At 33.8% G+C, this 69,236-nt stretch overlaps 2 protein-coding genes across 3 annotated transcripts; both read right to left on the reverse strand.

Annotated features, from left to right (window-relative positions):
• Nucleotides 1–5,830: 5,830 nt before the first annotated feature.
• LOC136027830 (uncharacterized) lies at nt 5,831–33,556 on the reverse strand. The gene is made up of 3 exons (XM_065705249.1): nt 33,291–33,556; nt 27,497–27,769; nt 5,831–6,124 (listed from the first exon to the last, which is right to left on the reverse strand). Exons 1-3 carry the CDS (start codon nt 33,493–33,495, stop codon nt 6,039–6,041), a joined length of 564 nt encoding a protein of 187 aa, XP_065561321.1. The 5' UTR covers nt 33,496–33,556; the 3' UTR covers nt 5,831–6,038.
• Nucleotides 33,557–43,835: 10,279 nt separating this feature from the next.
• On the reverse strand, nt 43,836–63,067 carry LOC136027831 (uncharacterized). 2 transcript variants are annotated; one of them, XM_065705252.1, is made up of 3 exons: nt 62,759–63,067; nt 56,800–57,048; nt 43,836–44,042 (listed from the first exon to the last, which is right to left on the reverse strand). In XM_065705252.1, the coding sequence occupies exons 1-3, from the start codon at nt 62,961–62,963 to the stop codon at nt 43,957–43,959; spliced, it is 540 nt and encodes a 179-aa protein (XP_065561324.1). In that variant the 5' UTR covers nt 62,964–63,067; the 3' UTR covers nt 43,836–43,956. The 2 variants fall into 2 exon arrangements, with proteins under 2 accessions (XP_065561324.1, XP_065561323.1); XM_065705251.1 differs by having other exon boundaries at nt 56,800–57,069.
• Nucleotides 63,068–69,236: the final 6,169 nt, after the last annotated feature.

Genomic DNA, 69,236 nt, shown 5'->3' on the forward strand with positions numbered 1-69,236 from the left:
AATGCACGTTTGCCCATATATACATTATCTAAATTAGCTATGCTAGTTAGGCTTAAATTAGAACAGACGCGTGCAGACGCTTTAATTTTTAATTCTGGTTGATGGTGAGCTTCAAAAAGCAGCATATAATGAACAAGCTATGTAAAATTTTAATATTTGAAGATGGTTTCTGGTTAAATTTTAATTCTGGTTGATGGTGAGCTTCAAAAAGCAGCAGATAATGAACCAGCTATGTAAAATTTTAATATTTGAAGATGGTTTCTGGTTAAATTTTAATTCTGGTTGATGGTGAGCTCCAAAAAGCAGCAGATAATGAACCAGCTATGTAAAAGTTTAATATTTGAAGATGGTTTCTGGTTAAATTCTAATTTTGGTTGATGGTGAGTTTCAAAAAGCAGCAGATAATGAACCAGCTATGTAAAATTTTAATATTTGAAGATGGTTTCTGGTTAAATTTTAATTCTGGTTGATGGTGAGCTTCAAGAAGCAGCAGATAATGAACCATCTATGTAAAATTTTAATATTTGAAGAGAGACATTCTGTCAAAATATGTATCTCTGCTTATTATTTACAGTGAGGGTGATCCTATAAAGAACTTAAATTATTAGGTATTTTCGACTAAATCTTAAAAGTAAAAGAAGGAAATAAGGAAAAGGAAAGTAAAATATACTAAATTTAATATATTTATGGGTTTAGTGAAAGCAAACTATTAAATTTTGTCGGAAGAAAAATACTTCTCAATAACATGTTTATTACGATATGAAGTGGGAAGGTAGAGCACAAATTTACAATTTCTAAAATAGGGTTCTAAATTGGGTTCTAGCTTAGTTAAGTACAATTTTGGGGTCTGTTGGGGTCTTGATCTGAAAAGGCATAATTTTTAGAATTCTCGACTATGCTGAACAAGATGATTGTCTAAAAACTTCGATGAGATGTATTTGGGGACAAATTTTGCGCAGGAGACGGATTTCTTGTCCTCTAATCACTTTTTAATCTTAAAAAAGAACTAAAACCTCCTATTTGTAATCAAATGACTTTTGATTACGAAAGTCATTGCTTGCTTTGACTCGAAGCTCTTGCTCGGTTGCATCACCAGCGTAGAGGGAACCAGACGTCCACACCGTTAGTGGTCTCCAGAGCGGCCTGTTATGGGCTAGTGTACGAGCTATTTTTCATAGCCCACTTTTATAACCCACTCTTAAAACAAGTAGAGTAAATTATACCAAAATGGAAAAATAGAGAAAAAAGGAGCAAAATACCGTCACATAGGAAATTCACCTTTATCTCAGTTAAAACACACGGATAATCTTATGGCTTTGGTTTAGGGACACAAAGGCATGTCTTGTTAAATTAGCATTAGGCAACTCAAACTATTAAATTTTGTCGGTAGAAAAATACTACTCAATAACATGTGTATTGCGATATGAAGTGGGAAGGTAGAGCACAAATTTACAATTTCTAAAATAGGCGATACGGATTTAGCGCAGATCTTTCTTATTCAATAAAGAATACTTATCGACTAAAAACAAGACAGAATGGAAAGATTACGCGGAAAACATTTTAATTAAGGCTTGGCATGAACATTTTCCATCGTCTGGTAAAATTTTTACAAATCGTATCTTCAACTTTTCTTTAATATCTCTCAGAACTTGGAGTCGCAAAAAAGGTAGTGTAAAGCAAGGACGTGTCCTTTAAAACTCACAACATTACGAACTACTGAGGAGCCATAGGACAAGCTTTGGCTGATATTTTGCGACGACAAGCTAAATTTTTGCGCTAATAAACATTAAAAGATAGGCCAACATTCCAAAATATTATAAAAATAAGCTGCACAGATAATTCCAACATAGACTTGGATATAAAATAAAACATAAAACACAATATAATATATGTTGTGTATAACATATCATATGTTAACGTATGCAATATAAAACACAACAAATAAACTATATAAATACGAAGGCTTGATCAAACAATTCGTGGTAACGAACTGTAGTAAGGAGCGACCCGGCTCTATAGTAAACGAAACTACAAAAAAAAGAAATTTTGATGCTAAAAGATACATCAAAAGAATTGAATTTTCATGCTGATTCTAATACATAAGTTTCAATTAATTTAGTCTTTTTCATCAAAAGTTACGAGCCTGAGAAAATTTGCCTTATTTTGGAAAATAGGGGGAAACATCCCCTAAAAGTCATAGAATTCGGCGTATCAGAGAACCCTATAGCAAAAATTTTAAGCTCCTATCTAAAAAATGTGGAATTTCGTATTTTTTGCCAGAAGACAAATCACGGGTGCGTGTTTATTTGTTTGTTTGTTTTTTTTTGTTTTTTTTCCCAGGGGTCATCGTATCGACCAAGTGGTTCCAGAGTGTCGCAAGAGGGCTCCTTCTTACAGAAATGAAAATTTCTAGTGCCCTTTTTAGGTGATCAAAAAAATTGGAGGGCACCTCTCCCACGTTCATTTTTTTCCAAAAGTCAACGGATAAAAATTTTGAGCCATTTTGTTCTGCATAGTCAAAAATCATAATAACTGTGTCTTTGGGAATGACTTACTCACCCACAATCCCTGGGGGAGGGGCTGCAAGTTTTGACCAGTGTTTACAAGTGTGGGGTTGACGGTAGGGGGCTATGTGGGAGGATATTTCCTTGGAGGAATATGTCATGGGGAAGAAAAATTCAATGAAAAGGGCGCAGGATTATCTAGCATTACTATAAAAAAACAATGAAAAAATAAACATAAAAGCATTTTTTCAATTGAAAGTAAGGAATAGCATTGAAATTTAAAACGAACAGAGATTATTACGCATATGAGGGGTTCTAAAAATACTTTAGCATAAAGAGCGAGGTATTTAGGAGAAGATAAATACCTCGCTCTTTATGCTAAAGTATTTTTAGTAATTTTAACTATTTATTCTACGGCCTTTTTAATTCAGGGGCCATTCTTAAAGAATTGGGACAAAACTTACGATTTAGTGTAAAGATCGAGGTATTAACGAGGGTACAAACTCCCTCGTACACATAATAAAAATATAAGAATATAACAGTTTTTTATGTAAGTTAATTCTTAAGTTACGCATATTTTTTACTAATAAAAAAATTAAAACTTCTAGTAGCCTTTTTAAGTAACCGAAAAATTGGAGGGCAGCTAGGCCTCCTTCCCCATCCCTTATTTTTCAAAATCGTCTGCTCAAAACTAAGAGAAAGCCATTTAGCAAAAAAAAAATTAATATACCAATTTCATTTCAGTAATTTATGTGCGGAGAGCCAAAATCAAACATGCATTAATTCAAAAACGTTTAGAAATTAAATAAAAAATACTAGTTTTTTTAACTGAAAGTAAGGAGCGACATTAAAACTTAAAACGAACAGAAATTACTCCGTATATGAAATGGGTTGTACCCTCCGCAATCCCTCGCTCTTTACGCTAAAGTTTGACTCTTTGCCACAATTCTACTTTTTAAAACAATTAAAAGCCTTAGCGTAAAGAGCGAGGGATTGCGGAGGGGACAACCCATTTCATACACGGAGTAATTTCTGTTCGTTTTAAGTTTTAATGTCGCACCTTACTTTCAGTAAAAAAAACTAGTTTTTTTTATTTAATTCTTGATAACGCATTGTTAATGTAAGTATTAGATGTTAACCCACTTTGTTGTACTCCAAACTAAACTAGTATATAACAGTAAAATGCTGTATGCGATTTCAAATAAACATACGAATTACTATGCCCAAAATTAAGTACATGTGTGACAGAAAGGTTCACTCTATTCTCGGAAAAACAGTTGTGCCTGACAAAGATCGTGGAAAGCATTAGACAAAGCCTTAGACTAGGCATAATAAAAAATTTAAGCTTAAAATATTCTGCGGATGTTGGTACCCAATGCGAGGTTAAAAACAAAATAGGTTTGGGTCTTTCACAGTCCATTCACTAATATATGGGAGCGGAAAATTTTCAAAAATTTTGACAACATTATATGCAACAGTGATAGGCCAATATGCAATGCAATCAATAGGGTCATTTCCGCATTTAAGAGTAGATGTTACTGCTCCCCCCCCCCAAAAAAAAACAGGCACCATTGACAAAAATAAACAGTTGAAAAACTAACTAGAGCTGAGTGATTAGGGCTGGACTATCACAGCCTAAATGATGAGAACTATTGCCATCAAGATCACTCGGTTTAGACTTAAGTTTAAGCATACTATTTACAATACTTTTAGTGGATATAGGAACAACAATGCGTTGGAAAACTCTAGCAGGCAAAAATTTGGAAACTAAGCTCTGATAATGATAATGAACACTATACTCAACCTTAATAAAAGCATTTTTATAATGCCTAAGCCAAGACGAATCTGGGGTAACATCAATGATCCCTAATGAATTAAATTTAGATTTGCAACTGACTTCCTTTCATTGTACTGCACCTTTAGGGAACCATTATAACGAACAAAATGAAGATACCGCTTAAACTCCCCTTTTGTTTTAATTTTTATATTGAACACAACTAAGCAAATAAGGCTAAGTATAAGTGAAGATAAAAAGGTGATGTTAGGTAACAATAAGATTGATCAGGTGGACAGCTTAATTTACCTGGGTAGTATTATTAGTAATGGGGGTGGGAGCAGTGAAAATGTTAAAAGTAGAATAGCCAAGGCTCAGGGTGTTTTATCGCAATTAAAAACAAAAATTGGAAGAATAGCAAGATAACTTTGCAAACAAGATTACAACATTGGAGGATACGGTGATAACAGTGGTAAAATATGTTTCTGAAGCATGGGCACTCCGAAAAGTGGTGAAGATTTGTTAGATGCCTTCCAGTGAGATTACCTATGGATTGTTCTAGGTACCCAGCTGACTGGCCATATTTCAAACAGTAGGCTTTGCAAAAAATGTGGCTCAGTCCTGCTTTTTAGAGCTATAATTAGATAAAACATGAGATGGCTAGGTCACGTTCCGCGGATGAAGGGTGACAGATTACCAAAGATTGTTCCTTTCGGCCAACCGTCTAAGACTAAACAAAAATCAGGTCGTATTCGATTAGGGTGTGAGGATGTTATTAAGAAAGATTTAAAAGAAATGGGAACTTCCTGGGAGGGTGTAAAATGGAAGGGTTTGAATTGATTGACATGGAGGAGGATTGTGCGTAGCTGGGTTAGCCTCAGGTGGCGTGGTGCTGCGGTGAGTTATTAGTAGTAGCAATAGTAGTAGTGATAGGCTTTGCCCCACTCAGGTTCTATGCACCATTTTTTATTGGTAGTAACACAAAGATCATTCGATGTCACGGTAAGAGAGAGGGAGGGTGGTAACACGGATATGACTACCCTCACAATTAGTGCATTTAAAAGCCCGCCCCCAACCCACCCCAGAGGAGGGGCCTTTAGTTTTGTGGGAAATGGTAGTAAACAAAATATACCAGCTGATATTTAGAAGAGAATCAACAGAAATGGCAGGGACCAAATGTTCTTGCAGGAGCACAGTCTTATAATATTTCATTTTTTGGTTTATTGAGCCATGTATATCTGATGGTTCTTTGAGCCATCGAGGGCTATTGGCCCTCAATGGGCCAAATGAGGCAGACAGTTTAACAGTCATTTTTGATTCACACGTTTGGTCAGGACACCATGCAAAACCCAATACTTCAGTCTATACGATATGTGACTGCCCTTGCAATTAGTACATTTTAGATGAAATTCACAGGGAAATTACAAGACGATACGGCACACCGGCTGGAACTTATTGGCTTATTACACTTAGCTTTCATGTGGTTTGAAGATTGACATTTATGGTAGTAATAAAGTAATGATAGCAATCGTAGTTATTAGTAGGGCAGGAGTCTAAATCTTTCGAGTTTTATTTAATTTTCTCATATAAAATAATAAATATAATAAATAGTAAATATAATAAATATAATAAAATATAATAAATATAATAAATAGTAAATATAATAAATATATTATAATATAATATAATAAATATAATAATAAAATAATAAATAGCACTTTTTTAATAGAGAAATCTTGGACTTGAAGTCTAACCTGGCACTAATGGTGATACTTTTGATAGTTCCTATAGAGGTACTGTGGAATTCTATACTGATTAGTCCATGAATAATGAGGCTGGACTACACCTGAAAATATAAAATGGGAGACATTAGTTTTTTCTAATATAATCAATATCAGTAAGACTAACTCCAACTTGTTACGGATCGAGATGTTGCGTCCCGAAAGTATGAAAAAAAAGCTGTATTATGAAAGAAAATGTATTATTGTTTTTTTCAGACACTAAAAACAAAGATATAAGAAAATAAAATTGTCAAACAAGGACAGTATGAAACAGCAACTGTTTCTATTCTTCTCTACCATAAGAAAAAGTTGCAAGAAAACCCATTCACAAATGCTAAAATGAAAAATTAAATAAAGAAAAACCGAATAAAACCAGCGATAGAAACCATCAACGTGGAAAACAAAAAGTAAAAATATATGAAATCAAAACTGGAACAATATGGCAAAACAACATCTAATTTAAAAGAGTTACAATTTTTAAAGCTAGAAAAAAGTAAACGAATATCATGACACACGTCTTTTGCACTAGAAAAATATTCCTCGCTAAGGACAAGAGGTACTTAGTTTAATATCATACTAATCTAATTTGTTGGCCACACTTTTCTTGAAATCAAAATAAAGTACTTAAATAAAATATTAGTGCTAGATTTGTCGTATATATGTTTTGCATTGGCTGAGGTTCCTCTTACTATGGACATAATAAATTAAAATATACACTACAAAGGTATTCAACCCATAACGTATCGTTATTTCTTTTCGATACATCATAAACTGGTGGAGCCAAAGATTATTCAGATGCCAGTTTTATCAAAGCTAAGGAGGGGAATTTTACCCAGATAGATTTGAAAAAAATGGTTGGGCCAGGTTCATAATAAGAGAAAATATCATCTTTCTTCATATTTGTAGTAATTTGGTCTTAAACCTCTGTTTTATACGAACAGCCCAAGATAAGTTTATTTATGTAGATTATGCTCGTCTTTTTTGTTAACTCTTTGATAGGCCTTTCAGTCTCAGATTATATTAAAATGTTTAAATACCTTTTTCCAGAAAAAAAAATCTCTGAGGTGAACAAGCTCTAAATTTAAGAATTATATATATATGAGTTACACTATTGTGTAATTTAGATATGTCTGAACTTACAATGTAATAAAGAACGTAGTATTTTACTTTCTGTAAAGGATAACAGGAAGACAGAATTGAATTCATTCCAGAATTTATTTAATCAACTGAAATTGATGATTTGGTACATTCTGACTTGAAGCTTAAGAATAAAATGATCTTTATGCCTAATTTTAATGTAGATATTTCTATTGCAAATTTAAGCTTGCCATTTTTAGGAAAAGTTCTAGTAGCTAGGGGTGATCTTCGTCAGTAGTTACTTGTTCAACTCCGAAGCAACCGTATTGAAACACTTGATTTGTCAATGAAAAAAGTCATCTTCGAAAGTATCTCAAAGGCTTTTCTCTTGAAAAAAATGCATGATGATCATAAAGAGGAAGAATTTTCAAAGTACATCCTGCAACTGGGAAACAAAAATCTTCGCGAAATTGACTTATGTTAAATCGAATTACCGGAATATATGATTTCCAACTGTAATTTAATTAAGGGAGTATTTGAAAATGTCTGACAAGTCAAAATTCTTATGTAATGATTTTAGCTTCGCTCAACAAACGAGCTAGTAATATAAATACAAGAGGAATACAGGAGGAACTGACTTCACTCGTGATTTCCTTTATTCCATTAATACTGCAGATTATGATTATGAATAACTTAAGTATTTCAGAAGGGACGTGTAATAGAACCTGACTTATTGTTACTGAATTATGTGACAGAATAATTAAGGCAAATAGAACTACTAGGGAAAAAATACAAAAAGAAGTTGCCATTGCTTGAGTTCTAATTACGGTATGCGTGGCTTTTTCTAATGTTCAATGAAAATTAGCTAAAATGTTTCTACCACCTGAAAATGAAAGACGAACATATAATGCTCCTGCCACTGAAAAATATTTTTAAGAATACATGTTTATTTAATTGATTAAACGAGCAATAATAGTGTATGTATGTGTTTATTTTTCTCTAAATTGGCTACATAGTTTAAACAAAATATACAAGTATGCCAGGTTCCGATTACCAAAGCCTGGTGGTGAAGCCGTCAGGCTTTGAGTGCAATAAAAAAAATTGACATACAGTAATTTAATGGCTTTGAAAACGGTCTAGATAAACCACAAAATTGAGAAAAATCGATAAGCTCCTTGATTTGGGACAAAACAGTTATATGAGAGGATATTTTAAGCACAAAAAAAGGTCATTTCAGATTCAGAAGTGCAAAATTATACAGAATAGAAGTGCAAAAAAGAAACATAACTAAGTCTAAAATACAAAGTGTAATAAATCCATTTACAAAAAGTGTTTTCAGCAGTTTCATAATACCTGAGAAATGTAATACCTGAGTGACGTAACTTCACAAAAGATGAAAATAAACAACCTCAACCAACAAATTTGACAAGACCAATATAAGCAGCTAAGGCCAACGGAATTGAAAAATTTTTTAATTAATGATAAACAAAATTGAATAACAAAGAAATATTGCGATGAAAAGACAAGCGGTGGTGAGAATTACAACAAGTCAAAAATTAAAGAGAAGAATAAAAACTATGTGGTTACAAGATATTCGAGAAAGAAGATAAAAACAAATCCAAAATGGAAATGAAAACTAATAAATAGGCTGGCAGAAGATAAGCAACAGCGAAAATAATACTGTATCAAAAATAGAAGTAAAGAACAAAGAACTCTGCTGTAAGCAGACGTGCTAAAGCAAACATCAGAAAAAGGGAGACAGCGAGAACAGAGAAATAGGTTGTTAAAAGGTAAAAGGCATTCAGAATTAGAAGCAACAGTGAATTATTACTCATCAGAAAAGTTTTCCCAAAAGCTCCGAGATTCTTTGGGTGTATATAAAGCCTAAACGCCTTGCTTCCCATCATGATAGTATTGCTCTCTACCTTTATGTTTTGTTTTATTATTCATCAGAAAAGCTTTCTAGGAGAAAATTCAAATGAGTGATGACTATGTAGAGGTTTAATACCCCTTGGGTGGTATTTTCCCACGTGGTCAAATTAACGAACTATCACTAGAGTCTTAGGAAGCAATATTAGGCTTAAAACAGTTATTTAATTGCCCAACAACAAAAGATGAAACGGCTTTAGACGGCATAGCTACTAACATGCTCCAATTCTACAGGACACCGTCACCATGCCCCCTAGTTGGACAAAAGTTACCGCTTTACACTTGAGCTATAACCTAAAATCGAAGTCTGGGTCATATACACTACTGAAACATCTACGAGTTGACCAATAACAAGTGAATCAATGTTTGGCATTTGTAAATTGCTCACAAATAAAACCTGGGACATTATAGATTCTACACCCTTATGCTTATTAAATAGTCACTGCTTTACAAGAAAAACTTTTCGGTAATACCATTTCTACTTTCCTGAAAAGGTTAGCAAACGATTTTTTCAATTGATTACTTTAAAAAAATTTCTGAAAAAGAAGTTTTTCAAAGAAACATAAAGAGCTCCATTAAGCCGAGAATGAGCCAAAATTAGGTCAAACAGTCTTCCAAGCGTAAAAATACCGCAAAGCAATATATACATAAATAAATGAAAATGAAAATAAACAGAAATTACAATAAATAGCAGAGTCAAACTGAAAATGAGCAAATATTAATATGAGTAGGGCTGATAACCCCATTCCTTCTTAAGACTAGAACACAATTTGTGCTTTACTAAGAAAAACAACAATAACAAAAAATGACCATGGATTGTCAGTTTATTTGACATATACTGATATCTGTTCCTTAAAGATTAGATAATTTTTTATTTATGGAAGTAAGATTAGTGAAAACCTTTCAAACGTTCCTTGTTCGAACATGTAATTTTAAAGAGTAGGATGTGGTTTACTCACGTCCGTCCTTCGCTTCATACACGAATAAAATTCACATCCCCTATTTCAAGTAATGCGGCTTACCAAAATTTTTTATTTTACTAAACATTGACAATTAATATTCCTAAATCTTCGGTTATATATTGCTTTGAAATCAAAATAATTAGATAAACAAAGACCATTGCAATATGGTTACTTCATCGATATGTGTGTTCAACTTCATACCTAAGTTGATGAATGAAATTGTATTCTTGATACATTGATTGAAATCGTCGTACTCATACCTACATTGGTAGAAGGGTGTCACAGAATACATATATTACCCTCTAGGGGGTTTTAATACATCTAGCCGTCCAGAAAAAAACTTTTCCATGTATGTTTATGTGTTAATAGAACCTCCCACATACCTACGTTGGTAGAAGAGTGTCACAAGATACCTGTGTCTCCCGAAGGTCTTTATACATCTGACCGTCCATACAAACTGTTCCATATATGTTTATGCGTTAATAGAACCTCCCACATACCTACGTTAGTAGAAGAGTGTCACAAGATACCTGCGTCTCCCGAAGGTCTTAATACATCTGACCGTCCAGAAAAAACTGTTCCATGTATGTTTATGTGTTAATAGAACCTCCCACATACCTACGTTAGTAGAAGAGTGTCACAAGATACCTGCGTCTCCCGAAGGTCTTAATACATCTGACCGTCCAGAAAAAAACTTTTCCATGTATGTTTATGTGTTAATAGAACCTCCCACATACCTACGTTGGTAGAAGAGTGTCACAAGATACCTGTGTCTCCCGAAGGTCTTTATACATCTGACCGTCCATACAAACTGTTCCATATATGTTTATGCGTTAATAGAACCTCCCACATACCTACGTTAGTAGAAGAGTGTCACAAGATACCTGCGTCTCCCGAAGGTCTTAATACATCTGACCGTCCAGAAAAAACTGTTCCATGTATGTTTATGTGTTAATAGAACCTCCCACATACCTACGTTAGTAGAAGAGTGTCACAAGATACCTGCGTCTCCCGAAGGTCTTAATACATCTGACCGTCCAGAAAAAAAACTGTTCCATGTATGTTTATGTGCTATACCCTAAAATCGAAGTCTGGGTCATATACACTACTGAAACATCTACGAGTAGAAGAGTGTCACAAGGTACCTGCGTCTCCCGAAGGTCTTAATACATCTGACCGTCCAGAAAAAAACTGTTCCATGTATGTTTGTGTGTTAATAGAACCTCCCACATACCCACGTTAGTAGAAGAGTGTCACAAGATACCTAAGTCTCCCGAAGGTCTTAATACATCTGACCGTCCAGAAAAATTATTTTGCGTGTATGTGTTAATAGGATTACTCCCATAGCTACGTTGGTAGAAGGGTGTCACAGCATATTTAAGTTGCCCCCAGGGCAACTTAATATATCTAACCGTCCACAAAATATATCTTATAATATATCTATATATATAAAAATAAGTTGTCTGTCTGTCTGTCTGTGGATCAGGTGACGTCATGTTTCTGTGTTGACTGACGTCATGTTTTCGACTGACGAAATTACAGACCGGGACATCGGGACACAAATGACGACCGGGACACCGGCACATAGAGAATATAAATGACGCGGGACACTCAAAGAGAAAGCGACCGGGACACAAGGAATGTTCGATTAGCAATCACCATCAACAAAGCACCGGGACACAAATGACGACCGGGACACAGGGAGTATAAATGACGACCAGGACATAAGTAAAAAAAGCTAAAAAAAACTAAAAAAAGGTAAAAACTACAAAAAAACTAAAAAGAAAAAAAAACTAAAAACTAATAAAAAAACTAAAAAAGAAAAAAAAGAAAAAAAGGAAAAAAAATGACAAATAAAGGAGAAAAACAAAACTAAAAAAAAATAAAATAAAAAAAATAAAAAGAAAAAAGAAAAAAAACTAAAAAAACTAAAAAAAAGTAAGAACCAAAAAAAAAAAAAAAAAGAAAAAAAGGGGAAAAATACAAAAATTTATTTCATCATATACCATTTCAAAAACGAATGTATAGCCTATACAAACCGGGACACCGGGATACAAATGACGACCAGGAAACAGGGACACAACTACAACGGGGACGCCGGGGGCACAGGGGGATATATAAATGACGACGGGGACACAGGGAATGTTCGATTAGCAATCACCATCAACAAAGCTCAAAGGCAATCATTAGAATCATGAGGTATAACTAAAAAAACTAAAAAAAAGGTAAAAAACTAAAACCTAAAAAAAAGACCAATTCAAAAACAAATGTATATACAGACCGGGACACCGGGACACAAATGATGACCGGGACACCGGGGACACAGGGACACAAATACAACGGGGACGCCGGGGGGCACAGGGGGATATATAAATGACGACGGCGACACAGGAAATCGTCGATTAGCAATCACCATCAACAAAGCTCAAGAGCAATCATTAGAATCATGAGGTATAGATCTGAATACGGATTGTTTTCCCAGGGACCATTATATGTTGCATGTTCAAGAGTCGGTAAACCTGACAATCTATTTATATGCACAGACAATTGGACAGGAAAGAATGTTGTATATTCGCAAGTTTTACGTAGTTAAAAACATATATATATATATATATATATATATATATATATATATATATATATATATATATATATATATGTATGTATATATATATATATATATGTGTATATATATATATATATATATATATATATATATATATATATATATATATATATATATATATATATATATATATATATATATATATATATATATCTATATTCACAGCTTGGACATAGGGAGACAACTACAATGGCGCGTAACTAATATGGCACGTAACGACTTACGAGCGCGGGGGGGCTTGGGGGGGCGCGAAGCGCCCCCACCAACTAGGTGTTGGGGTGGCGCGAAGCGCCACCCCAACAGCTAGTATCTTATATATATCTAATATATATCTTAATATATCTAACCGTCCACAAAATAAAGAAATATTGCTTGTGTATATGTATGTGTTAATAATGTCACTCCCATACCTACGTCGGTAGAAGGGTATCACAGCATACCTACGTCATCCATAAGGATGACGTAGGTATTTTAATACATTTAACACATATAACCGTCCAGTCAATATAACCGTCCAGGAAATCATCTCCTTACTTCCTATGACAATAGCATTGCTATTTACGCTTATTTTATTATTCATCAGTGAAAGTTTTCGGGAAAGGTCCGAAATTATTTGGGTGTGCATTAAGCCCAAATGCCCTACTTCCCATTATGATAGTATTGCTCTCTACTTTTTTTTATTTATCAGTAAAAGCTTTTTGAAAAGATTTCTGGGAAAAACTTCAATTAAGTGCTGATTATGTACAAGGTAAATACCCTTCTGAGGGAATTTTCCCCACTTGGTCAAATTAATGAACTGTCGCTATAGTCTTTGGAAGCAATATTAGGTTTAAAACAGTTATTTAATTACCCAACAACAAAATATGACACAGCTTTAGACTGCACCTACGTCACCCCCAGGGTCGACGTAGGTATTTTAATACATATAGCCGTCCATTAAAAATGAGACGTTGCATGTGTCTGCATATGTTTACATCTTTTTAGTTATTATAGGTATATTTTAAATTATATGAAAATATAATTTGATACTAGTCCTTTTATCAAGTTTATTAAAGCAGAAAAAACAGAAAAAATAATTTCAAAAGAAAAAAATTCTATTAGTATTATTCTAGGTTAACCTAACTGTATCGTCACCACCAACTGAGGGATCGTGCAACCTCTTTGAGGGTATGGAGATACTTATATTGTCACCACCAGTGGAATTTCATGACAATCATCATATCTGATAACAGCAAATTAGAATGGTATGATAAACTAGTAAAAGATTGGTTTGGAGAGGTAAAGCTGATAATTTATTTAATGAAAATCAACATAGTGACTTACATTCTGATGATAACGAGGATCGGGAGTGAATTGATAAGTTTTTGAAAGAATACTTTGGAGAGGCGAATTTAATTTCCCCTAATATTTCAATAGACGTTACCCAATCTCAGCCAAGTGCATTTGAACAGCAAAGTGCATCAGAGTATGATTTTTCTTGGGCTGACCGTCTCAGTCCGAGTACTCACGAAAATATGCTGAGCAAACTTGGTAATATAACTCCGCGATCCAACCCTCTTATAGACGGTAATGTTGAAGTAGCTTAGATTGGTAGAGGTGTAGTAGAGGTAACTCCTGCAACACCCACTGTATTACCAGAGTTTTTTGCCAGACTCTGCCTTGCACAATATATATGTTTATAGGACCGCATTTGGGGATCCATTTAATACCTTGATAGTGGAAGATATAATCACAGATCTAACAAACATAGTACACTGCTTTTAAGCAAGATTCTAGAGCTTCTTGAATGGCAAATTCAAGAATGGGGTGCAAAAGATAGCAAATAAGTATCCATCTCACAAATTTTTTTTTTTTTTTAATGAAAACTCGGCTGTTGTTAATTCGCACTATGTGCAAATAGAAATTCTAACACTTTATCTGCACTTGCAGAATTTTGAGGGTGTATTTACGGACTGGGTAGACAGAGTGACAAAACTAAATAAATTTAATGAGAGGGGGGTTGGGGGCAGTGGTTTTATTTATTGAAAATTTAAATGTAGATTTTTTTTAATTAAAAAAATATTTTAAGAGGTGGTGGGGTGGGAAAGAAGGCTGTTTTAAATGAAATATTTTAATTGTTTTAAGTTTTAAGTCAGATCTAAAGGGGTGTAAAGGTGTAAAACAAAAATCTTTCGGTTTTGGGCTTCAATGTTTCAAATATGTATTCCTAATGGAGATTCACAGACCCCACGCAGTAGATGGTGTCATTATGACAAAGTTGGACAAATTGTCAGCTAATGGGGGTGGGGAGGGGTCAGACTTTCCTAAAGTACATTTCAATTGTTTAAATATTGAATAGTCGGTATCACTTACGGCAATAGAAACTTTGAGTGGGCTAATTAATATCTAAAATTTTGTTTTACCAATATGATACACGGTTTGAGGAGGGCGAGGGCAGTAGTAAACAGGGTAGGATATATCCAGTGATGGCTACGTACATTGAATATGTAAAGCACGGGGTAAGGCTTCTATAAACACCTGCTACACAACCTGATTCAATTCGACATTTTAATCAAATTACAGATATTGGTCGTCTTCTGGGTGAGGTAAAATCAAGTTGAAGGAATGCTGGCTCTTATTGTCCAAGCTTTCTTTCTATATTTTGCAGAGAAACAAAGTTAAAGCATAATATGAGACAATTTAAGAGTCATGAAACAAGGTCGCCTTAGACTGCAAGCCAAACTCATAGATGTTTACGATCCATCAAATTTAATTCTTGTCAGTGAACATGAAGCCATTGCAGTCTCTTACGCCCATGCCAAAGAGACTGGAGTATTACAATGCAATTGATAAAGTTAGTTGAAACATTGGGTGGGGAGGATTCCATGGTTGCACATGTTAAAACACAAAATACGTCAGTCTCACGGCTGCCAAACGTAAATTATCCAGTAGCTCTATCACCAGAGGACGACTTGGCCATTAAAAATCAGAAAAAGAGTTGGCTTTGTAAGAGAAATTTGTTGAGGGTAGTGGAGGAGGGATGTCAGTTTGTGACCATGACCATTTTAGCAATGCAATTGGATGTCTGAGGGAAACTAACCTTTGAATTACGATTTACACACGACACAACATCATCCCAACTCTCAGATGTAATCCAAGATTCAAAGTCGAAAAGACCTTGACTTGTTATTGGCCGGTACGAAACTTTGGAGACCGAGTAATTTTTTTTAAAAACTAGCAGTGGTTTCAATTGTAGCATGAAATGATGTTTAACACCGAGGGGGAAGGGTAGTTGGAGTATTGTAAAAGGTTTTAAGGTTTGTGCAACTAACATCCAAGCTGGTTCCACCTTTTGTAGTAGGGAAATCAACAATTTTCTTCTCATCTTTGCACAGATAATTAAGTTTAGTTCGTTTGAGTGACCTGCAATAAAAATGCCGGCATTTGGGTACTTTATATTCCCAAAGTCAAGACTTGCGTGTGGCCTGTCATGAAAACTACGACGAGAATAAGCATTCTGTCTGGGTGAATAATAAAATGAGCAAATGATTAAGTTAGTGTAAGGCCGTGGCAGGCATTTGGGATTAGTAGATATCAATATAATTTTTTTGCTATCGCCTAGACCGGGCACATGGATAAGAGTAGGAGAGAGGCAATCCTTTGTGAAAATTAAATAAAAAAGACAAGTTTTTTTTTAACTGAAAGTAAGGAGTGACATTAAACTTTAAAACGAACAGAAATTACTCCGTGTATGAAAGGGGCTGTTCCTCCCTCAGCGTCCCCCTCTTTCGTTAAAGATTTACTCTTTCTCTCAATTCTACTTTATTAAGCAGTAAATAACTTTAGCGTAAAGAGCGGGACGTTGAGGGAGGAATAGTCCCTTTCATACACGGAGTAATTTCTGTTCGTTTTATTTTTAATGTCGCTCCTTACTTTCAGTTAAAAAAAAACTTATTTTTTTAATTTAATTTCTGAACGTTTTTGAATTAATGCATGTTTTGAGTTTGGCTCTCCGCAAACGAATAATTAAACGAAATTTGCGTATTAATTTTTTTTGTTTGCTAGTTGGCTTTCTTTTGGTTTTGATCAGATGATTTTGAGAAAAGGAGTGGGAGAGGAGGCCTAGTTGCCCACCAATTTCTCGGTTACTTAAAAAGGCAATTAAAATTTTTAATTTTTAATGAACGTTTTTATTAGTAAAAAAATACATTACTTACAAGTTAACTTATGTTACGAACTTTTATATTCGTATAGTTTTATTATGTATATCAGGGGGTTTTCCCCCTCGTTAAAACCTCACTCTTTACACAAAAACTTTAATTTTGTCCCAATTCTTTAAGATTGACCCCTGAATCACAAAGGCTGTAGAATAAATAGTTGAAATTACTAAAAATGCTTTAGCGCAAAGAGCGAGCTATTTAGGAAGAGATGGACTCCCCTTATGCGTAATAATCCCTGTTCGTTTTATTTTTTAATGCTGGTCCTTACTTTCAGTTGAAAAAAACTTTTTCATATTTATTTTTTCATTGTTTTTTTTTAAATAATGCTAGAAAATCCTGCTCCCCCTTCATAGAATTTCTCTTCTCCCATGAAAAAATTCTCCAAGAGAAGATCCTCCCACGTAGCCCCCTCCCCTCAACCCCCCTCCAACCAAAAATCATCCTGAAATGGTCTGTACACTTCCAAATAATCGTTACTGTATGTAAACGCTGGTCAAAGTTTGTAACTTGCATTCCCTCCCCTGGGGACTGTGGAGGAGTAAGTGAGCCCCAAAGACATAGTTATTATGTTTTTCGACTATGCTGAACAAAATGGCTATCTCAAAATTTTGATTCGCTGGCTTTGGGAAAAAATGAGCGTGGGAGGGGGCCTAGGTGCCCTCCAATTTTTTGGTCACTTAAAAAAGGCCACTAGAGCTTTTAATTTTCGTTAGAATGAGCCCTCTCACGACATTCTAGGACCACTTGGTCGATCCGATCACCCCTGGGAAAAAAAACAAACAAACAAATAAACACGCACCGTCATCGGTCTTCTGGCAAAAAATACCAAGTTACGCATTTTTGTAGATAAGAGCTTGAAACTTCTATAGGGTTCTCTGATACGCTAAGTGCGATGGTGTGATTTTCGTTAAGATTGTTTGACTTTTAGGGGTTGTTTCCCCTTTTTTCCAAAACAAGGCAAATTTTCTCAGGCTCGTAACTTTTGATGAGTAATTCTAAATTTGACGAAACTTACATATGATTTCTCTTTTCATTATATTTAAATCAGCATAAAAATCCGATTCTTTTGATATATCTATTGATTTCAAAACTCCATTTTTTAGAGTTTTGTTCACTATTTAGCCGGGTCGCTCCTTACTACAGTTCGTTATGACGAACTGTTTGATCATTACTTATTCTTCTTTTTCCCCAGTGGGTGGTCAACCGGGCGAAGCTTTATAAACTCTTGAAAACCAATCATTTTAAGGTGGTCTGGATTTTGAGTCTGCACTTCAATAAGCGCAATTATATCAATATGGTTCAATTTAGCTGTTGCTTCTAACTCAAATAACATTACAAAATTCAAATTCTCGGTGTTCGTAAGGAGAAACAGGGGGAAATGATAACGTTATTTTTTTTTACCAAACTCTATAACAACAGTTTTCGTCAAAAAAGCTTTATTCGGAGATAACTTTGGGGGGGGGGTGTAAGTACTAAAGTTAATGCTGGTAGTGGGGAGAACATCACCTAAAATGTAATATTTTCATTTGAGTTATTGTAGGAAGGTTTGTCGTAAGGCTCAAGCTCGCCATCCTGGACCAATAGACCACTAAACCTGTTTTGATGTGGGAGGGGAACAGGTTCAGTTTTAAAAGTTTGGGGTAAATTGAGAAAGCCAGGGGTTAAAGTTTCCTGGTTTTCAAACGATTCAATGTTCAAGCTATGGGATGGAGCGGATAAATTTTGGGGCAGATTATTTTTTACATGATGATTTTCGCATGTAGGTGGTACTTTCAGACTGGAGTTGCACTGGTAGGGTAGCCATGGGGTAGAAAGTGCAAAGGATGGGGGAGAGGTTTCCTGGTGATCCGGGAAGAAGCCAAATTGAGAGTGTTCCTTATAGGGGGGGGGGGATATAAGGCAAAATGATTCTGAGAGAGGGAAGCACGATGGAGGGTGTCAGAGTGGTGAGGGGTCGGGTTTATCTCGGCAAACAACGGGTGGTGTCCAGAACCAATCGATAACTTCTTGGACGCACGAAGAGGAACGAAGTCGAAGGAAACTGGAGTTTTTGGAGGAACTTGAGTGAGGGGGGATGGTTTGAACCGGGTAAAGTGATGTTGGTGGTTGGGTTGACTTGACACGCGGTATTACCGTGGCAGAAGCTTTTTTCGAGGAATGGATTCCTTGGGTATATTGCTCTGCATCGGGTATGCATGAGGATAAGACTGAAAGTCGAATGGAACACAAGCTAGCGGAGAATAGGGTCGTGGATACTTTCGGCACCACCCTAAAAAAGGTTGGGTTTTAAACCTACCCTTCACTCCTGATGACACATGAGTAAAATTACGCGACTTATCAATACAAGGTAAAACAGAACAAAGGTCACCATGATTAAAAATGCACCTATCAGACTAAAAAATTCACGAAATATAATGACGTGAAATATGTAAAAACTTGCATTGCTTGCGAAAATTGCAGAAACCACGATTAGAATGATTACAGATCACATTTTCTTTTCTGAATATTTTTACATTAACTTTCCTTTGATCCTACTCTTTCAAAAAATTTGCAAACACTTCGTGGTAGCCTAACGAACTGTAAAAAGGAGCGACCCGGCTCAATAGAAACCGAAACTCTAAGAAAAGGAGTTTTGATACCAATAGTTACATCAAAAGAATCAAATTTTAATGCTGATTTTAAATAGATAAATTTCATCAAGTTTAGTAGTAACCATCAAAAGTCTGAGAAAATTTGTCTTATTTTAGAAAATAGGGAGAAACATCCTCTAAAAGTCATAAAATATTAACAAAAATTACACCATCAGATTCAACGTATCAGTGAACCCTACTGTAGAAGTTTCAAGCTTCTATAAAAAAAATGTGGAATTTGGTATTTTTTGCTAGAAGACAAATCACGGGTGAGTGTTTATTTGTTTTGTTTTTTTTTTCCTAGGGGTGATCGTATCGACTCATTTGTCCTAGAATGTCACGAGAGGGCTGATTCTGGCGGAAATTGAAATTTCTAGTGCTCTTTTTAAATGACCAAAAAATTGAAGGGAACCTAGTCCCCCTCCCACGTGCATTTTCTCCCAAAGTCACCGGGTCAAAATTTTGAGATAACCATTCTGTTCAGCTTAGTTGAAAATCTAATAAATATGTCTTTGGGGATGACTTATCTCCCCCCAGTCCCAAGGAGAGGGGCTGCAAATTACAGCTTTGACCATTGTTTACATATTGCAATTGTTAATTATGAAGTGTACAGACGTTTTCGGGGGGACTTCTTTGCGTTGGGGTTGGGATGGGTCGCGGGAGTAGGTTACGTCGGAGGATCTTTCCACGGAGGATTTTTTCGTAAGGGAAGAGAATTTCCATGAAGGGGGCGCATGACTTTTTAGCATTATTAAAAAAAAAACAATGAGAAAATATTTTTTTTCAACTGGAAGTAATGAGCAGCATTCAAACTTAAAACGAACATAAAATATTACCTATATAAGGGATTTGTCTCATCCACAATACCTTGCTCTTTACGCTAAAGTATTTTTAGTAATTTCAACTATTTATTCTAAGGCCTTTGTGATTCAGGGGTCCTTCTCAAAGCTTTGGGACAAAATACAAGCTTTAATGTAAAGAACAAGGTTTTGACGAGGGGGCGAACCCCCTCATATACGTAATAAAAATACACAAATATAGAAATTCGTGATATAATTCGTAAGCTACGTATGTTTATTATTAACAAAAACGTTCTTAAAAAATTGAAAAATCTAGTTGCATTCCAAAATCGGAGGGCAGCTAGGCCTCCTCCCCAACCCCTTTTTCTGTCAAAATCGTCCGATCGAAAATATGAGAAAGCCATTTAGCCAAAAAAATATTGATGTATAAATTCCGTTTTAATTATGCATGTGCGGTGAGCCAAAATCAATACATGCATAAATTAGAAAAGTTCAGAAATTAAATAAAAAAAAAAACGAGTTTTTTAAACTGCAAGTAAGGAGCAGCATTAAAACTTAAAACGAACCGAAATTATTCCGTATATTAAAAGTGGTTGTCCCCTTCTCAACGCCTCACTTTTTACGCGAAAGTTTTATACTCTTTTAAACAGTAGAGCTGAGGGAAAGAGTCGAACTTTAGCGTAAAGAGACAAATACAACGTAGAGACAATAGGGAAAATTTCAAGACAGTGGAAATTATTTCTGTAGATATTTCGGCCCTATGTCCAAGGGCCGTCTTCAGCACAATACAAGAATAAGAGAGAAACTATATATATATATATATATATAAAAGAACCTACATCAAATTGTGAGGATTAAAACTGAATAATTAAAAACACTTTTTAAAACTTTTTTTAAAAATAGCCCTAGCATCCTTACTTCAACGAAGTTTAACCAGGACTGGCGAAAAGAATGAAATGAGAATATAAGCTCATTCAAAATGAAGAGAATAAAATGATTAGATGCAATTTCTTAAAGATAATCTTGCTTGTTTAGCAGCCTGTCTCAAAGGCCTTTTCGTAGTTGGATCAGTACTATTATAAATCGGTTTAGTAAAATATTTTGTTAGATCATTTTTAATTAAATTTGAGTATAAAGAATTTAGTGAGTATTCCCCCAAGTCCCTGTTCAAAGAAATATTATTATTTATTTTGAGATTAATTTCGATTGATTCTCGAACCACCTGTTTTAATCCCAAATCATTACTAATGAGTGAAGAGTTTTCAAAAAGTATCATGTGGGACGGATTATTAAATATATGCCAACCTAAAGCAGAATCAAAGGAGTTGTTGGGACTATTTGAAATTAAGGCCTTGTCTATGTCATTTTTATGCTGTTTTAACCTTTTGTCTAGATTCTGATGGGTCCTGCCGACATAGTATTTTCCGCAATCACATGGTATTTGATAGACCCCTCTTTGGCGAGTAACTGGGGTCTTATCTTTACCCGAATTTAAGAAATTGATGATTTTAAAATTATTAGCAAAAACTACGTACAGATTATTTTTTGTGCAAATATTTTTCACTTTTGTTGTGATCTTTGGGATATACGGAAGATAGACAATATTTAAGGGCTTATCAGTAGCCTCACATTGTGAAGTATCTTCTTCGATTTTACAAGAATGTCTTTTTACTCTACGGTTAATTATTTTATCAAACAGTTCGTGGTAACGAACTGTAGTAAGGAGCGATCCTGCTCAATAGTAACCAAAACTCTAAAAATTGAATTTTGATATCAATAGCTACATCAAAAGAATCGCATTTAATGCTGATTTTAAATATATAAGTTTCATCAAGTTTAGTCTTAGTCATCAAAAGTTACGAGCCTGAGAAAATTTGCCTTATTTAGGAAAATAGGGGGAAACACGCCCTAAGAGTCGTAGGATCTTAACGAAAATGACACCATCAGATTCAGCGTATCAGAGAACCCTACTGTAGAAGTTTCAAGCTCCTATCTACAAAAATGTGGAATTTTGCATTTTTTGCCAGAAGACAATCACGGGTGCGTGTTTATTTGTTTGTTTTTTTTTTTGTTTTTTTTTGTTTGTTTTTTTTCAGGTGTCATCGTATCGACCAAGTGGTCCTAGAATGTCACAAGAGGGCTCATTCTAACGTAAATGAAAAGTTCTAGTGCCCTTTTTAAGTGACCAAAAAAATTGGAGGGCATCTAGGCCCCCTCCCACGCTAATTTTTTTCCCAAAGTCAACGGATCAAAATTTTGAGATATCCATTTTGTTTAGCATAGTCGAAAATCATAATAACTATGTTTTTGGGGATGACTTACTCCCCCACAGTCCCTGGGGATGGGGTTGCAAGTTACAAACTTCAACCAGTGTTTACATATAATAATGGTCATTGGGAAGTGTACAGACGTTTTCAGGGGGATTTTTTTTTGGTTTTGGGGGTAGGGTTGAGGGAGGAGGTTATGTGGGAGGATCTTTCCTTGGAGAAATATGCCATGGGGGAAAAAATTCAATGAAAAGGTCGCAGGACGAATCTGGTCACGTTAGGAAAAAACGTCAAATTAAGAGCTTAATATACAATGCTGGGTGTTCGGAGCCTCTCTATTATGGAGTATAATTTGAAAATAACACAACTATACGAGCGATAAAACATATATACCACAGCCATAACTCAACTAACGAAAGAACTGCTAAGAGATAACACAACTATAAAGCGAAAACAGGTGAAAACTAACGGGAAAATAAACGAACTAAGAGGTGGAAGGGGCCCAGAGAAAAAATATAATCCTTTTTCAATTTTGAGCCTAACTTCCGCAAAGGAGTAATAATGTCAGAAGCCCCGAAATACCGAATTATTTTCTTTTCAAACAGTTCGTGGTAAGGAACTGTAGTAAGGGGCGACCCGGCTCAATAGTAAACGAAACTCTAAAAAACGGAATTTTGATGCTAAAAGATACATCAAAAGAATCGAATTTTTACGCTGATTCTAAATATATAAATTTCAATTAATTTAGTCTTTGTCATCAAAAGTTACGAGCCTGAGAAAATTTGCCCTATTTTGGAAAAAAGGGGGAAACATCCCCTAAAAGTCATAGAATCTTAACGAAAATCACACTATCGCATTCGGTATATCAGAGAACTCTATAGCAAAAATTTCAAGCTCCTATCTAAAAAATGTGGAATTTTGTATTTTTTGCCAGAAGACAAATCACGGGTGCGTGTTTATTTGTTTGTTTGTTTTTTTTTTTGTTTTTTTCCCAGGGGTCATCTTATCGACCAAGTGGTCCTAGAATGTCGCGAGAGGGCTCATTCTAACGGAAATGAAAAGTTCTAGTGCCCTTTTTAAGTGACCAAAAAATTGGAAGGTAAATAGGCCCCCTCCCATGCTCGTTTTTCCAAAAGTCAACAGATTAAAATTTTAAGATAGCCATTTTGTACAGCATAGTCGAAAACCATAATAACTATGTCTTTGGGAATGACTTACTCCCCCACAATCCCTGAGGAGGGGCTGCAAGTTACAAACTTTGACCAGTGTTTACATATAGTAATGGTTATTGGGAAGTGTACATACGTTTTCATGGGGATTTTTTGGTTTGGGGGTGGGGTTGATGGGAGAGGGCTTTGTGGGAGGATCTTTCCTTTGAGGAATATGTCATGGGGGAAGAAAAATTCAATGAAAAGGGCGCAGGATTTTCTAGCATTACTATAAAAAAAACAATGAAAAAAAATATATGAAAACGTTTTTTCAAATGAAAGTAAGGAATGGCATTGAAATTTAAAACGAACAGAGATTATTACGCATATGAGGGGTTCTAAAAATACTTTAGCATAAAGAGCGAGGTATTTAGGAGGAGATAAATACCTCGCTCTTTATGCTAAAATATGTTTAGTGATTTCAACTGTTTATTCTACGGCCTTTTTGATTCAGGGGTCATTCTTAAAGAATTGGGACAAAATTTACGATTTAGTGTAAAGAGCGAGGTATTAACGAGGGTACAAACCCCCTCGTACACATAATAAAAATATAAGAATATAAAAGTTTGTTATGTAAGTTAATTCTTAAGTTACGTATATTTTTTACTAATAAAAACGTTCGTTGAATATTAAAAGTTTTAGTAGCCTTTTTAAGTAACCGAAAAATTGGAGGGCAGCTAGGCCTCCTTCCCCACCCCTTATTTCTCAAAATCGTCTGATCAAAACTAATTTAGCCAAAAAAAAATTAATATACTAATTTCATTTCAATGATTTATGTGCGGAGAGCCAAAATCAAACATGCATTAATTCAAAAACGTTCAGAAATTAAATAAAAAAAACTAGTTTTTTAAACTGAAAGTAAGGAGCGACATTAAAACTTAAAACGAACAGAAATTACTCTGTATATGAAATGGGTTGTCCCCTCCGCAATCCCTCGCTCTTTACGCTAAAGTTTTTAATTGTTTTAAAAAGTAGAATTGTGGCAAAGAGTCAAACTTTAGCGTAAAGAGCGAGGGATTGCGGAGGGGACAATCCATTTCATATACGGAGTAATTTCTGTTCGTTTTAAGTTTTAATGTCGCTCCTTACTTTCAGTTAAAAAACTAGTTTTTTTTTTATTTAATTGACAAAAGGAATGGGGTATCCATTGCCAAAAAGAATATCTCTGATAAATTTTATTTCTGCATTTGTTTGTTATTGTTTGTATTTGTTTGTTATGGAAAGGCAGTGTGGTCTTCGTCGCTATTTTAGCGTAAAGAGCCAGGTGTTGAGAAGGGGTCAACCCGTTTTATATACAGAATAATTTTTGTTCGTTTTAAGTTTTAATGTCACTTCTTACTTACAGTTTAAAAACTTGTTTTGTTTTTTTATTCAATTAAAAAGAATAGCTGTATCATCGTCTGACAATGGTTTGTAATAATCTTGCTAATCTTTACAGCATTTTTTTCATTATTACATGATAATTTATGCAACAAACCGGAAGTCACCGAATCATTCGCGAACTCAAAAGGACTTCATTCTGTATCCACACTACAAGTAGGAATTTGTAATTTCTGTTAGAATATTTCGCAATTACTGCTGGAGTTACTGAACTTTGACAGTTGACCTCCTAGTCTAGAAGTAATTGCTTCTTGTTTTTTAAGTCTTCTTGTAATTTGGTGAATTTTGATTTAAGGGTCACTCGATTGTTTTGTAAAGTTAAAAATTCATTTTTCATAACAAGGCGATGGGAATTATGGAAGTTGATATCCTCACTTAGTTTTTTTAATTACCAGATCACATTCATAGAGTATATCGTTACCCTATTTTTGGTAATTAAATAATACGTCAACTTGTTTTTTCAAATCTTCTATGGCTGCTTCATGGTTTAAATTCTTCTCTAACTGTGAGTTGTATTGTATTTTACTCGAAGGTCAGCAAGTTGTTCGACAAACTTAACAGAGTCAGCACAAGAGGGGACTTGGGAAGCTTGTATTTTTTATGGTTTTGGGGTTGTTGATTTTGTGACAGACTTGGGGGTGGAGCTAAGAGCCATGGGTTAAAGGAAGTTTGTGTTAAAAGGTGGTTCAGGATCATTATTCAGAAAATGGGGGAACTGGCAGTTTAAACATAACAATTTACCACATTTTTTTTCTCTCCTCAATTGAAATACCTACGCACTTAGGATGCAACCACTTCTGACACCAACTGCATTGCACCGTTCTACTAGCGGAACTAAGTCTTCATCATGTGAATTTCATGGGCCTTGACATAATATTAAAACAAAAATAATCCAGATTACAAAGCTCGGAACTGGTCAATAACTGAATTATAAAAGATTCAAAACGGGTTTTAAACTTTACCCAGCATAGTTGTTTGCAGGTTAAATACAAGAAACATACGCTTCTATAGACCACAAAATTCAAGGCACCTTAGGTACCACCAACCGTGGGGCGTGGGGTAAAGGTCATATAGGAAACAAATACAACGTAGAAACAATAGGGAAAGTTTTTTCAAGACAATGGAAATTATTTATGTAGATATTTCGGCCCTATGTCCAAGGGCCGTCTTCAGCACAATACAATACTATATATATATATAAAAGAACTTACATCAAATTGTGAGAATTAAAATTGAATATAAAAACACTTATTAAAACAATTTTTTTTTTTAAATATAGCCCTAGCATCCTTACTTCAGCGAAGTTCAACCAGGACTGGCGAAAAGAATGAAATGAAGAAATATAAACTCATTCAAACTAAAGAGAATAAAATGATTAGATGCAATTTCTTAAAGCTAATCTTGCTTGTTTAGCAGCCTGTCTCAAAGGCCTTTTCGTAGTTGGTTCAGTACTGTTATAAATTGGTTTAGTAAAATATTTTGTTAGATCATTTTTAATTAAATTTGAGTATAAAGAATTTAGTGAGTATTCCCTGTTCAAAGAAATATTTTTATTTATTTTGAGATTAATTTCAATTGATTCTCGAACCACCTGTTTTATTCCCAAATCATTACTAATGAGTGAAGAGTTTTCAAAAAGTATCATGTGGGACGGATTATTAAATATATGCCAACCTAGAGCAGAATCAAAGGAATTGTTGGAACCATTTGAAATTAAGGCCTTGTCTATGTCATTTTTATGCTGTTTTAACCTTTTGTCTAGATTCTGATGGGTCCTGCCGACATAGTATTTTCCGCAATCACAGGGTATTTGATAGACCCCTCTTAGTGTGGTCTTCGTCGCTATTTTTGGTCATATAGGATTCCCAAAAAAGCTATCAGCGGCATCTGAAGAAGATGTTGAAACAAACTGAGAGTTCACTAGGCAATTGGATTTGAAAATGGAACTTGATGAGTAAGTCGAGGAATTGAAATTCGTTTTTGGTGAAGGTAAGTAATATACGACCTCAGTTAAACATTAAGTCACGTTCAAGTTTATCCCAATTCTCAAAGCATCTTAAAAGCTGACATCCTATGGCCCTGATGTCCAGGATATTTATGGATGCCCGAAATTTAGGTAGATTTTGACTAAATATGTTTTCCGAAGAATTTTACAATACATTTTTTCAATTTTCGTGTGCTATAATTAGTTAAAAGATTAAGAATATTAGCTAATTGCAAACATCTAAAGTGTTATATAAAATATACGATCTATACTACAAAATACATGTGCATTATAACTACTTCTTATATTATGGTAAATTTAATTGTTGTAATTTATAATGGAATTTAGATATAAATAATTATTTAAATTTCGTACTTGGGGCTGCGGTATACCATTGTCTGTTCCCTCCTGTTGTATATTGAATTCCGGATAAAACGCTTGCATTAGACGACATTATTGGCGATGCTTCTGTTGTCATGTTTAATAATAGTGTAGTAGCCTCTGTGGTTAATGTTGTAGTTGTTGTTTTTGTTGTCGTTGCTGTTGTTGTTGGCCTTGTAGGCTCTGGTGGTAAGCCACCCTTTGGGGTTGTCGGCTTTGATGGGGGTGTTCCAACCACAACTGCACTTATCCAGAAAATAGGGACAACTAAAAGAATTACAATAAAAAGTTTTCTCATTCTAACATCGTGACAGAATTTATCAAGATTCGGTTGAACACGTGTAGGTGCCAAAATTGGGCCCCTTAGGTTCTTTACTACCACCTAAACCCTATAATGTATTTCTACCAACTATCTACCATATTAATCATGTAATTTGTCTTTTTGTGCCTTTTTCATACCCTTACCTCTGTATTAAAAGTCCTGAGTACATGTGTACCTGAAAGGTTTTTTTTTTTTGCCTTTCTTCATCTTATGTTCCGGTTCCTTTTGGTTTTATACGGTTTCTTTTTACTGTAAAGGAAACCGGTTTTCCTTGTGTTCCCGTTTCCTTTTAATGTAGAGTAAGCTGTGATAAACTAACTGCAATCCAACAGACATTGGCTTAGCATTAAACACGTTGTAACTCAAATTTGAACAAACTAACTTCATAAAGATCATAAAATAGATATATAAATTCAAAAGCATAAATATTATAGTTTTGTAAATAAAACAATACATAGATTAACTGACTTCCATCGAAAACTATGCCTCTACAAGGCAACCTCTACAGGGCTAATAACCAATTACCATGAGTTTCCTCGACGTTTTAAACATCCTAGCATTTTTTCAGATATCATCTAAAGAGTTTTGTTTTTTCTTTTACAATCCTCTGATATTGGACTAAATCAATTGTTTTAGTAAAAATTGTGAGTAAAATAAATGAATAATATATATTTAGTAAATAATATATAAATTTAGTTTATAATATATAATACAGTCTATATATAAAACATAATACAGTAATATAGTTATTATGATATAGAAAAACAATAAAAAGTAATAAATAAATTATGGAATATAAAATAAAATAAATAAATCACAAGAATTAAGTAAGTTGATTTCGGAGAAACTATCTTTAAACTTCTGACCAAGTGGGCCAAACAAAATGTCTGGAAAAAAAAGTCCAATAGCCGTCCATTTTCCTTTTTGAAAATTATAGCGCGTTACCTCTACATCCTTTAAAATATGCACTGAAGTGTCCTCCTCACTCCTCGATTTTTTCAAAATTTCAAGCAGAGAGACAAAGCTAGGGAAGACCACTGAAACAACACATTGTATTTCCTGTCAGGTTGATTGGTAAGAAGATTTCTCTGCAGAGAAACTGTTAGAACAAAAGTAAAGAACCACATTCAATCCTGGCCCTAGTAGATATAAAGTCCTATCATAATTCAATCTTTGGTAGGTGAAAATATAAAAAAAGAAAAATATATTTAAAAAATCAAACACAGATGAAAATATGTAGTCAAAACATAAGTAAAGATGAATATACTGGACGGGGTGAACAGATCGAACGTACGATCAACAGAAATTAAATTTAGTTAAACCAAAATTTAATTGGAATAACCACAAAAAGGACTAAGGGTGCCACGCCATAGGCCTTATGGAAGTTAGAGCCTTACCGATTTCTGCTAACTAAAAAAAATTTATTTCAAATATTACTTATCCTATAGCTATAACATTGGATCATCATAGGAAACAGAAATTAACAAGAATTAATATCATTATTCATTATAAAACCAATCGAATTTCAACAGTTTTTCGGTTCATCGTTATTGTTATAATGATTTTTCTTTTTTTATGTATTTGTGAAAAAAAAAATTAAAAATACACTGTTTTTCATAATAATCAAATGAAACCCATGGACAGAGGTAAATTGTTAATCTCTTCTGTAAGCCTATATAGGCTCTGAGGTATTATTCCTTTGCGATAATAATTCTTTTTGTTTATTTTATCAAACAGTTTGTGGTAAAGAGCTATAGGTAAGGACCGACAAGGCTCAATAGTAACCTAAAATCTAAGAAAAAGGGTCTTGATAACAATAGATGCATCAATGATCTCCCTCCCGATATTCTGTAATAATTGTTCTGGTAGGACCCCCCCCCCCTTGGAAAAAAACACCCATCAATTATATTTCTTCTGGTAAAACATTGGAAAATTCCTCATTTTCGTATATAGTGGCTTGAAACCTCTTCAGTAGGGCTCTCTAATATGCTGAATCTGATGGTGTGATCTTCGTTAAAATTACTTGAAATTTTTAGGGTATATCTCCCCATTTTCAGAAATTGAGCATATTTCCTCAAGCTCGTTATTTTTAATATGTAATGTTAATTAATGATTTTTTGTATATTGAATCATCATCGAATTTAATTCTTTTGATGGCAGCTACCCCTTACGCTCCGTTTTTTTTTTACAAAGTCATCCCGATTAAAATTTTGAGAAACCTGTTGCGTTCAACATAGCTGAATAACTCAATAATTATGGCTTTAGGAACGACATGACCCCCAACCCCCCAGTCCCTTGGGGAAGAACTGTAAGTTATCAAATCGACCAATTGTTTACGTCTATTATTTTCCAGTGAGGAGAGCAGTGTACGGAGGGAGTTTTACAGGGGATTAATTTACGTGGGAGGAACTTTCGACGGAAGAGTTTTCCATGAGGGGAGGGAATTATTCATGAAGAGGGGGCTTGAAGTATCAGAATATTTTGAAAAACGATCAGTAATTAAATGAAAAAATCAGCTGAAAATATGAAGTAACATCAAAACTCAAAACAGCCAGAGATTATTCCGTATATGAAGGGGTTTCTCCCCTCTAAAATATCTTGCTCTTTACGCTAAAGTTTGACAGTTGTCCTAATTTCTGTAGGACGACTTCTGAAAAAAAAGAGTTTTTTCATTGATAGAATTAGTGTTACAAGCTTATTGAAATTGCTAACAAAAAAAAAAATTAGCGTGAAGAGCAAGGCAGGGAAGACAATCCCTTCGTTTACGGGTGTTCGTAAATATGTAGTAAAGATGAAAATCCTGGAGCTGGTGAATAGATTGAACGTAAGACCAACAGAAATTAAAATTAGTAATTTAGTTAAACCTGTTAAAGCTTTACTGATTTTTTGCTAACTAAAAAAAAAATTATTTCAAATAATATTTTTCTTGTAGCTATAACATTGGATCATCATAGGAAACAGAAACTATTAAGAATTAATATCATTATTCATTATATAACCAATTGACTTTCAACAGTTTTTTGGTTCATCATTATTGTTATAATAATTTTTACTTTTTTATGTCTTTGTGAAAGAAAACCATAATATTAAAAATACACTATTTTTTATAATAATCAAATAAGACTCGGGCCGTACGATTTGTATGGGCAGAGCTACATTATTGACCTTATCTGTAAGTCTATTTAAGCCCTGTGATGTTATTCCTTTGTGATAATAATTCTTTAGGTTATTTTATCAAACAGTTTTTGGTAAAGAGATGTAAGTAAGGTCCGACAAGGCTCAATAGTCACCTAAAATCTAAGAAACAGAGTGTTGATAACAATAGATGCATCAATGATCTACCTCTCGATCTTCTGGAATAATTGTTTTGATTGGACCCCTCCCCTCTGGAAAAAAAAACACGCATCAGTGATCTTTCTTTTGGCAAAACATTGGAAAATTCCTCATTTTGTATATAGGGGCTTGAAACCTCTTCAGTAGGGCTCTCTAATATGCTGAATCCGATGGTGTTATTTTCGTTAAAATTACTTGAAGTTTTTGGGCTATATCTCCCCATTTTCTAAAATTGAGCAAATTTTCTCAGGATCATAATTTTTAATGTGTAATGTTTAACTTAATAAATTTTTGTATATTGAATCATCATCAAATTCAATTTTTTTGATGGCAGCTACCCCCTACGCTCCGTTTTTTTTTTACAAAGTCATCCGATTAAAGTTTTGATAAACCTGGTTTGTTCAGCATAGCTGAAAAATTCAATAACTGTACCTTAAGGAACAACATGACCAGTAACATTAAAACTCAAAATAGCTAGAGATTATTCCGTATATGAAAGGGTTTCTCCCCTCTACAATATCTTGGTCTTTACCCTAAAGTTTAACAGTTGTCCTAATTTCTTTAGAGCGACTTCTGAAAAGCAAGATTTATTTTGATTGATTTAATTAGAATTACAAGCTTATTGAAATGGCTCAGAAAAAAAAACTTAGCGTGAAGAGCAAGATGGCAATGACAACCCCTTCATTTACGGTTGTTGATTTTGAGTTTTAATGTTGCTCCTAACTTTCAGTTGTAAAATCCTTTTTTTATTTAATGGCCAATAAAAACACACAATTTTAAATACTAATGAGTTTCAGTGAAGTAAAAATGATACTAAATCCCTTAGAAGGTTGTGAGAGTCACGGCCCTATTATTATTGGCTTAAATATCTGTTGCCAATAGGTATTATACGGTTTTTATTAGGTTCGGCTTTTTCTAAAAAGGATTCTTTCATCAATAGCAGTATCTCTTATAATTATATTTGAAAAAATTGAATTTTTTTTTTTTTTAAGAAGACATCAGAAAAACCAGTTTTTCAAAGAGGAATATACAACTATATTTAACAAACAAAGCGAATAAAAATAGTCAGTTGTAGGAAGCATCTGAAGTGGTTGCATTTGCAGTGAATCCTAAGCGACCTTTTTACTTAAATGGTTTGAACATGCCCCTGCCATGATTTTTTTTTATATGTAGCATAAAAGATTAAAATCACTTCCCTACCGGTAGAGAGCTAAGAAGTCAAAGGTAGAGGATCACAACCACTACCAGGGAGCAGGGGGGGGGGGTCGGCGAATAATTTTGAAACTTTCTTTTTCAGCCAGTTTAAATGGAATTTTTTTTATTTTCCATCTGCACAGAAGGCTTCATACATATTTTTTTTCCTTGGACTAACTATCTCACCTGCATGAATGAGGAACTTTAGCAGATAAACACTATGTTGGAAGAAATTGCCTATAATATAATGGAAGCGATGGCTTCACGAATGATATTCTAACATTTCTAAGAAATATTTGATAGACAAAATTTTTTCAAGAATAAACATCATTCTAATAACATTTTTCTCTTGAATATCAAACTTAAACATAAAATGGGATTTGAAAGAGAAAGAAAAACCATATTAGATTTAAAATCCAATGCCTTTTAATTTTATTTCTACTTTTTTTTGACAATTTCTGAAGCATACCTTTTTACTGTTTATTTTTATCTGGGTTCTACCGTTTCTTTGCTATCCGTTTCATTATTCGCATGGGTACAATTTCTAAAAACACAATAATCGTCACTTGGAGAAACGATAGGGAGACGTAAAGAAAAAAAGTTTACAAAAATAAGAAATGTTAAAAGAAAAAAGAACATGAAGGATGGATGGTAAAATCAGAACGACCTGAAGTGAAAAGTAAAGTGGAAAAAAAAGTATATTGACAAAGAGGGGAAAATCTAAACAATTCACTAAAATAAGATATTGAGGGTAATTGTTAGGTTAAATATATGGCCAACTTTAAGAAAATAATACAACTACACTATAATTATGGCCTTTAACATTTTCAATCAGTGAAACATATGAATTATAGCCATTACATCAACATAATTATCCGTTGCACGCGAGTTTAAATACAAAGAATAATAACCTTCACAAAATATTAAAATAAAAGTTACCGACAAAGAAGAAAGTAAAAACGTAGGGTGAGATAAGTTGATAGTAAAGGTTGAAGAGATCAAGACGATCTGGATTAATAGGTCCAAAGAAACGATCCAAGGGGTCCAAAGAAGTTGTATTCCCGAAGGTTAAATCATTCGTTACGGCCTCAGTTGTAACAGTTGTTATGGCTTGTGTTGGTACGTTTGCTAGTAAATCCTCCATAACTAAACTAATTGTACACTTTGCCTCTATATATGAACTAATATAAATCTCTTAGCACTATCCCAAGCATGTTTTACAACAGGCAAGTGACCGAATTACGCCAATTGAATTTTAACTAGGCTTCATAATCAGAGCTGTATTCTAATTTACTGCCTTTCTAAGTTATTAAATAATAAAAAAAATGTCTCTCCTAAAATAAAAGTAAAGAATGAAATTAGAAGTTGAAAAGAAGAGAAACTATTATGAACCAAAGAGACAATGTTTTTTACTCCAGTACCCGCTCTTTAAGCTCCGCTCTATCTAGTTGTTAAAAATACTCCTTATTTCAACACAATACTTTTCTGTTTCAGTAGTTATTTTTATATTATTTTGAAATAAAGTGGAACTTTAGGATAAGGAAGGGGGAATTGAAGAGGATACACCCCCACCCCAAGATACTCGGAAAAAATAAATTATATTTTCACTCTACATTTTCAATTGATAGTTCTGTTTTTATAGCTCATTTTTTTTAAATTTTATAGTATACCAAGGCTCTAAGTTAAGTATTTGCAGATTGTTCATCTATAGTGTTTATTATTGCAAAAGACGGCATGTTTGACCTTACGTATTCAAAAGAATAGGGTTAGACCGATGTCTCGGTCGACAAATATTATTGAGCCGATTTGAGGATCAGTGTCATCATCGGATATCTGAATAGAAATATCGGTAATCGGCCAATATATTTTCTTTTGTAAGTGCAACTTCCAAGCAAGGTTCTAAGGTGTCGCTGCTGAGTGCCAACACCTTGTAAAACACTTACGTATATACCTTAAAAATTTAACTTATGTGTCCAAATTTGCAGGAATACAGGACGATTTTGTTGAGACATTCATTAAATCCTTCCTCCAAACTTAAAACTATATCTGCTTTGTATCCAGTGTCCTTAGCATGAATTCGTTAGTAAGAGAGTATGTCATATGAATATAATTTCCCCAAGCAATGAATGAGCTTTTGAACCGTGGTGTATCGCTAGACTTAGTTAGACCTCTTATGTACATGTACCGCCATATGAAAGCAAAAATACGTATACCTGGAAGCAATTTGCTGACTGATGGGTATATACCAATTCATGTCGGGGTTAAGCAGGGTGCGGTTACTTCTCCCACGGTTTATAATCAAACCGTAAAGTTTGAGCTGGAAGCGTTTAGCTTACGCTAAAGTTTGACTCTTTACCACAATTCTGCTTTTTAAGACAATTAAAAGCTTTAGCATAAAGAGCGAGGGATTGCGGTGGGGACAACCCATTTCATATACGGAGTAATTTCTTTTCGTTTTAAGTTTTAATGTCGCTCCTTACTTTCAGTTAGAAAAACTAGTCTTTTTATGTAATACTATACATAAACAACAGGCAACTTCCATAACTTACAGTTTTTGCAATGAGGACTATGGGGGCTGAAATCCCTATCATGATTAGAGACATTGTTGATGGATCTTTCAGTTGTGCTGTGCTAAATGGTTAACTCAAATTTTTTTTGAAAATGTCTTGAGAATGAATGGGCTTGGAAAGGGACATAATTCCCCTCCAATTTTTTACTCTTAAAAAGTAATATAAAAATAGTTCTTTTTGGTTAGTTCGAAATCAGCCACAACATACCCTGTAAGTTCTAGCTTAATAATGTAAGTCGTTCCTGAGATATTAACGTTACATCCTTTGACAGTCAACATAATCTTAGTTTGTTTTGACTTAGTTTATTTGACCCTTAGCTTCAGTAGTTGCAATAGCTGTAGTGGTAGTAATAATATTAGTATCTTCCTTCGTTATTTTTCCTTCGTTAAACCTTCGTTATTTTTTCAACATGCCAATCAACATACGCTTAAACTTTCAACTTAATACCTGAACAGTTCCTTGTACTACTCTTGAATTGATACCTTATGCTCCCTTAGCCAAATTACACTTCAAATCTTATTTCTTTTTTTTTCGATTGATAGAAAATACTTACCAATTGAAAACTTGATAAATTTTCTCGTCCAGATTTAAGAAAACAACTAAATCTAGTATTAAGCAACGCAAAATTTTGTTTAACACAAAAAGACAGCAAAAAAAAAACAACAAAATTTTAAATCGTTTCTGCAACCGTCCGACCTAAGGGTAGTTATCTTAACGCTTCCTCGGAACAATTTATGTTACTTTCTGTAGCTTAAACCTTACCACTTTTTTTTATAAACTATTTCAGCATGAATCAATGGCGTAAATATGGCTGTTATTTCAACCCATCAAATATAATATAAAATAACTGTCATTGTAACATGGGCAAGTAATATCAGACAGCTTATGTTTAAAATTCGCTTCACAGAGTGAAGCTTGTTCCACTGGTACTGAATCTTAAAATGAACAAAAATTAAAATGAATAATAAAGACAAGCTTAAAACGAAGAGAAATTACCACAAACGGAGTTAAGAGTAAATGAGTTTCGTAGAGGTAAGCTATTAAAGACTGTGAATAAGATTTTTAAAAAAAGGAATGAACCTAAAGATTTTAGGAAAACCCTAATTAAACCCCTCTATAAGCAAAGTAATTATAGAGGCATTAGCTTGTTTTCTATAAGAATTAAATCAATTAGTATGTTGTCCTTATCAGCCAACTGCCTAAGGCCGAATGAAAAGAAATTTGTCTCCAAATGGGGTGGGAGGATGTCGTAAATAAAAATATAAATCAGATAGGAACTTCTTGAGAGGGTGCGACGAAGATGGCTATGAATATATTTGGATGGAGAAGGAGAGTACGTAGATGTGTTGACCTCAGGTGGCTTAGTGCCGCAATGAAATGATAAAAGCTGTAGTAGCAGTAGAGGGCAATTACCTTTAATAATATTTGTGTCATAAAAGTGAAACCTTACAATAGGGCTATACTGCTAAAATGAGGCACAATAAAGGTGTATTAATCTCATACAATTACTCAATCTCCATTTGCAACGTTTTAAACATCTTTGAAACTATAAATCTAGGAAAAACTTATGATAGGCTATGACTTACAATTCCATTGAAATAACAGGAAATACATTTTCAAAACTAAATCAAAAACCCTATGAAAGGAAGATTTAAAACGCAATGTGAAACTAAAGGATATTTTGTCAGCATTGTAATAGATTAGAAGTCTTAGAAATCAGAAAAGGGTTGACACAGTAAAATTACAATTCTTTCCTAGGCCATATTTTTGGCCCTGAAATCATTTATGAAACTTTCATTCACCTAATTCAACTTCTTTGCAACATAAAAACAAGTCTCTGAACTACAATTTTACCCTTTGGAGTTAACTTGATGTTATCTATATCCTTCATATTAAGTAATTCCTATGAGTCTATAGTTCCCTGTTCTGAAGTTCCATAAGAGTTTCTAATCCCATAGCCATAATCGTCCCACATAAATGAGCTTAAACTTTCATAGCCTGTTTCACAATCTTTTATTTATTCTGGTATGGACAGACCTTCTAAATTTAGTCATTTTGGGAAAATGAACTTCCCCTTGTGAAAAAATTTTCGGATGTCCATTGTCCGTAAAACATTATGAAACCGCAAGGAGAGATGGACATTTGAAAACATGAGACACTGTATTTAAAAATATTTCAGCGGGGTGAATTTCAGGAATGAAAATTATTTTCAAAATGTATTTACGCAAAGAATCATAATAATATCCAGTGTAAAGTAAGCAGAAAAGTCTAAATATTTAGTGTAAATTTGGTTGAGAAGTCGTAAAGTCTATTTGAGTTTGAGTAGAGAAGTCATTATACCTAATGTAAGTTAGGATGAAAAGTTGTAATATCTAGTTTAAATTTAAAGTTCAAACGGGGCAGTTGCTTCACTGTCCCCTGCCTACGCCAATGCCTTACAAATAAATCAGAAGGCACTGTGTGTATGCCAGTTGTTGATTAGACGCCTCAGCAATATCTCGAGAACAACTGAGGGAATTAAGTTTAAACTTTCCAGGCTACTTTTAATACTATTTCTGTTTTTACATTCCACTTAAATAAGAAGAGGGTAATTGTATCCCGGTTGTCATAAAAGCACAAATAAAAAGTTTTAGGATGTCTATTAAGTTTTATTTTTAAGGAAAAACTTGTACAGGTTTAAATCTTAATTAAAGAATGCTATGTGTTTCCACTTTTTTGAAACCAAAAACGAGCAGAAGTAAAGTCAAATACGTTTTCAAAACCTGTTCTTTCCGGAAAACAATCCTTACCTCGAGCTGAATATTTCTATTTCTGTAATAGAAATATATATTTCTAATAAAAACAAAGAAACGTCACCATTTGAAAGCTTAATATCATTTCTGAGAGTGTTATTAATTTCACATTTATTATGACGAGATGTTGTGGTTTCTATATGCATTTGTATTGTCCCAGCCTTACAAGCTCTTCTCTCTGTTGGGGCATAATATTTTTTTTTTCTAAGTTGAATTTAATAAATTCCTATAAATAAATTCCTACAGACTGGGCATCATAAAGAATTGAAGCTTGAATTAGAATAGGTTTGAGTCTTTCACACTCCATTCAATAATATATATTGGAGCAGAACATACTCAAAAATCTTGCTAATATTGCATTCAACTGGCCTATATAAATATATAGCTTGAATATAAATATAGTTGAATATAAATATAGTTGAATATAAAATATATATTCAACAGGCCTATATTATATAGGCCTATATAAACTGCAATCAATAGGGTCAAAAAATTTAAACTAATTTGGTTTTCAGTAAAGGCCAGATTATGGCTTTGTCTTTAGAACCAATGGAGAATGTTAGCCCTCCTCATCTTAGTCCGGTCTCGTTTTTAGTTTGACTTAGTAATTTATTATGTTTTCTGTTCATTTTGGCTTCTATTTATTTATTGATGGTTAGTTTTGGCAGTTTTAAACTTGAAAAATTATTTGACTATTTCTACAATTTTGAGTTTTAATATAGCCTTTAATTTTCTTTAAAAGACTTCTTTGGTAGAAAATGTTTTTTCCTAGATTAATACAAACAATCAGAAAATCGTGTTATTTACAGCCAATGTCATAAGAGTTGTGGGGGGGGGAATTCTTCATCCAAAAGGACATCGTTTCTAGAGTTTTCATCTATGCTGAACAATACGGTTATCTCGAAGCTTTGATTGAATGTATTTGCGGACAAATTTTGTGTCAGAGAAGGGTCGTTTGTCCTGCAATGACTTAGGGCACTAAAACTACCACTTTGCAATCAAATGAGCCTCTTCCAAAGTTTCTATGGCAACGCCACCCATACAAAGTCCCTTGATAAAAAGAATAATACATTTTGCCTACATCACTCTTTACTCAGGAAGCGCTATTGCGCTCTTTATGATGCATAGCACCATTTTTGTTATTATACCACTTGTTAGTACAAATTGTAATTATAATGATTTAATTATAACTTACTTTAAAAAAAGTGGAGTAAGTTACACTAAAAAGAGAAAAAATACCAAATTATTGAAAAAAAGAGAACGAAACCGTTTTCTCAGGTTATAACACAGGATAATGGTATGGTTTGGGTCTAGGAACACAAAAGAATATTTAATTAAATTGGAACTAAGCAGCTCAAACTATTGAATATTGTCGGTAGCACCATATATTTCAATAATACGTGTATTATGTGAAATTCAAACTATTGAATATTTTTGGCTCAAACTATTGAATATTTTCGGTAGCACCATATATTTCAATAATACGTGTATCAAGTGAAAGTGTTGGTAGTGCAGCAAAAATTTTCAATTTCTATAATAAGCAATATGGATTTGGTGCAGGCTTTTTTCGTTCCATAACGAAAATTCACCAGGTAGAAACAAGATAGAATGATCAGAATACTTTTTAAATAAAGCTTGGTATGAATATTGCCACGATATGGTATAATTTCGGCATATCCAATCTTCAACTTTTCTTTAACATCTCTCAGAACCTGAAGTCACAAAAAAGGGAGTGTAGAGTAAATATGTATCCCTTCCCACCGTAAATTTGCAACATCAAGGATTACCATGGAACCACAGAACAAATTACGGCCTGATGATTTGGGATTGAAAATAAAATTTTCGTTTTTATTAATATTTACAGAGAGATCAACAATTTTAAACACCATAGAAATACGTTGCAAAATAAATACTAAGTATACTTGGTCCGACTTAAAACTTACACGTCGTCTCTGTATGTAATTAAACAAAAAAAAATAAGTTTTTTAAAATGAAAGTAAGGAGCGACATTAAAACTTAAAACAAACAGAAATTACTCAGTATATAAAAGGGTCTTTTCTTCCTCAACGCCCTGCTCTTTACGCTAAATTTTGATTCTTTCTCTTAACTCTACATTTTAAAACAGTAAAAAAACTTTAGCGTAAACAGCGGGGCATTGAGAAGGAAAAGAACCTTTCATATACGGAGTAATTTCTGCTCGTTTTGATGTCACTCCTTACTTTCATTTAAAAAAACTTTTTTTTTAATTTCTGGATGTTTTTGAATTAATGCATGTTTTGATCTTGGCTCTGTACAAAAATAATTAAAACGAAATTTGTATATTAATTTTTTTGGGCTAAATGGCTTTTTCATAGTTTTAATTGGAACATTTTGAGAAAGAAGGAGCGAGGGAGGAGGCCTAATTGCCTTCCAATTTTTCGATTACTTGAAAAGGCAACTATAACTTATAATTTCTTACGAACGTTTTCATACGTAAAAAAACACGTAACTTGCGAATAAAATTACGTAGTGAACTTCTATATTCGTATGTTTTTATTGCGTCTATGAGGGGGCTCACCCCTCGTCGATACCTCGCTCATTACATTAAAGCCTAAATTTTGTCCCAATTCCTTAAGAACGACCCCTGAATCACTAAGGCAGTAGATTAAATAGTTGAAATTACTAAAAACACTTTAGTGTAAAGAGCGATGTATTACGAGGAGGTAAACCCCTCATAGGTGTAATAATTTCTGTTCGTTTTAAGTTTTAATGCTGCTTCTCACTTTCTGTAGAAAACACTTTTCATATTTATTTTTTCATTGTTATTTTTTTTAATGCTACAAAATCCTGTGCCCCCTATATTGAAAGTCTCTTCCCCCATAAAAAGTTCCTCCGTGGAAATATCCTCCCACATAACCACCCCTCAACTCCCCCCCCCCTCAAAACTGAAAATCCCCCTCAAAACTGAAAATCCCCCTGAAAACGTCTGTACACTTCTCAGTAACCATTACTATATGTAAACACAGGTCAAAGTTTGTAGCTTTTAGCCCCTCCCACGGAGACTGCGGGGGAGTAAGTCGTCCCCAATGACATAGTTATTAGGTTTTTCGACCATGGTGAATAAAATGGTCATCTCAGAATTTTGATCCGGCGACTGTGGGGGGAAAAAGAGCGTAGGAGGGGGCCTAGGGGCCCTCCAGTTTTTATGGCCACTTAAAAGGGCACTAGAACTTTTGATTTCCTTTAGAATCAACCCTTTTGCGACATTCTAGGACCACTGAGTCAGTACGATCACCCCTGGGGAAAGAAAACAAATAAATACGCATCCGTTATTTGCCTTCTGGCAAAAAATGCGAAATTCCACATTTTTGTAGATAGGGGCTTGAAACTTCTACAATAAGGTTCTCCGATATGCTGAATATGATGGTGTGATTTTCGTATGATTTTTGTATGATCGTATGACTTTTAGGAGATGTTTCCCCCTATTTTCTAAAATGAGGCAAATTTTCTCAGGCTCGTAACTTTTGATGGGTAAGACTAATTTTGATGAAACTTATTTATTTAAAATCAGAATTAAAATGCAATTCTTTTGATCTAACGATTGGTATCAAAATTCCATTTTTTAGAGTTTCGGTTACTATTGAGCCGGGTCGCTCCTTGCTACAGTTCGTTACCACAGACTGTTTGATATAAAACACATCAGATAAACTATAAAATTACAAAGGCCTGATTCCTGATAACACATTATAAGTGGAAACATTAAATAGATGAGGTGATGGGGCTCCTTCATGTTTAGACAGAAGACTTCACTTTATTCTCTGAAAAAAAGTGCTACACCTTTGCATGGCAAATATTGCTAAAAGCCCTAGATGAACCAAAATCAAAAATATAAAATTCTTACCTTTAGACCTTGAATGTTTTTTTCTTTTTTGCCGTGTTAATTTTTATTTTTATTTTTTATGACGAGATGTTGTGGTTTCTATATGCATTTGTATTGTCCCAGCCTTACAAGCTCTTTTCTCTGTTGGGGCATAATATTTTTTTTTTCTAAGTTGAATTTAATAAATTCCTATAAATAAATTCCTACAGACTGGGCATCATAAAGAATTGAAGCTTGAATTAGAATAGGTTTGAGTCTTTCACACTCCATTCAATAATATATATTGGAGCAGAACATACTCAAAAATCTTGCTAATATTGCATTCAACTGGCCTATATAAATATATAGCTTGAATATAAATATAGTTGAATATAAAATATATATTCAACAGGCCTATATTATATAGGCCTATATAAACTGCAATCAATAGGGTCATTTCCGCGTTTAAAAGTAGAGTTTACTACCCCAAAAAGAAATGAATCAGGCTCCATGGACAAAAGCAAAAGGAACTGAAAAAGTAGCTGGAGCTGAGTGACTAGTGCTGTATAATCACAATATAATTGGTGAGCACTAATAACATCAAATTCACTCGGTTTAGACATATCTTCAAACATACTATTTACAAAACTGTTAGTTGAAACAGTAATAACAAGACACTGCAAAATTTAAGCATGAAAAAATTGGGAAACTAAGCTCTGAAAATGATGATGAGCATCAATAACAATAAAAATATTTTTATAATGACTAAGCCAAGAATAATCTAGAATCAAATCACTGATCACTAATGAATTTGATTTTAGGTAAGCAAATGACATCCTTCCGTGATACTGCACGTTTAGGTAAACATTATAATGAACCAAATGAAGATGCCCCTTAAACTTCACTTTTGTCTTAATTTTTATATTAAACACTTAGCCTCACGAAGGACGCCCACGCGCAATTGAGATGTGAGGCTGGATTATAGCACGATTCATGACTGCCTTAAGACCTGGGTTTTCTTTTCAATCAACCCTGGATTTATGAGTTCAAGCAATATAAGCTGACGGTCATATTCTCAGCTTGTTGAATGCGCTCAACTGAGCAAAAGTAATAAATACTCAGCTGCATTATGGATTATGGCAAAATAACAATCGTATAAAGTAGATTAAAATGGATGATGACACCTGATAACAGAGCAGTCATGGTAACATTAAAAAGCAGCCAATAGGCTTTGGTCCACTCAAGTTTCTTACACCTCTTTTTATTAGTAACAACACGAGGATCATAAAATAGATCATCGGTAATGTCACAGTAAAAGAAAGGGGAAGGTCGTCAAAATCAAGTATGTCTTTATCAATATGAAGACTAGAGCAGGGGACATTGGTGGAGCAAATACAATGGTAAAGGCTGATAAACGTAGCAATTTTGTGAACATAACTGAGATTGAGAGCTTTAAGTACTATGTGGTAACCAGTTAGTAACGAGTCTAAAACTAAATTGGCACGACTAAAGGAGCTATTAATATGGCAATTGAAATACCTTAACACTAACCATCGATATTCATATTTTCAAATAACGCATAGCAGAGTTTATGAGCAGGCATTAGATGACTTAATAAGTGAAGCTAGACTTCTCTGGTCGCAGGGTAGATTCACATTGATAAATACAAGGCAACCAAGTCGTGCTGCCGTAATATTATCAGAGGAAGGAAACAAGACTGGTTACAAAGGTGCAGCTAACTGTTTTTTATACATTCCTGTGCCTAGAGTGCCACTCTAAGTTTTGCAGGCATTGGTTGTGAACCTAATGTTCCAGCTGCCTCTTCGTAGAGAGTAAACGGAGATCGCAGGGAGCAATTTTTCTTGCAGGAGTAAAATGTTATAATATTTCACTTTTCGGTTTGTTGAGTCATCCTTATCTTTCATGCTGATGATATTAAACGAGGCGATTGCGAAGGACAGTTTAACAGTCATTTTAGATTCACACTAATGCTCATGACACCAAGTAGAACACGACATTTTATTATATAATATATATGACTAACCTTGCAATCAGCGCATTTAAGATGAAATTCACAGAAGAATAACAAGACAATACGGTGCAGTGGCTGCAATTTACTGGCCTATCACATTTGGATTTCTTGTGATTGGGAGATTGACATTTGTGTTAGCAATGGAGGGGATGACTAAAAAAAATGGATATACAGAAAAATAGATAAAAAAGACGGGACACAATAACAAAAATAAACTAACAGGACAATATGAAAGTTTTGCTAATTTTTGTTGCCAGGGAAGTAGTTTACATCTTTTGAGTTTTTATTTTATTTTCTTATATAAGATAATAAATAAATTAGCACATTGTTTATTTTCTTACACTGAAATCATGGACGTGAAGTCAAGATTGAACTAGTGGTGATACTTTTGATAGTTACTATAGAGGTACTGCGGAATTCTATACTGATTCGTCCATGAATAATGAGGCTGGATTACACCTGAAAATATAAAAATGATAAATTTTAATTTTTTCTAATATGATATTTCTGAAATGTAAAAAAGACAATATCAGTAAGACTGATCCTGACATGTTATGGATCAAGATCTTATGTCCCGAAAAACTAAATACTAGGCTCCTTTAAAGAGTCAACCACGAAATTTTCTTGAAACATATTCTTAAATTTTCCAAAATTTATAAGAAAGAGATGAACAAGTATGAAAAAAAAATTATGCCACGACCCCTAATTGTGATACTTGCTCCCTAGAGGAAACAGAAGTTAGACTATATAACCTTAAGTCTCACGAACCAAGTACTTGTATTATATAAATGACTATTTACCCCTTTCTAGTTCATATACTAGAGCCCCTTCTCCTACCAAATAAGACTCGTTTCGCTTATATTCAAGTATTGATATGCACAATAGAACTGATGAAACACAAAATAATTTAATTGACTCTGAAAATGTTATTGAAACAGAAGGCACTAGTATTTTTTAAGTACTCCTAGGGTTGAAATTTCACGAATAACAGATGTTTCAAGAATATTCTATGAAGGTAAATGCTGGATCGAGGGACTGGGGGGAGACTGGGAGGGACTGGATCGAGTGGAAACCAGAAACTCATTTTCTTCCCTAGCGTAGAAAAGTTTAGAAACACGGCTTCACTGCTTAAAGTTCAGGTGGGAGATATGATGAATATTCTTAGAGAAAATATATTAAATTTTGAAAATTTTATCCTTGATCAAGACGTGGAAACTCTTAAACTCTTAAAGGTATAACAACATCTAGGACAAAGGGTCACCATAATTTATTTAATAATGCAAATTTAATTATTGATCAATTCCAGGAACTCTTGGAAATTAAGAAATATATTGATATCTTAACTTGACCTCATTTCTAACATCGTAGAAGAATTTGAGCTTAATATTGACAATTCTAGTAAGAAAAGGGCCATTTTACCTATAGTGGGGCAGATCAAAGAAGTTCTATTTGGTTTAAGTTCTACAAGCACTGTGGAAAAAATTATCAGACATATTAGAAGAACTAAGCAATGACCAGGAAAAGGATACAAAATTCCTTTCTGTATCAACGTCGTTAATCTCAGAATTAGAAATTTCTCTTAATAAAATGCGTCACGAAGCCTTTGACCAAGTAAGCCAATCGTTTAAAACCTTTGAATCTGAACTGTCTGATAATGCCTTGAAAATAATTTCTTCCTTGTTTGTAAACTTCGCCCAAATACACAATGCAGTTGAGAAAATAACTACTAATATTACAAATAAATTAGAATGTTTTTGCTTTCATTTGAAACAATCGTCGAAAGGTCTGAATGGTAATTTCCCTGTTGGCGTTAAATCCCCAGTTAGGCTTATATCATACTTGAACTTTGTTCAGCAAAGCCTATCTAAAGGGTTTGAGTTGGCTATTGATGATTTTAGAAATGGTTTGATTATAGAAACTTTAAAGCACGTGGAATGTAGTTTAGAATTTGATTTGATTGCTTGTTTGCGACTTTCCTCTTTCCAAAGTTTTAGATTCCTTTCAACTTTACAATGCATTTGAGATCCCTGTTGCTATAAAGAATTCCCTTACTGCTTGCGTTAAGCAAAAATATTCAGTAATTACCAATGGAGAACCTTTATATTGAAATAGGAGGAGATAAATTAAGCTATATAAATTTAAACAAAAGTTTCATGTCATCCTGCTGTTACGTAAAGTCAAAAATTGTTGTAAAAGACGCTTTGTCAAAAATAAATTTCCATCATATAACTCCTGTGGATTTTCTGTATTTTTTAATACAACAGACTTGAAAAATTTAGTTTGTAATTGTAATTTAAAACTTTAAGTTCACTTTTTATTCATTCTCTGTCTGATAGTCAATTGCACTGGTATCCAAGATCATTGCTTTTCCTGAGGCCAAAATAATTTCAATGATTTAAAGAACATGAAGATTTTAACTTGGAATGTTACAACCTTGCAAAATGAGTTTCGTATCGATATTTTGATTGAAAAATTCAGCTGATTCGAACCGGAGTTATTAGAAGTTTCAGAAACTCATATCCCAGGGTTAGGAAGCAAGAAATTAGGTTATATAAAGTTTGTTTACTCAGGCAGGAAGTATGGGTTGCATAGACAGGGAGTAGGGCTAATGATGAACAAGGAAGCTGCTTGCTTAGGCTTGGAATGCATTAATAATAGAATTCTAATTTCTTATTTTAGAGACGAAGACCACACTGGCTTTCCATAACAAACAAATACAAAGCTGAATATAAATACAAAACAAAATTAAAAAAATAGGGAAAATCTTGTATACATAAATACAAAAAAAATAGGAAAATCTTTTCAAGACAGTGGGAATCAATTCTGTGAATATTTAATATCCCTCCCATATGTAAATATTTCGGCCCTCTGTCCAAGGGCCGTCTTCAGCACAATACGAGAGAAAGAGAGAGAAAAATATGTGTATATAAGTAAACTAACATTAAAAGGCGAGAATTAAAACTAATAATGTTTTTTTTTTAAACTCTTTAAAAGATCCCTAGTATCCTTACTTCAACAAAGTTCAACCAGGACTGACAAAAAGAGTGAACTGAGAAGATAAATTCATTCAAACAAAAGAGAACAAAATGATTAAGTACAATTTCTGAGAGCCAAACTTGCATTTTTAGCAGCCTGCCTTAAAGGCCTTTTCGCAACTGATTCAATACTATTTTAAAATATTTTGTTACATCATGTTTAATTAAATTTGAATATAAAGAATTTAGTGACTACTCCCCTAAGTCTCTGTTCAAAGAAATATTATTATTATTATTATTATTATTATTAATATTTATTTCGAGGCTAATTTCTATTGAATCCCGAACCACCTGTTTTATCTCAAATCAGTACTGATGCGTGAATGTTTTTCAAAAAGTATCATATGGGAGGGATTAATAAATATTCACAGAATCGATTTCCACTGTCTTGAAAAGATTTTCCCTATTGTTTCAACTTTGAATTTGTTTGTTATGGAATATTACAGAGGATCTGGAAGATGCAGCTAGACGGTGTAATAGTAAAGTATTGTACTGGCATGTTAATAAATTGAGATTAAAGAGGGAGTAGTTAAAAATATAAAGAGGGAGTAGTAAATCCAGCCGTGTCCCAGTTAATAGTAGGAACGGGGCCACAATTAGTGATAAGGAAACAGTTAAAGACAGATGGGTACAATATTTTGAGAATGGGCTAAACCGAGATACAGTTGCGGTAAAGGATGCAGAGAAAAATGTAAAAGTTTTTGAAAGAAAATTTGTTTTGTAAACAAGAATTAGCGACAGTACTAAAAGCCTTAAAAATTATTTAGGCTCCAAGCTCTGATAGTTTGGTAAATGAATAGGTTGACTCTGATGTTAAAAAAATTCTACTGAAGATTACGATTATGATTTTTGAAAAAGGGAAAGTACCTAACGATTGTAGGATCCCTTACTTATACCACTGTATAAGAAGGATGATGTCACTGAGTTTTGTGATTATGGAGGTATTAATCTGGTATCTGTAGGTAGTAAATTACTTAGTAATAGGACACTTTTTAGACTGAGAGCTGCTGTAGACAAAGTTTTCAGAGTAGAATAGCTCGGTTTTAGAAAAGATAGAGAACGTGTAGACCAAAATTCACTCTTAAGTTAAAAACTGAGAAGGGGCTTGGTTTTCAAACACCTTTGGTCGTCAGTTTTATCGACTTTATGAGCAAGCGTTCACTTTTGTTGATAGAAGAGCTTTGGCAAAGATTTTATCCTGGTAAAGTATACAAGACAAATAGATTAAAGTGATTTGTGGTATGAGAATAGTGATTAGAGAGTGGTATGAGAATAGTGATTATGAGAATTAAGTGATTAGTGATATGAGAATAACACTGTTACGATTGAGGTAGGAAAAATGGTTAACATGAAGTTAACCATTAAAATGAAGTTAAAAATGAAGTTAGCAACTGGTTTTGTATTAAATCAGGAGTTAAGCAGAGTTGTGTTCTATATACCTTTCTCTGGATTATTTTGAATTTTGTCTTAAGGAGCTTAGGAAAGGCAGTTTGAGATCAAGGATTCAAAAGGGGAGGAAAAAATCTCCTGGACTTGAATTATGCTAATTATTTAAGCATCCTAGATGAAAGTCTGAGCAAAATGAACGAACTTTTAGTGGTTTTACGAGTTTAGGGTGCCAGAATAGTCTTACAATTAATGTTAAGAAGACTAAGTCACTAAGACTAGGAAAAAGTAAAGATGAAATGGTGACATTGGGTAGTGAAAAGAATGATCGGGTGAGCAACTTCACTTACCTTGGTCATGTTATCATAATGACGGTGGAAGCAGTGAAGATGTTTAAAGCAGAATATCCAAAGCTCAGCGGTTTTTGTTGTTTTTTTCACAGTTATGAAAATTTTGGAAGAATACAAAGATAAGTCTTCAAATTAAGATTAGAAGATTAGAAGGTACAGTGATGACAGTGGTCAAATATGTCTCTGAAGCATGGGCACTCCAAAAAGCAGATGAAGGTTTACTAGATGTTTTACAGAAAAACTACGTAAGGATTGTTCTGGGAACCCCGTTGACAGACCGTATTTCAAACAGCAGGCTGTACAAAAAATTTGGTTCAATCCCGCTTTCTAGGACTATAATGAAAGAAAGGTTAAGATGGCTAGGGCACGTTCTGCGGGTGAAGAATGACAGATTGTCAAAGGTTGTCCTTTTCGGCCTTAGGCTAAATAGAAAGCAGGTTGTCCTCGTCTGGGGGAGGATGTTATAAAGAAAGATTGAAAAGAAATGGGAACTTCCTTGGAGGACGTAAAGAGGGAGGCTCTTACCTTGGTTTGCCAATTGCTTCTAATTTAACGCATACTAGGACCCTACTGCTTGAGTTTTTAAGTGAAAGACTGCGAAAGGCGTATGAACTTCTTGTTTCATGTAAATCCAGGTATAAGCGGGTAATTCTAGGAAGGATATACAATGTATTTTCTGTGCCCCATCTAATAGCATTAGCACCCTTTAAGAACGCTGGTCTTGCTTTATGAATACGCTAGATCGTGAAAATAGTTTGTTTATTGTAGTTTATTTTGTTGTATTTTCTTTTTTTGTGAGATTTAAGTGAATGCATCTTTTCTTTTTCCTTTGTTTTGTCATTACTCCATGTTAGCACTATGTTTGTCTTTTGGGAAACGAAATAATTGCAATAATAATACATATATATATATATATATATATATATATATATATATATATATATATATATATATATATATATATATATATATATATATATATATATATATATAATGAAAAGAGAAATCACCAATGCAACAGCACGAACACAAAAAAAAAGAAAAAAAAAAAGAGAAACAGAAGGAGAAAAGGAAGACTGTTTTCCTAAATTAGCGATTAATATAGACCAGCACTTGAATGAGACCTTAACCCTACTCATCCATACAATCACATAGGTTAAATAGCATAGCCATACACAATCAACCATAAAGAATAATCCATGGACAGGCAGTCATGTCGTCAATAAGTATAAGTCGTCATTTACCAAACAATAAAAACAATAAAGACAAATAATTCAGAGGCAACAACCCAACACAAGGGCTCATCAGGAGAATACACTTGTCCATGGGGCTCTGTCCCATTAAATTCTCTACCCAGCCAAGTGTTGTGGCTACCACAGAATATCCATGGCATCCCCGTGTAAGGTATCACCCCCAAAATACATGCCTATGAAAGAAAAAAAAAACAGCAAATGTAAAACAACCAAGTAACATCAAAACAAGCTTATCCTATTAATATATCCCTCTTTTTAGCAACAATAGGTAAACTAAATATGATAAATTTTACCAAATCACAAATATTTACACATTGCAAAAAACCTGAATTAACTAAAAAATTATAGAATTCATCTTTACCACGTGACTAATTTTAAAAAAAATCCGCTCTATTAGAGACACAATTCAAAATAAATGGCGCTGCAACATCATTTCTCGAGCCTCCGAAATTAGTTGAAAATTTCTTTAAGTATTTCCAGATAATTCCTTTGATATTTATTTAAGAGTTCGTTATAATGAAAAAAAAATTTTTAAATTACCAAGTTAATTTATTTGCAGAAAAACCTCTTGATATCAATTTTTGGCTTAAGATTTTACATCTATTTTTAAAATCAATATAATTACTACAAATCCTTGCATAACGAAGTAACTGTGAGAAAAACGCTGAATATGTGATATTTGAGTGTATATTACTTTCAGGGAATGGGAAACTAATCACTTCAAAATCAAAATCATCCGTTTTATTATACATTTTAAAATTTAATTTATTATTATCACAAATGTTAATATTTAAATCTAAGAAATGATCTTCATGACCGGCGCCATGACTAGGTTCAAGATTAAGCTCTGATGGATATATATTTTTAGAAATATCAATGAAATCCTTACAATTTAAGACCAAAATATCATCTAAATATCTTTTATTATTTGACAAAATATGTTTTAAATTATTTGGATTATTCTTAGCCATCATATATTTATATTCTATTTGACTTAAAAACAAGTCAGGTATAAATGAGCTGGCATTCCCCCCCATGGGAATTCCCACAATTTGCTTGTACAAATCACCACCAAATCTTATATAAGTATTGTATAAAACAAATTTTAATAACTCAAAAATCATATCCAAGCTGTAACATCTCAAGTTAACTGTAGTATTAAAGCAATTTGTCCATATAGCTTTTTTATTATAAGTGTCTATTTTTAAGAACCTTTTACTAGATAAGAGGAAAGATTTCTTGATAACATTTTTTAAATTATCTAACAGTACATGAAGTAATAAATTAGTATACATTGTTGCAAAATCGAAAGACTCAATTCTTTTAGCTGAAACCATTGTTGAAGAATCTATCACCTGCAGTGAATTGTTAACACTCCAATATGGATTAAAATTCGAAAATTTTTTAATACCAGAACAATAGGTTTTAAGTTTATTTACAATTTCCTTTAAAATTAAAGAGAGGTCAGTAGCAGCAATGCGAATTGGACATTTAGCTGCTCCACGTAGATAACTTCGAAGACCACACTGCCTTTCCATGACAAAAGTAAAACAGTTCAAAATAGGGATGATACCTTTTTATTGACAGTGAAATATAAAATTATTTAACTGGATATTTCGAACACATATACAGTGTTCATCATCAGCAGTAAAACTAAAAGACATGAATAAAAATAAACAAAATTTATACCTAATAAACTAATTACATATAGTTTATTGCTCTTATTTTTTTTAATGCAACAGCCGAGGCAAATCTCCTTGACCTTTTCGGTTCCGGTTTATTAGATTTAACTGACGTATTACGTGGACAGAGGTCATAGCTCTTAGGTGAAGTGATATTTACTTTATTTGACCTCAGTAAATTATCATAAATTGAGTTCAATCCAAATTCACCTGTATCTCTGCTTTGGAATTATTCTTGAATAGAATTTTTTTTTAATTTCGATTGTTTCCCTGAAAGTTTGCTTTAAACCTTGGTCCCTAGAAATCAAAGAAACATTTTCAAACATAATAGAATGATTTGGAAAATTAAAGATATGCTCCGAGAGGGCCGACGTGAAATCTTCAGGTTTGGTATTTTGCTTTAAAGACGATGAAATGGAATTATGATGTTGTAGCAATCTCGTTCTTAAATTCTGGTTAGTACCTCCCACATAAGAGATTCCACAAGTACATGAAATTTTATAAACCCCACTTTGTTGCTCTACGGAAGTCCGATCTTTTCCAGAATTAAAAAAACTAGCCAAAGTATTACTACCTCTTAAAGCTACCTTTTTTTTAACCATTATTTCGTAAAATTCTTCTAAGTTTTTCACTCAAACCTGGAACATATGGTAGAGAACAAAAGATATCTTTCTTTTCTGTTGTTTCCAGAATATCGTCAGAACATTCTAGAAATTTTTTCCTTCTTTTCGAAAAAGTCTGGTCAATTAACCAACCCGGATAATGGTTACTTATTAAAATGTCTTTTAGCAATAATAATTTCTCCTCAATGAATTTTGGAGAACAAATTCTAAAAATGCGGTCAGTTAAAGATATGATTAAACCAATTTTTACTTGGCGGGCATGACCGGAGAAAAATGACAAAAATCTGTTATTGTTAGTAGGTTTTCTGTAAATCTTAAAATCCAGACTATTTTCATTTTTTAAAAGAAGGACGTCCAGAAAAGGAAGTTTATTATCCTCTTCTAATTCTATTGTAAATTTTAAATCCCCTCCCCAAAAATTAAGATGTTCTAAAAAACTTTTCAATTCCTCCACCCCATAATTCCATACTGAAATTATGTCATCCATATATCTCCCCCAAAATTTATGTTTAAAAAAATATGAATCTAACGCTATTGTTTCAATATTTTCTACAAAACAATTTGCTAATAAAGGACTTAAAGGGGCCCCCATAGGTAAACCATTTACTTGTTCGAAAAAACCCCCTCTGAATTGAAAAAAAAATAAGAGAACACATTGCACAACCTAACTAAACTCATTATTACACCGACCTCCAAAACTGTTTCACAACCAATTAAGTCCAAATTTCTTAGTATCTTTCTCTCAAGAAGAAATTCTGCGGCTTTTACATCAATACTCGTATACATTGACACTATGTCGAAACTTGAAATTATAGAATTCGAAGAAATCTCAACTTCTTTTAGTTTTTTTACAAGTTCTGACGAATTCTTAATGTAAGAAATTTGTGTAGACATGAGTAGTTTACACAATGACACTAGCCACTTACTCAGAGCACTTGTTGGTAACTTGTTACTCGCAACAATTGGTCGTAATGGCAGATTTGGCTTATGTGTCTTTGGAAGTCCATATAATTTAGGGCAAAAAGAACCTCTTGGTAAGAATTTGTAGAAAAAATGAGGTGTAATCTTCCCTTCTTCCTTCAAACTCTTTAACTCGTTCTTAAACTTCTTTGTGTATGAGTCCGTCGGGTCAAAAGAAAGTTGTTTGTACGTTTTTTCATCTTTCAGTAAAGCATTTAATTTTGAATCGTAGTCCTTGGTGTCCATTACCACTAAAGTGTCACCCTTGTCTGCTTTTGTAATAATAATAGATTCATCCCTCCTTAAATTATTAAGAATCTTTATGTCTTTGATAGAATTGTTAGGGATTTCTGGTTTTAAAGCAAACTCTGACAGGGCTTTAACAGTAGAAGCTCTTACTAGGCTAACATCTTTAATTAGGATGGGGTTTCTATGTAAAGATGTTTCTATTGAAGAGATACTTTCCTCTACTGGTACTCTATTAGTTTTAAAACAAAATTTTGGACCTTTTTCTAATGCGGACTTTTCTTGTAACGTTAAGGTCCTCGATGAAAAATTAATTACACCTGGTCCAAGAGTTGACGAAGGTATTACGGCTTTATTTTCATATAATTTTGAAAACTTTTTAAGTAATCTTTCTCTGGAAAGGTGAAAGTCATGATTGAAATGATTTCTTGCTGTTTGTTGAATAAAACAAAAATCACTTGCACTCACCTTTTTTGATATAATATTTTCCAGGAAAAGTTTATCTTTCACTAATAAAGCTCCTTTTCTCCTTTTATCTTTAATCAGATGATTTAAAGTCTTGAATTGTAGACCTCGTTCGAACTTTTTTCCTTTAAAAGTGTCTAGATGTAGATTAAATTTTATTGAAGGTGGCAAAATCCTTTTCTTCTTACATTTATGAAGAAAATCTTGTTGATTTATAACATTTGCATGTCTCTTATGGGTGTTAATATACTTAGACACCTCCTTGGTCACATTATCTCCATATACTCGACGTAGATAAATTCGAAGACCACACTGCCTTTCCATGACGAAAGTAAAACAGTTCAAAATAGGGATGATACCTTTTTATTGACAGTGAAATATAAAATTATTTAACTGGATATTTCGAACACATATACAGTGTTCATCATCAGCAGTAAAACTAAAGAAATGAACAAAAATAAACAAAATTTATACCTAATAAACTAATTACATATAGTTTATTGCTCTTATTTTTTTTAATGCAACAGCCGAGGCAAATCTCCTTGACCTTTTCGGTTCCGGTTCATTAGATTTAACTGACGTATTACGTGGACAGAGGTCATAGCTCTTAGGTGAAGTGATATTTACTTTATTTGACCTCAGTAAATTATCATAAATTGAGTTCAATCCAAATTCACCTGTATCTCTGTTTATGGAATTATTCTTGAATAGAATTTCTTTAATTTCGATTGTTTCCCTGAAAGTTTGCTTTAAACCTTGGTCCCTAGAAATCAAAGAAACATTTTCAAACAAAATAAAATGATTTGGAAAATTAACGATATGCTCCAAGAGGGCCGACGTGAAATCTTCAGGTTTGGTATTTTGCTTTAAAGACGATGAAAAGGAATTATGATGTTGTAGCAATCTCGTTCTTAAATTCTGGTTTTACTTTAGCTGCTCCAGCAGTAAACCGTGGTTTAGGGGGATTCTTATGAATTTTACAGTCCAATATAGGAAAGGGAACTTTTTATCATTGTCATTTATTTTAATATTAAAATTTTTAAAAAAGTATTTCTTCAATCTTTTCAATTAAATTCTCATCCTCTAAATTTACCTTTTCGTAAACATTAATTGTGTATAACTCCCTTTTTAAGATATCACAATACAGCTTCTGACAAATTATGGCAAAATTATTATTAGCTTTATCCATTGGCACAATTACAAATTCATTCTATTGATTAGCAATTGCTTGTTTAATCTTTGCATTATAAAATAATGATTTAGTATTACTATTTTTTAAGTTGGAATATATTTTATTTCTTATTCTACTAATAATTAAATTCTTCCAACTATGAAAACTCTCTTTATTTTTATTCTCTTTCTTACACCACTTATCAATAAATAAATCAAAATCATTTTCCAAGCCATCAAGAACACTCGATGGTTTCAGATGATGAGAAAGACGGAAATTATCCCCTTTATTCATTATAATTTTAAGATCATCTTGCTTTATTATTGACAAGTCCCCTGTTATAACATGTTTGTAAGTAGGAATTACAAATGGGCCAAGTTGCTTACAATTACAAACCGGTTTCCAATTTATATCACTATCTAATCTTTTTAGTATTAAATTATAATTAAAAATAATTTACCCAATAGTTTTTGAAAATTTATAAGTTAAAACTGGACTATCATTATAATTCAAATTACTAGGAAGGGCCTGTTTCACATGCCGCTGATTTAAAATTTCTGGTAAATTAATATCTGGTAAATTATATATATATATATATATATATATATATATATATATATATATATATATATATATATACATATGAATATATATTTTTATATTCGTTCGGAATCATTTTTCTTATTTTTAATTTTGCTTGCGTCATAGACTAAAAACGATAAGACCACCCCGGGGAAAAATGTTGCTATTATTCCTCATCATATGCATGTTAACATAATGTCACTCACGGGAATTTTTCTTTTTCTGGTAGAATTCAGTTTTTTTATTCTCTTTACATTTCTTTTATGCCACGTAAATTTGTTTCATTCTAGGGTAGCTAAAAACTTTTGAGGGGAATCTATTTTTTCTTCCTGTGTATCTTTGCACACTCTAAAGTAATACTTTCCATTCCAAGGTAAGAAAATCGGCAATTTCAACTGAGTTAAATAATACTGACTTGAATTCAATTTCCCCTTCTTCTTTATCTTTTTCAGATTCCCATGCTCTATATTGATACAATCCTTAATTTCATTGTGATTTAATTTCCTAGCTATAGATTTTGCTGAGCTACATTCTCAATAGATCTTCAATGCTATTCTTTTTTGTTTCTTGATCTGTGCCTTTCCTCTTTGATCTTCTGAGCTATTTGTCATCTATGGTCATTTAGCAGATGATGATCTTGATAGGGCCATAGAGAATTTTGGAAGGTAAATTTTTGCTCTTGAAAGGAATATAATCGTAATGTCAATGACATGAATTTGTCTATTCCAAGATTAAAGTTCTAAAAAAGAAATTCCTATAATTTTGACTTATCTAAATCGCTTCTATTTACCACAAAATTCAAGGTGCCTCGGGTACCACCAACCATTGAAGAAGGGTTTAAAGTCATATAGAATACCTGATGATGGTATCGGTGGCATCTGAAAGAGAAGTTGAAACAAACTTAGGTTTCACGAGGTGATTTGAGTTGAAAATAGAGCTTGATGAGTAAGGTGAATGAACCAGGCATTACTCACAAAGTCATCCCATCGATCCCTCAATTCGAGCCTTTCCAGTGACTGCAAATTTAGAGATAATAATGGTCATAAAATTAATTAATCTTACTGGAATAGAATTGAAATTCATTTTTGCTAATGGGTAAGTGATATACAACTTCAGTCAAACATTAAAGCACATTCAAGTTTATCCCAATGCTCAAAGCTCCTTAAAAGGTAACATTCTATAACTGTGATGTCTAGAATAATTATGGATGTCCGAATTTAAGTAGTTTTGACTAAAAATGTTTTATACAAAATTTTATTATTATTTTTTTCAGTTTCGTTTGCTATAATTAGCTTAAAGATTAAGAATATTAGCTTGTTACAAAATATCTAAAGCATTATATAGAATTTACAATCTTTATAACAAAATACATAGGCACTATAACTACTTCTTATATTACTGTAAATTTAATTGTTGCACTGTATAATGAAGTTTAAATATAAATAACTATTGAAATTTGTTACTTGGGGCTGTGGTGTACCATCGTCTGTTGCCTCCTGTTGTATTTTGAACTCCTGATAGAGTGCCATTAGACGACAATGTTAACATGATGGGAGGTGCTTCTGTTGTCATATTTAAAAATAGTGTAGTAGCCTCTGTGTCTGATGTTGTAGTCGTTGTTTTTGTTGTCGTTGTTGGCCTTGTAGGCTCTGGTGGTAAGCCACCCTTAGGGGTTGTTGGCTTTGGTGGGGGTGTTCCAGCCACAAGTGCCCCTAGCCAAAAAATAGGGACGACTGAAACAAATAAAACAACCGTCTAATTCTAACATCGTAAGAGAATCTAACAAGATGTGATTGAATACAAGTAGGTTAGTGAAATGGGCCCCTTTGGTCTCTAACTGACACCTAAACTTTAAAATGTATACCTACCAGCTATCTTACCATATTAATCATATCAATTGCCTTTTTGTGTCTTTTGAAACATATCCTTCTATATTAACAAAAAGGCAAATGAATTCCTGAGTACATGTGTACATGAGAGGCTTTTCTTTACCAAATGATTAAGTTATTCTAAAGTAAGCTTTAATGAACTAGCCGCAAATCAACAGACACGGAATAGAATTAAGCATGTGATAACTTAAAATTGAACAAACTAACTTCATAAAGACAATATTAGATGAAAATGAAATATTAAACTATTTGACGTAGATTTCATAATTTTGTGAATAAGACGTTACATAGATTAACTTACTTCGAGCAACAACAATACCTCTGCAATTTGTCCTCTACAGGGCGAATTACCGATTATTAAAACTTTCCCAGACGTTTTAAACACCCTAGGTTTTTTTTCAGACATCCTCAAAAGAGTTTATTTGTCTTCCATTTTTCAAACCCCTGGACTATTTCAACGGTTGTATGAATAAATTTGATCAAAATAAATAAATAACAAATAGTTCATTTTAGTAAATAATACATAAATTTATTTTATATATATGATATAGATTATATGTAATACATAATATAGTAATATAGTTAGCAGTAAATAAGCAGATAAATACATAGTAATAAAAGCAATAAAAAATAAAATAAATTAATCATTAGAATTTAGTAATTTGATTTCTAAGAAACTACCTTTCAACTTATGGCCAAGTTCACCGGCAACATTTATTGGAAAGATGTCAAGCAGCTGTGCAATTTATTTTCTAAGAATTAAAGTGCGGCTCCTACGGCTCCTGTTTAATATGTATTGAAGTCCCCTCCTCCTTTCTCAATTTTATTTGAACAAGAGAGACAAAGCTAGGAAGGCCCACGCAAGCAATACAATGCTATTCGTGTCAGGTTGATTTGTGAGCAAGTTTTTCGATAGAAAAACTATTTAAACAAAAATTAAGAACCAGTCAAACCTGACCCTAGTAGATATAAAGTCCTATAATAATTTAATCTTAGGGAAGGGTAAAAATATTATTTATGAACATAACAAAATAAAAAAAATAATAAAATATGTATTCACAACAAAAGTAAAAATAAAAATGTTGCAGTTGATGAATGAAACGAACGTTAAAACAACAGAAACTAAAATTAATAATTCACTCAAACTCAAATAAAACTGAAATCACCACGTAAGGAATAGGGGGTACCAACTCATAGCTCTTCTAAAGGTTCATTCTTTACCTATTCCGTACAAATTGAAAAATTATTTATGTTAAACATTACTTTTACTATAGCTATAATATTGACTCATAATAGGATATAGAAACTAATTGCAATTAGCATCATTATTTATTAAAAATTTAAATTTTAACAGTTTTACGGTTCGTCGTATTTTTATTATGATTTCTCTGTTTTATGTGCTTTATTTGTGAAAGAAAAGCTAATTTTGAAATATACATTATTTTAACAATAATCTGATGTCATCCAGGCAGAGCGATATCAATGGGAAGAGGTACGTTATTAACCTCATCTACAAACCCATATTAGCCCTGTGACATTATTCTTTGCAATAAAATTTCCTTTTAATTACTTTATCAAACAGTTCATGATAAAGAGCTGTAAGTAAGGAGCAATACGACTCTATAGTAACCTAAACTTTAAGAAACAGAATCTTGATAACAATAGATGCATCAAAAGAACATAATTAGATGATGATTCAAAATACAAAAATTCATATATTTGGACATTACACATAAAAACTATGAGCCTGAGAAAATTTGCTCGATTTTGAAAATGGGAAGAAACACCCCAAAAATTTCAAGTAATGCTTACAAAAATCACACCATCAGGTTCAACTTAATAGGAAGCTCCACTGTAGAGGTTTCAAGCACCTATATACAAAATCGAGGAATTTTCCAAATTTTTTTTTGCCAGAAAAAAACCACAAGTGCGTGTTTTTTTCTTGTTTTCCTGAGGGGCGGATCATATAAAAACAATTACTCCAAAAGATCGGGAGATGGATCATTTGATCGAAAACCAAAGGCTCTAGTACCCTTTTAATGTGACCAAACATATTGGATAGTAGCTACCCCTCGCCCATTTTTTTCCAAAGTTGTCCGATCAAAATTTTAAGAAACCTATTTTATTCAGTATAGCTGAAAAATTCAATAGCTATGCCTTTGGGGATAACAAAATCCCTCCCCCCAACAGTCCCTGAGGAAAGGGCTGTAAATTACCAAATATACCCATTGTTTATTTACACTAATTTTCAGTGAGGAGGAAAATGTACGGAGGGAATCTTACGAGATATTGTTTCACATTGGAGGAACTTTTCACTGAAAAAATTTCCGTAAGGGGAGTGTGGTGTGTCAGAATAATTGGAAAAACATTCAAAAATTAAATATAAAGAAATGAAGCTAAATTAAGGAGCAACATTAATACTCAAAACGACCAGAAATTATTCCTCATGTAAAATAGCTATAACCCCCCCCCATCCCCACCCCTAACAATATCTTGATCCTTGCGCTAAAGTTTGACTGTTGTCCTAATTTATTTATGAACGACTTGTGAAACACAAGAGTTGTTTGAATTATAATTACAAGCTTAGTAAATTATAATTGATAATTAGTAAATTATAATTATAATTGAATTATAATTACAAGCTTAGTAAAAGTGCTAAAAAAAAACTTAACGCGACGAGCAAAGTAACCCCCTCATTTACGAAATTTTTGTTTTGAGTTTTAATGTTTCTCCTACCTCTCAGTTGAAAAAAACATATTTTTTATTCAATGACGAATAACTATATAATAAATAAGAAGGATTTTTTATCAAGAGTCGAATTTTTATCATTATATTTGAATAAAATAGAACAAAAGTTAATTTAAAAAGAACCTCCGAAAAACCAATTTTTCAAAAAGAAATAAGCGACTACATTTAACTAACAAAGCAAATAAAAAGGTGTCCAATGTAGGAAGCGATAGAATTTGTTGCACCTGTAGTGAATTCTAAGCCACCTTTTCACTCAAATGATGTGAAAGTGTCCATCCCTATGTAGCATAAAATATTAAAATCACTTAAATCAAGGAGGCACACTCGTGCCTCTATAAAGAGGCGACACACGACAATGTTAAGCGATCTTCGGTTCCAATGGTTGCAGACGGATGGGGAGAGTTGCATTTCGTAGCCCGAGCTCCAACTCAGAAACCTGCAAAATTTCATCCCCCTCCAACTTTTTCTTCATGGGGAAAATCTGGCCGAAAGTTTCGACCTGTCAACCCAAGCCCCCCTTTAACGTTGTCCGATCGGGCTGAAATTCACAAGTTAAGGTCCCCTAGGGCCCAGGAGCTTATCCGTGAAATTTCAGCTTGATCCGATAACTCCTTCCCTGTTTTCCACAAACCACGCATAGCCACTTAAAATTCATTTACTTTTTTTTCCTAGACGCCTACAGGTCACATCCGACATCGGATCTGGGTGTACGAAGACTCATTCGATGCGGAATTCTCCGAGTAAGTGCCCATGAAAGTTTCGTAGGAAAATCTTAACCCCCCGAAAGTTTCGACCCTCCAACCCCCCCACCCCTTTTAACGTTGTCCGATAGGGCTGAAATTCACAAGTTAAGGTCCCCTACGGCCCAGGAGCTTATCCGCGAAATTTCAGCTTGATCCGATAACTCCTTCCCTGTTTTCCAGAAACCACCCATTAGCTATTCAATTAACGGATTTCTCTCCGTAAGAGCCCATGTTAATTTGAAATTTTTAAAAGCTATTGAGAAGTTATATTTACACACATGCAAGTTATTAGCTCAGTTGGTAGAGCGTGAGACTTTTAATCCTCGGGTCAAGGGTTCAAGTCCCTTACGGGCGGTTTTTTTTCACAACATCAAAAAAATTTTGATAACACCTGGACAGCTTATCATTTGAGAGATAACAGAATATTAGCTTCTTATGAGCAAAAGAAACATTTCGGTCATTCTATCTATTTTTTTTTCTATTTTATACAATGATTTAAAAGCGGGGGGGGGGGTTCCTCTCCTAATTCCTGTACGAGGAGTACAGGAATTATTAAATTACATCCACCATGGATTGTAGAAAAACGTACAGAAATAATATGAAAAAAACTTCGTTTTCTTAAAGAGTTAAAGAGGCTGCGTCCCAAAGTCGAACCTTAAAACGTACAGGAATTAGAAGAGGCAGTTGGGGGGCTGCCGCCCCCCAAACCCCCAGCTTTTAAAGACTCTTTTGTACAGGTTTTTTTTTGTGGGGGGACTTCATTGTTACTAATTACTAGTTTCGGCGCAATGGTTCTCCTGTCCTCTTGTGTTTAACATTTTTCGAAGTTATTCCATTATTCATTCATTTCAATGTTTTGTTAATTAAAAGAGGGCCTTTCCCAAGCCAAGAGCGGGGGGTTAGCAAAAAAACAAAAAACCTGTAACAAAAGAGTCTTTAAAAGCTGGGGGTTTGGGGGGCGGCAGCCCCCAAACTGCCTCTTCTAATTCCTGTACGTTTTAAGGTTCGACTTTGGGACGCAGCCTCTTTAACTCTTTAAGAAAACGAAGTTTTTTTCATATTATACTTATAAAAAACTAAAAAACTAGAGGTAGAGCATGACCACCACAGCCGGGGAACTATTCTTTGTAGAATGGAGGGTGGCCGAAAACTTATTCAACTTTCGTTTTCAGCCAGTTTAAATGGAAGTGTTTTTTTTCCGTAGACACAGAAGGCGTCATTTCAAATTTTTTCCCTGGGATTGCCTATCCTCCTTACATGCTTGTGGAACATCTGTAGATAAACACTGTGTTCTAAGAAATTTCTTATAACATCGTAGAAGGGGGGAGGGGGGGTTCACAAATGATTGTCTACATTCAAGTATTTCTAAATAAATATTTCATAGGCACAAATTTGCTTACCGATAAACATCATTCTAATAATATTTTTCTCCAGAATATAAAATTTAAATGTAAAAAATTAAATTTAAATGTAAAGAGGAGAGAAAAACCATATGAAGCATAGCGTCCTGTGCGTTTTAATTTTATTTGTGATTGTTTTAAAATTGTCTGAAGCATACTCCTTAGCTCTTTATTTTTACCTTGGATTTACTGTTTCTTTGCTATTCATTTCAGTATTCACATGGGTATAGTTTTGAAAAACGCAATAACTGTCTCTTGAAAAAACTTGAGGGAGATTAAACAAAAAAAATATAAAAAAATAGGACGGGAGATGTAAAGAAAAATATTTATAAAGAAATAGGAAATGTAGAAGGAAAAAAGAACACGAAGGATGGCACGGATATTGAAAAGCAGGGAGAAATTCAAACAATGTACTAAAATAAGATTCAGAGGGTTTGTGTTAGGTTAAATGCATGGCTAATTTTAATGAAAATAAGATAACTACGTTGTGATTATTGCCATTAACATTTTCAATTAGTGAAACATATGAATTATAGCCATTATATCAATACAATTGATAACACAGTAAAATTTAAACACGAGTTTAAATACAAAGAATAATAATACTCAGAAACCGTCACAAAATATTAAAATGGAAATTACCGACAAATAAGAAAGTAAAAACGTAGGGTGAGATAAGTTGATAGTAAAGGTTGAAGAGATCAAGACGGTCTGGGTTAATAGGTCCAAAGAAACGATCCAAAGGGTCCAACGAAGTTGTATTCCCGAAGGTTAAATCATTCGTTACAACCTCAGTTGTAACAGTTGTTACGGCTTGTGTTGGTACGTTTGCTAGTAAATCCTCCATAACTAAACTAATTGTACACTTTGCCTCTATATATGGACTAATATAAATTTCTTAGCTCTATCCCAAGCATGTTTTACAAAAGGAAAGTGACCCAATTACGCCAGTTGAATTTTAACTAGGCTTCATAGTCAGAGGTGTAGTCTAACTTACTGCCTTATTAAGTTATTAAATACTAAAAGAAAATGTGTCTCCTAAAATAAAAGTAAAGAGTAACATTAGAAGTTAAAAAGATGAGAAACTATTATGAACATAGGGGACCCTATTTTTTACTGAATTACTCACTCTTTACGCTTCTGATGTATGCGGTTGTAAAAATTAGTTCGTATTTCAACAAAGCGCATTTTTGTTACAGTAGTTATTCTTAGATTATTTTGAAACAAATTTAAACCTTAGGATAAAGAAGAGGGAAATGAAAAGGGGACACCCCCCAAATATATTTGGAAAGAATGATGTGTAGCATGACTCTAAATTTTCAATTGATGAAGCTTGTTTCTATATTTCATTTCTGATAGATTTTATAGTATACCCAGGCTGTAATTTAAGCATTTTGCCCCTTTTCTGTATAGAGTATTTATTATTGCAAAAGATGGCATGTTTGACCTTCGATATTCAAAAGCCTAGGACCCGACCGATATTTCGGGCGATCGATATTACTGTAACGAAATGAGGGTTAGTGTCATTATTGGATATCGGAAAAGAAATTTCTGTTACCTATCGAAACGTTTTCTTTTTTAAGTGCAACTTGTCCAGAAGACGGCATCAGATATCCTCGGGTAATTTTGCTTGTTCAGTCATTGAGGGTTGGAGCCACCAGCTTAATATGACCATTGTGGAGAAAGCCGCAGAGAGAATCAAAGCAGATTTGTTGTCAATACTTGTCATTACACATTGATGCAGCTGTGTTCTAGGCTATTATGTGTTATAGCCACCACACTCAAGTTCTTTCGAAAAATGAAGTTTGGTTAATTTGAATGAAGTAAAACAAAATATAATGAAAATATGATACTTTATCTACTTAAATTATGAAAACTGAAACTTAAATATATTTGTCTAGAACCCATAAATGTCTCTTAAAATTGTGTTGAAAAGAGTTCTGCCTTCTGCCGTTACTGCCACCCGCTACATGTACTCTGCTAGGTATGATTTTAATTGATAGCGGGTGTACATCGGTTCCGTTTATTTCTCCACTTATCAGAACTTAGCATTCTCTCTACTTTTTGGGTAGATGCGCTGCTTTTTGGGTCAAAAAAATTTTTTGCCTGGCTGCCTCTTCTTACAAACTCTAAATGCCCCTCTTCAGTCTTTGACAAATCCCAAATTGTCATGTTAACATCTATAGTCAGACACTATATCCCATCAACACAGATCTCAAAATTAATTAATGTCACCTCATTGTCTGAAAAGCAGTTATTTCACTATCATTAACCAAATCTCACTTCTTGACAGAACTTAATTGTGGTGGGTATAAGATAAAAGTACCATGTCTAAATCTATGTAGGTCTTCCATCAAAACAACTAAACATAATAACCACTGGGATTCTGTTTAGCCCTTTCCAACTAATAGGTTTGTCAGTGAGGTTACCTTTTCAACATTTTTTTCCCATGAACCTTAGGTGGCTAGAATAAGAAACCACCGGTCCAACATATGCCTAGCAACACTATCTGACGGTCAAAATCTTATGGGCAGCCTAATTTACACCTAGTGAGGCATTGCTTAGTATTTTAATGGGACCCCGTGCTGTTTTTTAAGAAAAAGTAAGAAAGTTCAAAATGCTTTGTAGTTGTAGTATCTTTAACATTGTTTTTCTGTCAATTTGTTCTTTGTGTTGTAGACTACTAGTTAGTAGCATCAGAATTTTCAGATAAACATTCTTATTGGTGTCAAAAGAGTACCATGTCATCAAGATTTCTGATGAAGTCACTTTGAATACAGATGGAATTACATCTCTGGGCTGATGATTATAAGCTCTTTTAGCTGGCTTCTTGCTCACGTTCGTCTCAATGACAATTCAACCTTACCCCGGAAAGAAAGCAACAATTTTGACAAGCTTTATAAGATCATACCTCTGATTGACAAACTACACTCATGCTTTTGGAGCACTTACAAGCCTACAAACGAGCAGGCAGTTTGTTAAAGTAAGGTGAAATTTAAAGGACGCATTACTTTTAAACAGCATATGCCTATGAAGCCAATAAAAAAAAATTCTACAAGATCTGGATCAGAGCAGACATGCACTTTTTCGCTTCTGATTTTCTGGTCTACACTGGAAAGTTAGCTGACAATACCAAGTTTGGACACTGAGAAGGAGTACTTACAAAGGTCTGAGAGGTGTTTTTGACTAAGCTGTGAGGTCAGATTGAATCTGCTGAGTATTCCTAAAGGACAAACGATGTATGTCCCTTCTTTTGACGATTAATAAAGGGGGAGAAGTAACATAGATCGGTAGGAAGGAGAAAGACGGATCTGTTTCCACATTTGCATTTCCTAATTAGGTTGTCAAGTAAAACAAGTTTATGGGGTTTGTCGACAAAGCTGATATGTCTAATTCTCTCTATACAATAGACAGAAAAAGCAAAAAGGTGGCATGGCCTACTGGGGCACTTCATCAAAATTACAACGATCAATACCTTTCTCTTGTTCAAGTTTTTCACTGTACCAGAAGCTAACAAGATGAAGTTACAGGACTATAGATGTCGCATTGTCACTGGTTTTCTTTGAAGTAACCCGTGTGAGGAAGACAGAGGTTGGCCATCCAGAAAATTTGAAGATATACCCAAATTCAATCCTTAAGTTCCTTAAGAAAAGAAATTGGATCAATGAAAGTACTCACCTGTTCAGAGAAATTCAACAAGATGACACCATGCAGCGCATAGATTGAGCCCCATTGCACAAAATGACAGTTTTAAATTTGAAAAGCTCCATTGTGTATGAACTACATAAAGAACTGTTTTAGTTCTTTTCACCAGAAGTGGGTTTTTTTTCTGCACATGTGTCAAAGTTGTCTCTTCCAGGGACCACCTTATATTTCATTTTATAGTTGGAATAATTTTTTTTTTATAAATAAACCCAATATTTATCAGTTCCTAAGCCCGGGGATATAGGAAATGCAAAAAAGTGGAATTGTCTGTCGAGTTCATAATTAGTGCCGGAGAAGGTTAATAAATTTTTACTTGCGTGGGTGAGAGACATAAGATATAACCGGTTAAAACCATGATATCTAGTCATGGGTACATCTAAGATTGAGAGTAGGTTTTGTGAGGTTTGGAGGGGAGTGAGTCTTCAAGGTGTCACCACTGCATGCCAACACCTTGTAAACATCTATCTATATACCTTAGAAATTTATTTTTGTGTCAACATTTGTCAGCATACAGTACTGGACGGTTTTGTTGAACAATTCTTTAAATCCCTCCTTCAATCTTAAAACTCTTGCTGTCCAATTTCTAGTGTGCATAGCTTGGATTCCTAGTGAGAGATCATATCATATGAATGTAAAGTGAAGTTTCATATTAGTATGTGAATGATTAAAATTTGATGTCCCGCTGCTGAAATTTGGTTTTGAATAATCAGTTTCAATAAATTTCTTACGCTTCTTTGAGTCATATTTTTACATATTTGTGTTTTTGTAACCAAACCGGTTTCATTTAGATCTTCAGTCTTCAACCAACTTCAGTCTTCATTTAGATCTTGGGCTGTCAAGACGTCTCTTTTTTAATAAATGACACCTGTGATTTTTAAGTGAAGACGCGAGATCAGCCTTGTTGAACTTTTCTCTAGCAAGTACCAGTGCTAATCCTGGCTTAGGCAACCAGGTTTTAGTTGAAGATATAGTTTCCAATTCAAGGTCTGTGTCTCGTTTTTGTTCCTTAGCCTAGAATGTCCCATCCTTGTAATGATTGCTACAGAAAATGTGGAACTGGGTCATTCCAGTGTTCTAAGTGCAATGCATGGTTGCACCCAGCCTGTGCTGGCATCACAAAAAGTAGTCGCCTAAAAAACCCTAAATGGTTGTGCGTACAGTGCCGATCAACAATGGTCGTAAATGACGAGATTATTACCAACGATAACCAACCTGAAGTGATCCAACCACCCGAGGTTAAAAAGCCTCACATTATTTCTATTGAAGAAAATTCAACTAATTCCAAGGATAATCAACTGGAAGTGATCATTCCAATTGGTATTGTTAATTCCCCATCCATACCTCGTGTTTCGAATAATGATAAAAATAGTTCCCCTGGATCGATTGATTCTGCAAAAATTACCACCTACCATCAACTCCAAATTACCCCACAAATTTCTTGCTCCAGTAAAGATGAAGTCACGTGCAATGCAAAAAAGGCTAGTGTGTTTGAGCCCCATACCTGTGAAGATTGCCTAAAAAAAGATGCAGAAATCGTCAATCTCAAGAAACGGATTATTAATCTCGAATTTCTTTATGATAGCTTGTCTGATCTTTACGAGCGCCAGAATAGTAATCTCTTCAAGGGCAAAGAAATCAAATTGTTAAAAGTCGGTTTTCAGCTCGCAATTGTTGAAGTTTTACATACTTTAAATTCCCCTACACAGCCCAGAATTCCTCATTTAGCTGATACTTCCACAAATATTCATTACCAAAATTCTTCGGTTCATCAAGCAAGGGCTAGTGAACTTCCTTCGTCAGAATTTTCTCAAGGGATTAAAAAGGTTAAGCAACCTAATCATACTGACCTCGCATCAACCGAAGATAATTTATTGTTGAAATCCAGTGTTAACGACACATCTTTGAAAAGTGACAATGCAGTTGAACTGACAAGCGGAAATTCTTACACAATGCAATCAAATATTCAAAATAATGAGCTTAATGATTTTACGCATAATAAACCTAATGTGTGTTTTAACTTCTTAGATAGTAGATGTATTTCTAATAATTGTAAATATTTACACATTTGTAAATTTTTTGTTTTTAGCCGTTGTACAAATAATCTGTGTAAATACCCCCATCAACATATTTGTAAAAAGTTTTCAAGTGGAAGGTGCTTTGGCTGTACAAAAGCTCATATTGAATCGCCAATTAAAGGTCGTAGTAGGCTCCACAGAACTGGGCTGCCCAGAAGCCACCTTAATCCTGCTAAATCTACTAAGCATTTTAAGTCGTGTAATTTTGCTCATGTATCATCAGACGCGGGGGGTAGGTTTAAAACCCAACCTTTTTTAGGGCAGCGTCGAAGGCACTCACGACCCTCTCCTCCCCTTGGTCAGGTTCCTGTCGACTTTCATTCTTATCCCCCTGCATACTCAGATCAACAAATAATAAACCCTTCCCGATTACATACTCCCCCCCTTACCCCTTGTTATCTCCTCTCCCTCTCCGTATACAGAAGTCATATTTCCTTCCCCCTTACAGTATGCTGCCCCATACTCTCCCTACTCCGCCGCAAACCAGCAATTTCTTGACGGACATGAATCACTATTCCCACCCAGCCCCCCTTTCCCAGCACCTTACGAAACCCCAGCCCATTCGTTTTATCCCTCGTGCCTACCCTGTAAACTTGACTCAGGTCTGAGACTTTTTCCGTCCAATAATTGTCATATAATAAGTCCTCGTGCTTCGTCCATATCCTTGCCCGTCCCCCCAAATCCAAATCCCCAAAGCAAATCCTTCCCTTACCCCTCTTCTCCAAAGCATAATAAAATTAACTTAAAACCCTACCCCCCAGGAAATTCTCAAACCCATCAAGTTTCCCTGTCGCGATTCCCCAATCGGTTTGTTTTTCCTAAGCTTTTAGTTACTAATGCTGAAAGTCTTGATTTTGAAAAGCTTACTGAACTCGAGATGGTTTCAGAATCACATTTGATAGATATTATAGCTGTTACTGAAGTTCAATCCCATGACCCAGGGTCCCTACACCTGACAAATTATTCAGAGTTTATTAAACTCCGTCCTTCAGACCACCCACTCGGGAAAAAAGGTGGCGGAGTTCTGTTTTTTACTAAGAGTCACCTTTACCCAAAGGTTATTCAAGTCCCTAACTTATCCGAGTATGATGAAATCCTCTGGCTAAGTGTTAGACCAAAAGTACTCCTTCGTCCATTTAGTATTATTGTAATAGCTGTTTTCTATTACTCCCCAAATCAAAATATCGAGTCAAAACGTAATTTTATCCAGCAATTACAGGCAAGTGCTGATTTTGTTATTTCTAAGTACCCCAATGCTGGTCTTTTTTTAGTTGGCGATGCCAACGACCTTAAAATGGATTCCTTTTGTGCTTCACTTAAAGTAAAGCAAATTGTTAAAA

Source organism: Artemia franciscana, chromosome 6 (assembly GCF_032884065.1).
Source record: "Artemia franciscana chromosome 6, ASM3288406v1, whole genome shotgun sequence".
Classification (NCBI taxonomy): domain Eukaryota; kingdom Metazoa; phylum Arthropoda; class Branchiopoda; order Anostraca; family Artemiidae; genus Artemia; species Artemia franciscana.

What these genes read in the sequence shown, in the direction of transcription:
- LOC136027831 (XM_065705251.1), bottom strand. Translation starts at nt 62,963, where the DNA reads ATGGAGGATTTACTAGCAAACGTACCAACACAAGCCGTAACAACTGTT. An exon ending in TTTTACTTTCTTATTTGTCG is followed by an intron (nt 57,070 to 62,758) that starts GTAATTTCCATT and finishes TATTTGTTTCAG; the next exon opens with TCGTCCCTATTTTTTGGCTA. An exon ending in ATGGTACACCACAGCCCCAA is followed by an intron (nt 44,043 to 56,799) that starts GTAACAAATTTC and finishes TTATATTTTCAG; the next exon opens with GTGTAATCCAGCCTCATTAT.
- LOC136027830 (XM_065705249.1), bottom strand. Translation starts at nt 33,495, where the DNA reads ATGGAGGATTTACTAGCAAACGTACCAACACAAGCCATAACAACTGTT. An exon ending in TTTTACTTTCTTCTTTGTCG is followed by an intron (nt 27,770 to 33,290) that starts GTAACTTTTATT and finishes TAATTCTTTTAG; the next exon opens with TTGTCCCTATTTTCTGGATA. An exon ending in ATGGTATACCGCAGCCCCAA is followed by an intron (nt 6,125 to 27,496) that starts GTACGAAATTTA and finishes TTATATTTTCAG; the next exon opens with GTGTAGTCCAGCCTCATTAT.